Source organism: Rhinolophus sinicus, chromosome 14 (assembly GCF_057876585.1).
Source record: "Rhinolophus sinicus isolate RSI-liver-muscle chromosome 14, RSI-T2T, whole genome shotgun sequence".
NCBI classification, from domain to species: domain Eukaryota; kingdom Metazoa; phylum Chordata; class Mammalia; order Chiroptera; family Rhinolophidae; genus Rhinolophus; species Rhinolophus sinicus.
Genome location: NC_142514.1, coordinates 142,482,530 through 142,543,962, shown reverse-complemented (window position 1 = coordinate 142,543,962; position 61,433 = coordinate 142,482,530). Strand labels below are relative to the sequence as shown.

The following is a 61,433-nucleotide window of genomic DNA, read 5'->3' as shown; positions in this document are numbered from 1 at the left end:
AATTGTAACATACACAAACTGGTTTATTGAATAAACACTGTAGCTTAAATATTTTGATAATATTAAAGTGTTTCAGATACAAAAGGGCAGGGTTGGCTGTGGGTCACTCTACTGTTTATAATGGAGTTCAATCTAACCTACACGTCTTTTTTCATTTTATTGTTATCAGTTGGCAGTGAAAATAAATTGATATTTTTTTATTATATTGTCCCACTTCATACCCATTCCAAACTTGATATCTTAATAATTTGCTCACTCTCTTTCTTGAGATATCTACCCACTAAAGCTTACTTTATATACTCTCATTTGTCTTTTTTATTAACTATTCTACAAGCTAAACATCATTCAAAAATTTTATCTTCCTTATGATTTTGTCATAGCCAAACACATTGAATAGGGAATACCATTATAAGTAGGACTTTATATATTTTATTTAAAGGGAAACTAGAGAGATTACTGCTGTAAAATTATAGGGAAAGAAAGACTGTTTCACAGTCAATAGGAATATATATGTGTGAATACCTTGAAAGTTCCCAATGTAATAAAATATAAAATACTTTAATAGCTGATGAAGAGAAGGAGATCTTGTTGTATGAGCTTCTGTAGCTACATTCATCAGTAAACTAAGTCCAAGGCAAAAAAGAGATACAGATTAAAACAATTAGAAATTTTGTGAAAAGAAATTCCCTTTGATGCCCATATGAGATGAAGCTAGGAGGGGGAAGTGGTAGATTTCCTAGAAGTGAATGGTGATAAATTGTGAATATACCTTGTTAATGTGACATGAGCAGACAAAGGCAGAGCCTAAAGGAACTTGTAAAAGACAATATATGTTACATAATTATGTATAAGTTGCCTGACATGTAAGGATAAAAGTAAAATTTAGCTCCAATCCCACAATTATAGGTGATAACGAATTCATCAAGTTACTTTTCTTCTATATAACATAGTATGTGTATTATATGTAAGTATATAAACTTATATATAATATGTAAAATATATGTATATATCTGTATATATAATAAATAAATATATATTATTTTATATAAATATATATCAACACAAATGCATATAAATATAACATAAATATATAAAATATATTATTTATCATCCTATATATTATGTATATACATATATGTATGCAATTTTCAATATATTATGATGTTTTAATATCGTAAAAAGCCTTTTTGGCTGAAGACAGACTGCCCCTCCCTGTCTGGGCAAGCCAATTCTTAGAGATAGCAAAGGGTCCAGTTAAGAGCATAACTTTGATATGCAAACTAACCAATCCACATATCCTTTATGGCCCATGCACCCAAGGAGGCAGTATCCCTCTGCCTTAATCATCCTAGGGCTCCCACTCTCCCACCTCCTCCTCTTGTCTTCTGCCTCCTGATGACACTGGTGTGTTTTCTACTTAGCCCTGCAAGGCCTACTGTGCCTTTCGTCTCTAGGATCTGTTGGTATAATAACCTTTGTTTCCTGAACCTCTCCTTTGTTTCCTCTTGTGACTGCATCTGACTGATGATTTCATAAAATACAAACAACCAAAAATTAATATTTACAATCATGGGATAGGAATTTAGAAATATAACACATCATCTAATGCTGGATCTACATGGAATCTTGTCCAAATTCCTTAAGTTTACTTAACTACAAATAGAAGTAATAATATTACTTAACTCATTGAATTATTGGGAAGGCCACATGCGTTTACATATAAAAAAAACAGCACCAAGTATGGAAGAAAGTAAGTACTCAATGTTTGGTAGTTGATCTTAGTCAGAACCTGCAGAGAACTTCTGTGAAGATAGAGACACATTACTGCCTTCCTGAAGAAGTGTAAAACAAAAATACAGAAATAAGGAAATTTTCTGAAGAAAGGATTACAAATCTATGAGACCTAAAGCTGAAGCTGAACAATAATGAATGTCAACTACAATTATATATATATATATATATATATATATATATATATATATATATATACATATATATATATATATATATACACATACATATACATATATATATATATATATATATATATATACACACACACATATAGTTACAAGAAGTAGAGTACAGTGTTGGGAATAGAGACAGTGGAAATGTAATGGCTGTATGTGATGTCAGAGGGGTAGTAGATGGGGGGGTTATCACTGTGTGAGGGGTGTAAATGACAAATGTCTATTACATTGTTTTGTGCACCTGAAACTAATAAAAAAATAAAATAAAATAAAAATCTATGGGACAATGAATTTTCTGGAGTGGAATAACTTTTCTCAATTTTATCTAACAGATTGGACATTCTTGTAAGCGGATGAAATAAACATTGTCACAATAGAAAAATGACTTCCCAATGACATGGAGACTTTGGTGGAGTCAACGTATTTCACTTATTTACATTGATTTGGCCACTTCACCTGAGAATTAATTATATCCTCCTTTAAAGTCTTAATAGGTAGATGGAAAACATATGAATAGGAAAAACAATTTTTTAAAAGAGTTTAGATTAAAAATAGCTCCTAAAAGAGCGAAGGCATGCATTTATGCAATTTAAATGATTTCTATGATAATCAGATCAGAAAAGATTCATTCCTGGTCTCTGAGTGAAAGAGAAAGAGAAAGGAATACAAAGATATCTTAAATGGAGACAGGGTAAAGTGTTAGAAACAAGAGACAAAAATACAAGATTTTAATGCCCCAGCTAAATACAGCTAAAGAGAACACTGTATTTCAGAGGACAGGACATGAATTGTCATTACAGAGGTAATAACAACAGACAACAAAACTATTAAAGTCAAGAGGATGCTTCTATCTTTGATTTTCTTTCTACATCTTTCAAGCACTCCTGCTCAAACTGTAACGTATGCACACGCGCGCGGACACACACACACACACACACACACACACACACACACACACACACCTTTCCAAACCACAACACGATCTCCTCTTATTTTTAGTAAACATTAGAAGAGGAGGCTGAAATCCTTATTTTCATCTTGCCCTACCACTAATTAATTGGGATGTGTCAGTTCTCAGTTTTCTCCACATGTAATTAAGAAGATAGTAGTAGATTATCTTTGCATCTCTTCCACCTCTAAATGAGGTGAATCTAGTCCATCTGTCATATTATTGACAAACCTGAATAAGAGGAAAAAAGGTGACATGCCAAAGTAAAGTTTGTTACTGAGAGATACAGGATCAATGTTGTGCGATTCATTATCCTTTCCACTTCTGTTAAAATATGCTACAATTATGGAAACATTGAGCAATAACTGGTCCCAATTCATGGAGAAGAAACTCACCCAGAAAAACAAGAGAGCTAGCTAGAATGTAAAATCAGTGAATGGAAGAGCTCTTCTCTGCCAGGCTTTGGATTTGGAAAAGTATTAGCTACTAAGTGTCTTTCATCACCTATTTTTAGCTGTTGCATCCCTTGGCCTTAGAATCTTAGCTGATCCCCTAGCAATTCTCAGACCTGGCCCTAGAGAGGTCATTACACTCCTGAAACTCAGCCCTCTTTTGGAGAAGAAAGGTATCCCTTGCCTGAGGGCACATAGGCAGAAAGCACTGTTACCTTATGAGTTGTTTCCAAGAAATGAGAACCAGGAAATCTCAAATTATAGGTTACTTTTAGAGCAAGGTGAATCTGAAATCATTAGGCGTGTGTGGAAAGAAAAGCTGAGAAATGAAAAATTTGTAGAGTGAAACAAATGAATACAATAATTTAATCCACTTTCTGGCCTATGGCCATCCTTGCAGTTTAAGGAAACAGAAAAGATATTTACCTTCATAAATACAGCTGAAACTTATAGTTACAAGAACTTCTATTCTTATTATTACTACCATTATTACCACCAATAAAATTGTTTGAAACCATTATTTTATATATACATATATATAGCACATTTCAGTTTCTTGTTTGTTTTTTATATGCTTAGTGTCAAGAAACATAGTGCCTGCTTTCCCTGTTGCCTAAGCCAATTTGAGAATTCATCATTTACTTCTTTGTTCCACTTTGACACTACTTTTCACCTCCTACATTGGTAATGTTTATGAAATTTTGCAGTGACTACTTGAGTAATTGTAATGTCAGAGTAATCTTCTCAAGATCTCCAGGTGATGAGCTTTACAGAATGTTGGGGAACATTTCAAATGTATCAAATATGAGATTGCATTCTGATCACAAAGTTAATGTAACACATTCCTTTGCCATAGAACATTATTAATTGAATGTAAAATTATGTTGGAAAACTTAACTTTTTTCTTTATTCCCAGAAGCAGAGCCTAGTGTGTAAGTTGATAATATGTTTGATAATTTGGTCTTTATTGCATTTAAGTTGATAACATTGTGCTGTATAATAGAAATTGCTAAGAGAGTAGAACTTAAATGTTATTACCAAAAAAAGGGTAAATATGTGATATAACGGATGTGTTAACTCGGGGGAAATATTTTCACAATGTGTACATACGAGTATATCAAATCATCATATTATACACTTTAAATCGCTTATCATTTTTTTGTTAATTATACCTTAGTAAAGCTGGAAAATGAAAAAAAAATGAAAATAAGGGTTTTTAACTAGTTATGAGCCAACTTCCTAACTCCAACCAAGAGGTGATATATCAGTTGTTGGTTCTATAATCAGACTTCCGGGATGGTATAAGCAATCTATGACTGTATGTCTCAGAATATATACATATATATTCTATATACTCAATATTCACTGTAATTAATAGGGATGGATAAAATACCGCCATATCTTTTGTTTCCTTTTTAAATTTTCCAATGAGACCTGTGGTCAAGCAATTTCTCCACAAATTTGGCTCTAAAGGTTATTACATTTGTTTTCTTTTTTACCCACCTTTTAAAACTTGTTCTGCAAATATCTTATCTCCATTTTGTCTCTGTGATATCAATTCCTTCTTTAATTTTCTTTCATTTTCTCTTTATCAATTACTTCATGGGTGTCTCCCATCATTTGCCTTTTCTTCTATATCTTAAAGCATTTGCTCTATATATGTTCCTTTCCTAAACAGATAAACATGTTCAAGTTTCATATCAAAGGAAACTAAAGAATTCTAGAGAACTATCTCACTCTTTTTATCAAAGCAAATGTTTTGAAGTAGGCTATCCTTAATCCCCTCTTTGTCTTATTTCCAGTTGCTCTTCTTTATGTCATAACATCATATTGTTTCCTTTCTCTCTATTAAATCTATTCTTCCTCACTTTGTGGAGGTCATCCATTTTTATAATTAGCAACTTGAGCAAGTACTTCCTTGTCTCCATGGAAGTTAACATGCTTCATAATTTCTACATGATTAACACCAAACTTTGAAATTATTTACTATATTTATTTTGTGCCAATATTGTCAATTGCTTTATCTTTTAATTCTCTCACTTCTTCCTTCAAGGTTTAATTTTGAAAATGTATACTAGGTTTCTCTAGCAATGGGGGTTAAAACTATAGAAACAATTTCCCTCAGTCTTTCTTTCTGAATATGGATAGATAAGTGATTGATAGATGGTAGATAGATAGATAGATAGATAGATAGATAGATAGATAGATAGACAGACACGGGTATTAGAGAGCAAGTTGGAATAATGCGTTACAAAGTACAGTATATATAGAACTCATGCATATCAAGAAAAGAGTGCTGCAATCAGGGAAAAGAGAAAATGCAGACACTAAGTCAAACATGCTGTGCTTGTTGAGTACCTGTAAAAAGGTCAGGGTAATTGAAAAGAAATAAGCAAGGGAGATTCACTTTAAAAAGATGAATCTTGAGAGATAACAGTGGTGCAGAGAGGAATGTGTGCTTTTTTTTATCAATTACAATTGACATTCAATATTATATTAGTTTCAGGTGTACAGCATAATGTTAAGACATATAAATTATCCCACCAATAAGTCTAGTTCTCAACTTGCATTATGCATAGTTATTACAATATTGTTGACTGTGTTGTCAACATATTACAATATGTTGACATATTCCTTATCCTGTGATTTATATTCCTGTGACTATTTTGTAATTTCCAATATGTACTCCTTCATCCCTTCATCTTTCTCACCCAACCCTCCTAACTCCTCTCCTATCTGGAGACCTTCAGTTTGTTCTATGTATCTATGACTCTATTTGTTTTGTTTCTTTCTGTTGGTTGCCTATTTTTGTTCTTTAGATTCCACATATAAGTGAGATCATATGATATTTATCTCTCTCTGTCTGACTTATTTCACTTATCATAATACCTTCTAGGTCCATCTATGGTGTCATGGTAAGATCTCATTTTTTATGGCTAATATTCCATTGTATAAATATACCATATCTTCTTTATCCAACTGTCTATTAATGGGCATTTCAGTTGCTTACATATTTTGGCTATTGCAAATAGTGCTGCGGTGAACATAGAAGTGCATATATCTTTTTGCATTAGTGTTTTGGATTTCTTTGAATAAACACCCAAAAGTGGAATTGCTAGGTCATTAGGTCATTGCTAGGTCAATTGCTAGGTCACTAGTTTTAATTTTTGAGGAAACTCCAAACTATTTTCTGTATTGGCTGCACCAATTTACAGTCCCACAAACAGTGCACCAGGGTTCCCTTTTCTCCAGATCCTTCCCAACACTTGTTGATTGTTGACTAATTGATGACAGACATTCTGACAGGTGTGAGGTAGTGGCTCATTGTGGTTTTAATTTGCATTTCTCTGATGATTAGTGACGCTGAGCATCTTTTCATATATCTATCTATTGGCCGTCTGTATGTCCTCTTTGGAGAAATGTCTATTGACATCCTCTGCCCATTTTTTAATTGGATTGTTTGTTTTTCTGGTGTTGAGTCATACAAATTCTTTATAATTTTTTTATATTAAGCCCTTATCAGATATACCATTGGTGAATATTTTCTCCTAATTCAGTAGAATGTCTTTTCATTTTGTTGACGGTTTTCTTTGCTGTCAAAACTTTTTAGTTTGATGTAGTCTCATTTGTTGTTGTTGTTTTTTTCTTTTGTTTTCCTTGTTTGAGAAGATAGATCAGAAAAAAAATATTGCTAAGGGCAGTGTCGGACAGTTTACTGCCTGTATTTTTTCTAGGGGTTTTATGGTTAAAGGTCTTACATGTAAGCCTTTGAACCATTTTGAGTTTATTCTTGTATATGGAATAAGAAGGTTTATTTTCTTTGTAGGTATCTGTCCAGTTTTCCCAACACCATTTATTGAGTAAACCATCTTTACTCCATTGTTTATTTTTGCTTCCTTTGTTATATATTAAATGACTATATATTAATATTTGTGGGTTTATTTCTAACCTCTCAATTCTGTTCCATTGATTTATGTGTCTATTTTTTGCAACACTATGGGTTTTTGATTACTATAGATTTGTAGTATAGTTTGAAATCAGGTTGCATGATACCACCAATTTTCTTGTTCTTTCCAAGATTGTCATCGCAATTCAGGGTCTTTATATAAATTTTAGGATTATTTGTTCTAGTTCTGTGAAAAATGCCATTGGTATTTTAATAGGGATTGCATTGAATCTATAGATTGCTTTGGGTAGTATGGACATTTTTAACTATGCTAATTCTTCCTACCCCAGACCATGGTATACGTTTCCATTTATTTGTGTATTCTTCACTTTATTCTTCAGTGCCTTATAGTTTTCTGTATCTTATAGTCTTTTACCTCCTTGGCTAAATTTATTCATAGTTGTTGTTTTTTATTTGATGCAATTGCAAATGGGATCATTGTTTACTGTTTAAAAAAAGAAAAGAAAGATAAGAAAAAGAGACAAAAAAAGGGGGGTGGAAAAGACTCCTCATTTGTAAGTTGTTCTGAAGTAGAACTTGTCTAAAGGAATTATAGTTTTTTTGTGGTAATCCTTTGTGGTAAGGTGTGGGCCTTCCTGTTGTATAAACTTTCTGTAGTAATTGACCTCCTCCTTTCTTGTGGGTCCCGGAAAGTTAGTTTCATGGCATCCTACAAGAGCTCTTGGCTCTTGTGGGTTATTAGAGATCAAAAATCACAGTGAATGAAAATCTATCATGTCATTTTCTCTTTTCTTACAGCATTTACTTTAGAAAACTTTTAATTATAAATTATTTCTCTGTCCTTTAAGATGTAACTTAATTAAAAGAGTGGAGAGTGTTACAAGTTATGACTGGCTTTCTCAGGATCTGGGGGCCATCCCTTTGAAATGTATTCATCAAGAATGATGTTGCACCGATTTTCCAGTCTCTGTGGGAGGGTAGGAGCCTAATTTTGGTGTGCCCTTGTTCCAAGTTGTAAAATTCTCTCCTGTTATGAAGATAAAGTTTAAAGTTTAATTGGTATAGCCAATTAGCAAACACAGATGGCCTATAATCCATCCCCCTCCACCCCCAGCCAAACCCAGCTCTTAAGAATTGATTTCAGGAGAGCTGAGTATTTACGCTTGGTTTGTGGTTTGTACCCCTATTGCTGGCCATAGTATCAGAATAAAGTGAGTTTCTGTGTGTTCATTCTGTCCTACGGGATTTTTTTAACAAATGTTAAAGGAATTTTTTTTCCCCACCTATTTAGGTGAAGACTGTTGTGAGTAGTACATTCAATGAAGATAAATGCCTGACTAGCTAGGTTACATATTGTGCTTCCAGTTCATGTACCAACAAATTTATCATTTGTCATGCAGGTTGTGCTGGTTAACGATTGACTGCCTCTCAGATCCAAATTAACTTTTGCCGTCTCTGTGAAAGTGTATGTACCTTGGCCCTCTTAAGTACTTCTTTATCAGCTGGTACAATACTAAACTTTGTCAGTAGAGGGCACTGGTAAGGCACTGCAAGAAGAGAGGGGCTTTGCTTCCTGGTTGCTGTGTGCTCACTCTACAGTCTCTTGCAGTTTGGGTGCCTTCTCTAGTTTCCAGCAGGCTCCTAGAGTTCTCACAACTTCTCTAGGGCTCATATTCTGCAGTGCGGGAAGCAAGCAGCATCCATTGGCCAGCAGATTCCTTAGCAACTCATGAACAACTCTTACTAGCACCCTAAAGGGTGAATATCTGGCAAGTTCCACTGGAGCAATATCACGGCCACTTTTCAGTCTTTCTATGCTTCAGTGCTGTTCCTTCTCTAATGAGGTCTGGATTTCAGACCAGAGCTTCACGTATTTTTCTTTAATGCTTAGAAATATGATTCACCTTAAGATAACTTTGGTACGTATTATGAGGTGGCTGTTGATAGGTCGGCCAGTAAAGGAATGCACATGGTCGGGCAAGTTAAGAAATTTTTATTGTATGAGAGAAAGGTTTACCGGGCTGAGCAAAAGATGGTTACAGCCTGGGCTGCATGTCTGAAGGAGACTTGCAGCCCAGAGGAGAGGGTGAGGAGGTTTCATAGGGACTGTACTGACAGGGTGATATTGTTTGAACAGAAAATGTTGACTGCCGGCAAGTCAGTAGCTGTTTGTGGCATTTTCTGTTATCGCAAGTTTGGCTCTGTCAGCAGGTGCAGGCCAATGGACATGCCTGTCTGTTGTTTTCTTGAAGACATGGCTCTGTCTGTAAGTCAAGGTCTCTGAGAGCTAACATTCATAGACCTAACATTAAGTCAAGGTCTCTAACATTCAGAGACCTAACAGATGTCACAGTTCATTTTTTCATACACTCATTTAGTTGTTCTAGCTCTACATTTTGGGAAGACATTTTAATTCCCATTAAATTGCTAAGACATCTTATTCCAAAGTTAATTGACATGTATGTATGAGTATGTCTTAATATCTCATGGGTTAACACAGAAATCACAATGAATATCAGTCTTATTTTTAATAAAATAGGAAATACAAACTGTCAAATGTAGGGTGTGCAACAAAAGCAATGGTTAAAATAAATCCATACTTGAAAATACATATATTACAAAATGGCAAGTTTGAAAACCAATAATCAAAACTTTCTTATAAAGAAGTAAAAAGAACTGCAAATTATACACAATGAAAGTAAAAGGAATGAAGTGATAAATATTAGATTAGCAATCAAATGCATTACAGATGGAGAGCTAATATCAGTGTTAACCTGGATAATTTTTATGTCAACCTAGCTGTAGTTTTAGAAATAAACGCCTTTAAGATGAGCATGATGATGTTAATCCCCAATAATGAACACACAGAGTCCCATCTCTCTCCATCTCTAGGAAATAAAAGAATTCTTTACATGACAACAGGCATTTGATAGATCACTGCTGGGACCCATGATTCACAAGAAAAATCTGTGCCACACGTTTACGAATTACCTTGTTTTTTACACCATAGACAATAGGGTTGAGTGCAGGAGGCACAAGGAGGTAAATAGTAGACAGAAGAATGTGTGTAGAGGGGGCAACATGGCCAAAACGGTGGCTGAAGAAAGAGAAAAAGGCAAGAATATAAAATTCAAGGAAAACCAAAATATGAGCTGTACATGTGTTAAGCGCCTTGAGTCTTGCCTCTTTTTGGTGTAGACGAAAAACAGCCTGGAAAATAAGGATATAGGATATAAGGATAAAAATCATGTCAAATCCCAGAACTGTAAAACCCACAAAAAGACCGCATGCTTTATTGACTCGGCTGTCTTCTGCAGCCAGTTTCACTACAGCCATGTGCTCACAGTAAGAGTGCGCAATAAGAATGGAACGGAACACATGCAGTCTTTTGATTAAAATGGGTAGCAGACCAACTAGCACTGTAGCTCGTATTGCCACCATCACTACCATGCGACCCAGAATAGAACGTGTGAGGATGGATGTGTGCCTCAGTGGATCACAGATGGCAATATAACGGTCAAAAGCCATGGCCAGAAGGATGCCAGACTCTATGCACTGCAATGCGTGAATGAAGAACAGTTGGGCTAGGCAGGTGTCAAAGGCCATGGAACAAGATCTGAACCAGAAGATAGCCAACATCTTGGGAGCAATGGCTGCACAGAGTCCTATGTCAGTGGCTGCCAACACAGCCAGGAAGATGTACATGGGCTGGTGCAAGCTGGGTTCTGTGGGGATGGTGATTAGTAAAAGGATATTTCCCAAAAGAGCCAGCAGGCAAACAGCAAAAAAAGGAAACCCAATCCAAAACTGCACATGTTCTAGTCCAGGAATTCCAATCAAGATTACAGTTATGGGGTTCAAATATGATGTATTGAAGGACGACATAGAGGTTGATATTCTGTCTTCTTACCACTGCTTCTGATAACCTGCAGGAGAAAATTGAATGGGATGTCAAAAGGCTTTAGCCCTCACTATCATTCAACTATTATCATTCAACTGTACTGAACATTGAACAAACAATTTCAGTGCTTTGGATGGCAATTTAACCAGAATGATCTGAGGTTCTACAATACATGTCAGAATGGCAGAAACAAACAATCCTGCTGACCCATCAGAGCTGAAAAATGGGAAAGTTTCAGGATTCGTGACTTAGCTCTTTTGAAAATGGAAACCATGGAACTGAGAGCACTGCTTTTTGGCATCTTTCATGAGCTCTAGTCTAGTTTGTCTGAAAAGCCACCATTAGTTGTTTTTCTTCATCTACTTCTAGATGCCAGCCCAGGAGCCTTGATGTCACACAAGAAACCCTGTTTCTGTTGCCCTGTTGCATTAATGTATAATCTTGTGATAGCCTTCAATATTACTCACATGGTTCCTGGTGCTGGGGAGCAAGTCATTTATCCTTGAGTCATTGGCATCGTGTTACAAATAGAGTATTATAGAAGAGAGTTTACCCTTCTTATATTAACTCATTCCTTCATCTAAATATTGAACAAACTAATGTTTTTTAGGGCACGAAATGTAACCCTTAGAAAAGATTTGAAAAGAGCACTCTTTCAGACACAGACAGATGAAATTTGTTTTCTAAGTGAATTAAGACTCACTTATGTTTAAGGTAAAGTTGTTGAGTGGAATAGGGAATGTGGAATAGAACTATTTTAACTGATGCTTAGGAGTGAGGAGAAGAACAAAAAGAAGGAGAAAAAGAAAAACAGAGGTACCACATTCAACAAGTATGGACAATTTAAAATAGGACAGTGTATTTATTAAAAACAATAATTCTTCAAATATATGGGGATGGAAGGAGAACTGACTCTGGGTGGTGAACACACAATGGAATTTATAGATGATGTAATACAGAATTGTACACCTGAAATCTATGTAATTTTACTAACAATTGTCACCCCAATAAATTTAAATAAAAAGAAAAACAATTCTGACTGATTTAGATATACTCTGAAGCTAGATTAACATAACTATGTATTCTTCCCAGAGGTTAAAGATCAGCAGGTCTCTGGACTCTTTGAGCTCTGGGTACAATTTTAATCCTGTTTTGCAGAGTGGACTCCCTACTTTTTCTTTTTTTTTTTTTTTTTTTTCTCTTTTTTTTTTTTTTTTTTATTAAATTTATTGGGGTGACAATTGTTAGTAAAATTACATAGATTTCAGGTGTACAATTCTGTATTACATCATCTATAAATCCCATTGTATGTTCATCACCCTACTTTTTCTTTTTAAATAACTTTATATGAGTGATTAGCTGTGATTTGAATGCTGAAGATCCTTTGAATACAATCCTCATTTCTTAAAACCTCCCTAGTTCAACAATCTTTCCAGATTTTGACTCATTACTTTGGGGGTGGGGGGAGAGAGTCAAATCCATTAACAACAACAACAACAAAAACACTTTTTTCTTCCTTTGGTCTCAATTTCATTAATCACCCTCTAACATTTTAAACATTTCACATTTTGATTCAATCTATCCATGTCTAAGCACTGCTCCCAATCACTCCTACACATTTCCTCAGGTCTGGTCACCTCCATACACCCTGGAAAAAGAAGTTCTTGATGAATAGCAATAGAAGTCTCTACTTCTGTTTTCCTCTGGATGGCAATTTCTTGAAAAATATCAGAAAAATGGCTGTTTTATGGCCGCAGAAAGTATTTGTGTAGGAGTAAAAAAAGGATGTTGTGTTCGATAATTCTTAAATGAAAAAAGAATTGACAAAAGGACACTGAAATCTCTGCTTGTGATCCTGCAACAATAATAATGAGTGAGGTATATAACATATAGACAACATAAATTATATTATATAAATATTTTTACATAGATAAATTATAATATGGCTGACATAGTTGTAAATATGGATTAAAGCAATAAATATTGTTGAGAAAAATAATTTCCTTCGATATCTATATGTGCTACATGGGGATACATGGTGAAGGAAGTAGTGAAACGTATGAACATTGTTGCTAATATTTATATATATATGAGTTGCCAGAAATTGTAGAAGCTAAAAGACAAAAAGATCTCATAAACTAAAAATATAATTATTTCCTTAAAAATCATTCAATAATTGATAGTCTAAAGGCAAATATACTTGATGATAATGCCTTTATCAGATTATTTGCCAATTGTGATTTATAATAAGAAATATATGTTTAGTCTTCATCCCCTTTCCTGACACAGGGCTCTTAAAATCCTTGTAATTTCCCAACTGTAAAGAGCAATAGGAGCACCTTTTGTTATAATAGGGTTTTGTCCTCAGTTCCTGAAATAGCTCCAGAGCAATAAAGATAAAAGGAGTATCTTTTGTTATTCTTAACAAGAACTTTTTAACTACACCTGAGTTTATGGTAGTGAGGTGATTTTTTTGGATAGCCACAGGGTGGGGCTGGTCGCCAGAGGAATGCTACTTGTAATTAGAGGGTTGGAACCTTCAGCCCTACTACCCCTGACTTCTGAGGAAGAAGAGGGGTTGGCGATTGACTAAATCACCCCAAATTCCTGATTTAATCAATCACACTTATGTAATGAAGCTTCCATAAAAATCCCTAAAATAGGAGATTTGGAAATCTTCCCAGTCGCTGAACATATAGAGGTGCTGGAGAGGTTATGCAAGCTCCATACTCCTTCCCACATACCTTGCATTATGCATCTGTTCCATCTGGTTGATAAGTAAACTGTTTTCCTGAGTTCTGTGAGCCATTCAACAATTATCAAACTCAAGGAAGGGGTTGTGGGAACCTCTGATTTTATAGCCAAGCCAGACATAAGTTGTGGGTAGTCTCTCAACCCACTACTTTTGTGTAACTTAAGGACCCACGGCTTGGAATTAGCCTGTGAGGTGGGGAAGAGTCTTAAGGGAGTGAGCCCTTAACCTGTGAGATTTTATGCTAACTCCAGGTAGATAGTGTCATAATTGAATTAAATTACAGTACACCCAGCTGATGTCTGCAGATAATTGGCGAATTTCTTGTGTAGGAAAACCCCCCACATACCTAGGACTGTTGGTGCAAGTGTGAAACTTCAGAGCCAGTTCAAAATGAGCCCATCTTGTTTAACAAGATACTGAGTTGCTCTTCAGAGACAACAGAGCCAAACCGCCTGTCATGCAGCTGAAGTATGTGCAGAGAACTAAACTTTGACCTCCATCTGCACCCAGGAACAAAGTGTCCCCACCTCCTGCCGCCACACTTGGAACCAAAGAACTGGGATATAACTGGAATTTAAACACCCAAACCCTTTCAGAAGTGAAGAGTCTGTTGTCCAGAAAGATCCAGTGCTGACGCCCCTTCCCACACATGGCCAAGTTCGAAATTCCTCCAGTTAAGGCTTTCACCACCAGCGCTTCTGCATACCTGTTCCCCCAACCCCTTAAAAACCCTTAACCTAATTCAGCAAGCCAGATGGGTTTGAGGTACCATTAGGTATCCCATCTTCTCAGTTGGTACCTTCTTAATCAATAAACCTTTCCTTACTCCAGACTCTGATGTTTTGAGTTTTGGCCTTTCAATGTGTCGGGTAACAAGTGTAGCAAGAAAAACAATCTGTATGTTTTCCTTTTACCTAGTATTCAGCAAGTGGTTAAAATTAATGACTTGAAAATCATACAGATGACCTATCTACTAATTCTGAAGCCCTCACTTACCATTTATGGAATCTTGCTGAAGTACCATACCCAATACTCTAAGTTTATTCATTTGTAAGTTAAGTGCACTATCCTCACTTAGCTGTTTTCAATGAGATCATATATAGAACAGATAAGTGTCTGGAACAATTCAAATACTCAGTATATGGTAGCTTATAAAAAGCCTGATCATTTTGTTAAAGCAGAAATAGGCTGTGGAATGTTTAGGAGAGTTAAAACACAGAGAAGTGAAAAATTCTTGATGATAGAACTAAAGAAAACTGCATGAGAAGAAGAAATTTCTAAAGTTTGAGAGCCTTTTTCCATCATTTTATATGTAAGACTGGCCATTCCTCCAAGCAGTAATCAAATGATCAGAGTTGCAGACATTGTTGCAGTTTTAAAAAGTCATATGAGTCAAGGAAAAAATGTACTTGTAATAATCACTCCTCTTTTACTGGATTGAGTACATAGAACTGAAGTGGGAAACTACATACATCTAAATTTCATTAAATCCAGTTTCTAGGACAGACAACACGGTATGAGCTTCATTACCCTTAGGTTTTTTGGTTTTGTTTTTTTTAATCTAAATACTATCATATAACAGGTTGTCTCTTTCTTACTGAGCGGAAGAGGAAGAAACGATTATAATAAGTGATTTCTAGCAGAGGCAAGGGGGTAAAAAGGAGGTTTAGGTTGTTCTTTACCCTACTACACAGAGGACTAAGCTGCTGGGAGCAGGTACTAAATCTTTTCAAGGCATATGATTCTCCTATCTTTTCTCTACTGTCTATAGTCCTCAAAAACTCACCACATCTCCATAGACACCAATGGCAGTTTACCTCTAAATTATCCTTTTTCATTTTCAATGAATCAGAAAACATTAGAATTAATGAATATCTAGTCAACTAGAACCCAGCAAACTTGGAAACAATCCTGCTTATGCCTTTAATTACTTGGGATTGAAAAATACAAGAAAATATGACCTAATTGCTTATGAAAATCTTTCAACTCTAAATTATGTTAATCTAGCCCATCATTCTTTTTTTTTTTATAAAAAATTCTAAACACAGAGGAAACATGGACAGAGAAAATGAGTAAAACAAGATTTAAACCCTATTCTATATTTTAAAAAAATAAACTGTTATAACAACCACTTATCAGCTCCCGGTTCCCAATTTGTAGGGGGAAAAAAAAAATAACTTACCTGGAATGAACCAAGGGTTGCCCTGAAATGTGACTAGGCTGGTTACATCAATTTGTTTCTAACAAAATTTCCAGCACATATTGAAGAAAGAGTGGCTGGATATTCCTAAGTGCCTGGGTTGATCACAGAGCATCCTCATCCTTCTGAGGCCCCTAGAGAAGCATTACTTGTCTCATCCCAGAGGCAAGTTGGTGTCAGACTGGAACACAGGGTCAGAAAATGCTCCACGTTCTAGAAGAATGAGAACTGGGGAATATCTGGTCTTGAGTCTGTCAGAGACAGAGAAACCTCCGCCCTCTACCCTTCTTTAGTTCTTACAGCTAGACTACTAATAAAATAAAAATATTGACACAAGATTAGATTAATTGGACAAAAAAACTATTTAATACATGCTCATGACAGACTCACAATACGATGTTGCTCAGGTCATAAAATGAGGCTCAAAGAAATGATCAAACCAGGCACCTTTTTATACTTTTTAGACAAACAATACGTTTGTGAGAAATTGATAGGACAAAGAATTAGAAAGGAATTAGAAAGGACTCTAAGCAAGGCTTAAAGGCATTGCAAGGTTTGTTTATACAGGCTTTTGGGGTCTGGATTTTTAAAACTCTTATAACAAGGTTATCTCTCAGCCCTTAAGAGCAGGGAGGGCACCTATCACATAGAAATTTATTTCCTGCACTTAAAGAGAGAGGAGAGTCAGAGAGCTTCTCCCTCTTCTTCTGCTTTTCAAGTGATTTTAATTTGAAATAATTAGTATGCCATTGTGGGAATTCTTGGGGCTACTTGCCCTGGGTCTCAACAGTGAAGAAGCCAGACACAAGACCATATATTATATGCTCCCATCTATTTTAATGTTCAGAATAGACAAATTCGTAATGACAGAGAGTGAATTAGTGGTGACCAGTGACTGGAGAGAAATTAGAAATGGTCAATGTATGCTAATTGGTATGAGGTTTGTTTTAGATTGCTGGAAAAGTTCTAGAATTAGACAGTGCTGATGGTTGCACAACTTTGTGAATATCCTAAAAACCAGTGAGTTGTATACTTTAAATTGATGCATTTTTTAGTGTGTGTGAATTATATTTCAATTGAAATAAAATAATTATTCCTTTCTCTAGCTTCCCTGGTCCTCTGCATGATCTCCTCTAGTTATGAGAAATCCACTAACTTGAATGAAAAATTTTGACTGTAATGTAAAAACAAAGTACTAAAATAGCCTTGAACTATCTTATAAAATTTATGAATTTTGCATGCAACGAAGCAATCTGTAGAGAGACACTCAAATTCAAATTGATTAGAAAAACCTACAACAACCTTGGTAAATTAAAAAATACACACATGCGCGCGCACACACACACACACACACACAGAGTGTCAAAAAAATGTATATAAATTTTAAGAAAGGAAAAAACTGTTTTAAAATTACACTGATGGTAACCACTTTGAGTACGCCTTGTAATTGCAGAAGTCAAATGTGACTTGTATTCATCTTTTGTTATTGGTATATATTAAGTAGTATAATTTTAATACAGCTTTTTCCTTTCTTAAAATGTTTATACATTTTTTGGCACTGTGTGTGTGTGTGTGTGTGTGTGTGTGTGTGTGTGTGTGTGTATCCCTTACTCTCTGTATAGTTTGTTCTTATATCGTTATCTGTGTTGTCAGAAGTTTAAGACTGCCTTATATCAGTGTTCTCTCCTAAACAATGTTGGAGAGTGCTAGGCTCTTTCTCATTCTTTCTCCTACATAAATTCTGGTAAGGCTTTATAGAACCTTCATAGCCGATATTATAAGGAAGTGTTGTGGTACATTTTCAATACTTTTCTACTGAGTCATTCTTTTTCTCTGTCTTGAATGCAAATAAAAATAAAATGGAAGTTGGAGATGGAAAATAAATTCCACAATCAGGCCAATACACATTTTTAGAACAAAAGCTTTGGTTTTTCTTGAAGTGTTATTTTTTTCAAAAAAAGGTTTACATTCAGCTAGCTATAAAACTTGTAGCACTACCAGGAAGGAGGTGTAAATGCTTGTATTTCAAGAGAATATTTTTGGGGATTATACTCTATTGAACTGTTAAGATAAATGTAAAAATTGAAATATATCATGTAATAATATAAAGAATCATTCCTTACTATCACACATTATTATAAATTTATTTTTCTAAAATTGTTATAAGTCCATTTTACTTAAAGTGAAATCCACATAACAAAGAAACGAATATTCATTATGTACTTTTCTAAACATATTGAAAAATACATTAAATGTCTGTTTCAAAGTATTTGGGAAGGCTTCAACCATGCAAACCAGCAATTCCTCTTCTGGTTATCTACCCCAAAAATCTGAAAACATTTGTCTGTAAAGATGTATGGTCACTGCAGCATTATTCACAGTGGCCAAGTCATGAAAACTACCAAAGTGTCCTTCAATAGATGATTGGATAAAGAAGATGTGGTACATATATACAATGGAATATTATTCATCCATAAAAAAAGATGAATTACTGCCATTTGCAACAACATGGATGGATCTTGAGATTATACTAAACGAAATAAGTCAGACAGAAAAAGTCAAGAACCATATGATTTCACTCATACTCACGTATGATATAAAACCATTAGCAACAAACATCCAAGACAAACAAACAAAAACTCATAGACACAGACAACAGTTTAATGGTTACCAGAGTTTAAGGGGGGAGGCGGAGTGGTAGTAGAGGGTAAAGGGAGTCAAATATACAGTGATGGAAGGAGAACTGACTCTGTGTAGTGAACACACAATGTAATACGTAGGTGACGTATTATAGAATTTTACTTTTGAAACCTATATAATTTCACTACCCAATGTCATTCCAATAAATTTTTTAAAAAGCAATTAAAACTAATACCGTTAAGAAAAGGGGCAGGTTAAGATCCTCACACTTACATATAGTACTGTATTATCAGAAAACTTAGTCTCATATTTTTTATTTTAATTAATGAATAAAATACATGCAGGATCAAATATATGGTGATGGAAGGAGAACTGACTCTGGGTGATGAACACACAATGGGATTTATAGAAGATGTAATACAGAATTGTACACCTGAAATCTATGTAATTTCATTAACAATTGTCACCCCAATAAATTTAATTTAAAAAAATAAAAATAAATAAATAAAAAATAATAAAATACATGCAGCGATGCAAAAGACAGGTCGGTGGTTTACATTTATCTCGAGTTTGAAATCCTTTTGTTCTCTAAAAAAGAAAAACAAACTGGTTCCTGTTCATCAATCTTAATATTCATTGAGAAAGAAACGAATCATGCTTACCCTAAACTCTGCCAAAAATTCCAGCAAAACACGTATCAAATCTAGCAAAGGAAAATTACTTTTCAGGCCCTATGTCTATCATGATATGACCTTCACTTTTATTAGAAACCCATTATTAAAACGGGAGAAGATTTTTGCAAACAACACCTTCGATAAGGGGCTACCATCCAAAATATATAAGAAACTCATACAACTCAACAACAGGAAAACAAATAATCCAATTTAAAAATGGTCAGGGGGGCCTCAATAGTCATTTCTCCAAAAGGGACATGCAAATTACTAATAGACATATGAAAAAATGCTCAACGTCACTCATCATCAGAGAAATGCAAATAAAAACCAAAATGAGATATCACTTCACACCAGTAGAATGGCTATCATCAACATGAGACAAATAAGACAAATAATGAGACAAATAATCACAAGTGTTGGAGAGGGTGTGAACAAAAAGGAACCCTCATACACTTTGGTGGGAATGCAGATTGGTGCAGCCACTAGGGAAGGCAGTGTGGAGGTTCCTCAAAAAATTAAGAATAGAATTTCCATAGGACCCAGCAATCCCTCTCCTGGGTATCTACCAAAAAAATTCTTTGTGTATTTTGGATAACAGTCCTTTACATATTTTGAAAATATTTTCTCCCAATCTGTGACTTGTTTTCATTCTTTTGACAGTGTCTTTCACAGAGCAGACAGTTTTTTTTATTAGTTTCAGGTGTACAGAACAATGTAATAGTTAGATATTTCACCCCTCATGAAGTGATAACCCCCCTCCCTATTCACAATAGCCAAGATTTGGAAACAACCAAAATGCCCATCGGTAGACGACTGCATTAAGAAACTGTGGTACATTTATACAATGGAGTATTACTCAGCTATAAAGAAGAATGAAATTTTACCATTTGCAACAGTACGATGGACCTAGAGAACATTATGCTAAGTGAAATAAGTCAGTCAGAGAAAGACAAATACCATATGATCTCACTTATATGTGGAATCTAAAGAACTGAATAAATGAGCAAAGTAAACAGAAATAGTCTCAGAGATACAGAGGAAAAACTGATGGTTGCCAGAGCAGACATTTTTAAGTTTTAATGAAGTCCAATTTACCCATGGTGTCTTTCATGGATCGTATCTTTAATGTCATGTCTAAAAGTCATCACCATATCCTATGTCATCTTGATATTTTCTAAGAGTTTTATAGTTTTACATTTTACATTTAGGTCTGTGTTGCAAGTTCATTTTTGTGAGGAATGTAATGTTTTCTCTAGATTTTCATGTGGTGTCCAGTTTTTCCACATTTTTAACCATTTGTTAAAAATATTATCTTTTGTAACCATTTGTAAAAATTCTATCTATGCTCCATGTTATTGCCTTTGCTTCTTGTCAAAAATCAGTTGGCTTTATTAACGGATGTTTATTTCTGATCTCTCTATTCTGTTTTAGTGATCTATTTGCTACTCTTTTGCCAATACTACTCTCTTCATTACTGTAACTTTATAGTGAGTCTTGAAATTGGGTAGTATCAGTCCTCCAACTTTGTTATTCACCTTCGTCATTGTGTTGACTCTTCTTGGTCTTTTGCCTCTCCATATAAAGTATAAAATTAGTTATACATGACTATAAAATTAGTCATATATATATATACACACACACATATATATATAATTAAAATGTGGAAAAACTGGACACCCACATGCAAATCTAGAAATATGTATATAAAATATTGGTGTAAAAAGTAATTGCAGTTTTTGCAATTATTTTTAACATTTTAAACCACAATTATATAGTGGTTTATATTAAACTGCAAATATATATATATATATATATATATATATATATATATATATATACACACATACATATATATATATATACACACACCAGGGAGCCAAAAAAAATGTATACACATTACTTGTATTCATCTTTTGTTATTGGTATATATTGAGTATTACAAATTTAATAGTTTTTTCTTTTTTAAAATGTGTATATATTTGGCTCTCTCTCTCTGTCTCTCTCTCTCTCTCTCTCAATATATATGTATATATGTATACCTATGTATTTCATTTTTTGAATAGTATTGTAAATGGTAATTTATTTTTAATTTCAAATGATGCTTTTTTCTTTCTGGTACATAAGAATGAGATTGACTTTAGTATATTAACCTTGCGTTATGCAACCTTGCTATACTTGCTAAATTCCAGAAAATTTTGTCAATTCTTTTGGATTTTCTACATAGGTGATCATATCATCTGTAATCACATACAATTTTATTTCTTCTTTCCCAATATGTATTCTTTTATTTCTTTTCCTTGTCCATTGTGTTAGCTAGGATGTTGAAAATCAGTGGAGAGAGGGAATATCCTTGCCTTGTTGCTGATTCTAATGGGGAAACTTTTATTTTCTCACTGTTAAGTATGATATTATCTACAGGGTTTTTGTTTTTGTTTTTTGTAGATATTCTTTATTAAACTATTCCTAGTTTGCTGAGAGTTTTTATCTTGAATGAGTATTGGGTTTTGTGAAATGTTTATTATGCGTTTGTTGATATTATCATGTTATTTTTTTTATTTTCCCCTCAGCCTGCCAGAAGCATGAAGGGAGTTTCTTTGTGATGTAACTGAGAGGACCTGGTAGGCTCCTAAAGGTAAAACTCACAAAAATGTAGGGCCCCATCAATGACTGGGTCACCCTGGTGTTTGTTTCTCAAGCTTGCCTACACTAAGTCTCCAGCAATTAGTTATGTATAGTTCACACTTTTTCTGCCCTGACATTGATTCCCAAGGAGATTGTTGCTTTGGTAAATTGTGATTTTCTGTCTTCACCCATTGGTTTCTTCAATTTGAGGGGAAGTAGTTTGCCCTGTGACCTCACTTCACTTATGGATGTAAGAATAGTTGCTGATTTTTCAGTTGGTTCAGCTTTTTACTTGTAGTTAGGGCAAAGTGTCAACTTCCAGCTTTTCACTTTGCTGAACTGGAAAACTGAAGTCAGAATCCTGTTGTTTTAATCCATTCTGCCACTCTAAATCTTTTGACTGGAGAGTTTAAGACATTTATGTTTAAAGTGATTAGTCATAGGGAAAGGCTTACTATTGCCATTTTTGTTATTTGTTTTCTGTATGTCTTAAAACTTTTTTTGCCCTTCACTTTCTCCTTTACTGCCTTGCTTTGTGTTTAGTTGATTTTTGTAATGACACCTTCTCAGTCCTTGTCATTTTCTTTGTGGTTGGCACAAGGATTACATATAAAACCCTAGTGTTATAGTAAATACTTAAAACTGCTAACAACTTAACGTCAATCACATACCAAAGTTCTCTACTCCTTTAGTGCTGCACCCTCACACTTTATGTTAATAATGTCACAAATTACATCTTCATATATTGTTGCCTATTAACATAGATTTATAATTATGTTTGTGCTTTTGTCTTTCAAATCCTGTTGAAGAATAAAAAGTAGAGTTATGAATCAAAATTGTGATGATACTTATTTTCATATTTGTATCTTCACTGAAGAACTTTATAGTTTTGTATAAATTTGAGTTAATCTCTAGCTTCCTTTAATTTCAACATAAGGGACTTCCTTTAGAACTTCTTCTAGAGCAGGTCTAATGGTAATGAAGTCCTTTAGCTTATGTTTATCTGAGAATATCTTAACTTTTTCCCTCATTTTCAAAGGGTAGCTTTGCAAGATATAGATTTCTTGACTTTTTGCCCCAACATTTTAAATACATCATCCCACTCTCTTCTGACCTGGAAGGTTTATTTCCCAAGTTGACATTGGAATGAAGTTGATGTATTAAAGGAAAAAAGAATGTGTCTTTTCAGTTCCCTCAGGATTCGTCCTCTTAACTGGCTGATAATTGCTGACGGATGACTAAATCTGCAGCTATAAACCTAAGGGAATGCCCAGTAAATTACTGTCCCTGAAATTAAGAAGATTATCAATCACCAACAGTACAAACATTCCCACTTCTCCCACTGAGTCCATAAGGACCTGTATGTGTCAGATGTTACCCTTGCTTATCCTCTGAGATTACCATGTTGAAGTTACTACATATAGAAGTTACATTTTTAGGTTGTTTCTTTGCTCTGAATCAGTTTCTGTACGAGCTAATTAAGGTTGTAATGAAACTAGAGAGGGATGTGGAGAAAGAAATAATCTGAGTAATCTAAGGAAAACTTTAAAGGATCTTGGACTCACTCAAATAGCATCTTCTTATTTTCCAAATTATCTAGATTCAAGGGAGGAGAGCTAATCCTTTGATACAGAGAAAATGATCATTTTTCATTCTTTATGGACGAAATGAATAAAAAATTAATTCTAGGTAGCAAAGATCTTATTTAAGGGTATCACAGAAGTCAAGGTTCTCTTTCATTTTGACCATATTTCATATTGTATGAATCTATTGAAGGACCAAAAATATCGGTACCTCATGATGTCTGGACTTAACTACAGGTTGGCATTTTCAAGGAGATGGTATCACAGAGATTGTAATGTGTCTCTTTGTGCAAAAAGAAAACGTGTTTTGGAAACTAGTGTTTGTATCTGTAGTGTGTTCACCTTACAATTCTGTTCTTTTAATGTTTCGTATGGTTTTTATACCTCCAACATGTACTTATTGAGAACCTAATGAGTGACAGCCACTGGTCTAGAGATCAGATTATAAATTTTTCTGTTGGTTATTTGATTATACGTGAATGTGTGGGGACCCTTGTTTACCCATAGAATCTCATCTCGTTTGAATCTCTTTGTAGTCTTTGAGTCCCAATTACATTAGATTTTAAGCCACTACATCACGATAGTTCTTCCTGATGGAACTTTATGTCCCTTTCTTTTTCCTTTGTTTATGTGTGTTTGTGAATAGATGATAGATAGATAGATAGTCATCTATACCTGTATATCTATACTCAAATCACATGGACTGAAGTCATATGTTCTTCACATTTCAACCTAAGTGCCATTTATGCAAGAAGGCTTTCTTTGATTCACTACATTTATTTTGATTCTTTACTGTCATTTCTACATAATTCATCCTTTTCTCCCCTCTGGGGTAATTTTTTGCCTTATTAGTTACTATTTAAAGTTAAAGTACAATTACTTGTTTAAAGCTAAATAAGCCATCTTTGAAAAAAGCCATCTTTGTGCTGTTCAGGTGTTTTTCGCTATAATAAATCCCAGAAATGTAAATGTAAAAACTTAGAAAATACTTGCTCAGTTAATGATATCTGAAGAAGGTAAGTGTGTGGAATGATTCTGGAAAGCATACATAGAGGTGACTCTGTAAGTTCCTATTACATATTACTTATTATATTTATAATGATTAGTTTGAGACAGGAAAAGTAGACTCTCTTTAAATGCTGATGGCAGTACTACCCAAGTGTCCAGTACTGCCTTGATGGAGATGGGGAAAACAGAAAGTTAATAACCGAGGTTTTCTCTACAACTGAAGCATTTGTGGTGACTTAAGTCAATTTCTTTGTTAACCTCTCCACTCCCTGCCTCATGCTCAACTGCTTTATCCCAGGTAATTTCTGCCATGGAGATTTGACTGTTCATTGGTATTATGGGAAGAAGTATAAAGAAATCTGTTTTAGTCAGTAGCTGATTTCTCAGACATCATTAGGCCAATTTACCAATCCAATAAATAAACTGCTGTGCATGTTTTAGGATGTGGATTTCTGAATTGACAAATGAAGGAGCACAATTAGAATCGATGTGCACAGTGAAATTATCTAAGTCTGAAAAAAATTAGGATGAGAAGGTAGTGAGTGGGGTTACTATTCAGAAATACATTATCCTTAACTATATTCATATATGTAATCCTATTTCAAAAGCTATGGCAAAGACTTCAATATTATGTCCAGGCAGAGAGGAACAGAGTCAATTTATTTCTATTCCTAAGTACAGGTTGTTTAAATAACTCCCTAAAATTTTCGCAAAGGCCTCTGCTTAATCACTTCCAGTTATGGAAAAGTCACATGAAATACTGTATGATAGCTCAAAGGAGAAGCATGGTAACAGCTCAATAAATGTTTGTTGAATTAAGTACAGGTATGATTACAGATGGAATGTTTTACTGGAAATGAAGGGACAAGGTGACTAATGAATAGTTCCCTGAAATAATGGAAAAACGTGATATTAGTATTATCTTTCTATACCTCAAAACACAGTACTTTGGTATGTTATTACAAATTTTAACAGTCTGTTTCCCTTGGCTTCAAATACTCCAGGTTTGAATTTGAATTGTTTTTAACAGCACATCATTAATGGACCTTCTGAACAAAATCTCCTTTTTTTTTTTTTTTTTTTTTTTTTTTTTAGCATCTGGTTCTGATCATCTTTGCATAGCAACTTTATCTTCAGTAGTACTTGTAAAAATCAAAGGAAAAACCGTCATGCCTCTTCTCAATACATCTCATCCCTTTCCTGTCACCTTCTTGCTGATGGGCATCCCGGGATTAGAGCACCTGCATGTGTGGATTGGCATTCCCTTCTGCTCCATATACATGGTGGCTGTGGTGGGGAATGTGACCATCCTGGCTGTGGTGAAGGCAGAGCGAAGCCTCCATGAGCCTATGTTCCTCTTTCTGTGCATGCTGTCAGTCACTGACCTGGTCCTCTCCACGTCTACACTGCCCCGCATGCTCTGTCTCTTCTGGCTCGGAGCCCGTGACATCACCTTTGATGCTTGTTTGGCCCAGATGTTTTTCATCCACAGCTTTACTGCCATGGAGTCAGGCTTCTTTTTGGCCATGGCCTTTGACCGTTACGTGGCCATTTGTCATCCACTGCGCCATACCACCATTCTCACCCATGTTCACATCACTATAATGGGTATCATTGTGGTGATTCGGGGTGTAGCCTTCTTTACCCCACATCCCATCCTACTAAAACAGCTTCCCTACTGCAGGACTCGAATCATTGCCCACACCTACTGTGAGTTCATGGCTGTGGTGAAGCTGGCGTGTATGGACACAAGAGCCACCAAGCGTTATAGCCTCAGTATGGCTACAATCATTGGCTCCTGTGATGCCATTCTCATTGCCGTATCCTACGCCTTCATTCTGCGCTCTGTATTCCGCCTGCCATCCCGAGACGCGAGCTTTAAGGCTTTAGGTACATGTGGATCCCACGTCTGTGTTATTCTTGTCTTCTATTCCACAGCTGGTTTTTCCATTTTCACTCACCGTTTTGGGAAAAACGTTCCTGCACACATCCATATTTTTATTGCAAATATGTACCTTTTGGTGCCCCCTTTTCTCAACCCCATTGTATATGGAGTAAGGACCAAGAAAATACGAGAACATGTTCTTAGGACACTAATGGTCAAAGTTGCTTGATTTTAGTTGGATCAATAAAAGAGTTGGTTCAAGAATAAATGGAAGTAACAGAGATAATGTAAGGAAAATAATTAACTGCTTTCACTCTCACAATCTCAGTTGCTTTTGCCACCTGAAATGTCTTTTATTTACTAGATGTCTGTACATTCCAGAAATTCTAATTCAACAGATTTTTTCAGTTTTTTCATTTATTAAATATTGGAGAACTGATTGATCCCTCCTAAGTACGTGTCTTTTTTTAGATAATTACATATAGAGAGTAAACAGTAAAGAAGGAGGAAAAGGATAAGGGTAAGTAAACAATATGTAAAAAAAGATTTCTCTAGAGAACTAAATGATGGGCCATATATATCTGGCAATTTGAAACAATTTGATCCATGTATATGGCTGTGATTTTGTAGAATAGGTGATGAATGTTGTATCTCTCCTGTAATGGAATCAAATTGAAGAATTATGGTTTATCCAGATAAAGGGGTAGGACTAATAATATATAAATATTTAACATTAATATTAGCAAATCTCTCAAAACCGAACAAATATCAACTAGTGTGACAGCTCTAATTTTAATATTAAAGCTGCTCCATTTTCTAGAGAAATTTTGATAGAGATAGAGTGTATGTATTTCATAAAATAAGGCAATATCAAGGCAGTCTTTTGACTGCTAAAATTAAAGTCATGAATTCTTATTTTCATAACTAGTAGTCAATGTTACCAAATTACCAGGGTACCATGGGCATTGTGAGTCTACCTCATTCATTAGTTAACTTGGAATGCAGTATCAAAACATAAGATCTGAAATTTCTTATTAGTAACAATGTTAAATCATTCATTTATTGCCTAATACCAAGGACTTTTTTCCTTCTCTAGTTCATTGTCACTGTTTTCCCATCCCAGTTTTACATTTCTCTTTTTTTTAAAAAATATAACCTAAGATCTGTGGACCTTTTTTATGCTTTAGATCTGTAAAAATTGTTTTATGAAACTTATGCTCTGAAATTTTTCATCTTCCCTTGCTTATTATCTTTAGAAGCTCATACCCATATTTAAACACACAGACTAACATCTCTGGATTCACCATTCTCAGTTAATTCAAATATGGGGAGAGTATGAAACTTTCTACTTTGAAGAACTAGAAACATTTGATCATCTTTTCCCTGACTTCCTAATAGATGCCCAAACTGAACATATGTTCTTATTTGGTAGAATTTAGACTTCATGACATTTTTTATAGGTAGTCTGATCACTTAATTGTTAAGGACCCAGGCTTTGGAGTTAGACTGCCTGGGTTCAAGTCCAGTGTTCTTTGCCTGACTAGCTTTATTGCTATTTAATTCCTCTTCCCCTCAATTTCCTAATATTTAAAAATGAGTGATAATACAACCTACCTCATATTGTTGTGTGATGGTTAAATGAAACATGTAAGGAAGATCAGTCACAATGTCACAAAGGAAACAAAATAAATGTGTGTTTTTTTAATTCTTCCTCAATGATTAGAAGTTTCTATGTTCTCCACCTTTAGTTTAAAATAGTTTAGGAAATACCTATTATCTTTAATTTATTGTCTTTGTAACTGTGTAATATTTGTACTTCTTGATATTTGTATAATGAATATATTTGATTCCAGTCCCTCTTCACTATATATTTACTAAATCTAGCAAAACCTCAAAAAGAAGTTATGTTTTTTATTCTTTTTCTGTAGAGTACGTTGCTTAATACTATGACCTTGATAACTTTATTAAACTCTTCTGGAGAATAATAAAATGCTAATGGAGTAAAATAGAATAGTGATAAGATACAGTAATCACTTTTACTCTCTTTTGTTAATAAAATTATTTACTATTTCACTTGTTATTTTATAATATGTGTTCAATAAATACCTTTTAAATTGAATCAGAATTACTTAGACTGATTTTCATAACACTGAAATTTACTTTTGCATGATTATTAACTAATTCTCTTTCTCCTCTCTTTTCTTCAGAAAAAATAGAAATGAAGAGATCATAGTTAAGTTGTTTAGAATCCTTTGATACCAGATGTATCTGGAAAATATAAACTAACTCACTCATCTTCTGTGTAGACAAGTTTCCTGCAGCTTTCTCTGATTGTTCAAGGCCTCCTTTCTCTTGTTTTATCATATGAACTAAGGGAATGGGATCCAATAAGGGTGCTGTAGACTAAATTGTAAAGACAACAAGGTTATATTATGTTTGAAGGCACTTACATATAATCATAGACGCTATTCATTCTTCTTCAAATATTTTTTACTGCCGTATATCACTGTTATACCCTTTCTACTCCTGTTTATGGAGCAGGAGCTTATAAATGAAAGAAGCCTCCTCTGATGTTTTTATCAATATGTATTTTTATGTTAATACCAAAGTCCATAAAGATCTGTCTGTCTATCTATCTATCTATCTATCTATCTATCTATCTATCTACCTATCTAGCTACATCTATCTATTATCTATCTAATACCACCACTCATATTTTTAGCATTATGATGGAATATGACTAAGGGGAATTTCACTGGTGCTTTTTTTATTGTAGTGAAATATACATAACATAATGTTTATCATCTTAACTATTTTTAAGTATACAGTTAAGTGGAATTAGTGCATTCATATGATTTACTGTGCAACCAGCACCACCACCCATCTCCACAGCTTTTTTTCTACCCCAACTGAAATACCATATCCATGAAACGCTAATTTCCCATTCCCCCTTCTTCACATCTTCTGATCACTACCATTCTACTACTGTCTCTAAGAATTTAGCTATACTAGGTGCCACATATAAGTGAAACCATGCAATATTTGTTCTTTTGTGACTGTCCATCTCATTTAGCATAATATCTTCAAAGTTCACCCATGTTGTAGCATGTGTTAGAAATCCCTTCCTTTTTAAAGTTATATAAATTCATTTTTGTTTATCCATTCATCCATCTGTAGATGGACAGTTGGGATGTTTCCACCTTTTGGCTATTGTGAATAATGCTGCTATAAACATAGGTTTACAAAACAACCTATATAAGTCCTTGTTTTCACTTCTTTGGGGTTTATACCCAGAAGTAGAATTGATGGATCATATAGTAATTCTATTCAATTTTTAAAGAACTTCCATGTCTTTTCCTGCAGCAGCTGTATCACTTTCCATTCTACTAGCAATGCACAAGTGTTCCTTTCAATTTTTCCACATTAACACCAAAAATAATTCTTTTCTTTTGTTATCTTTTGTTGCCTTTCTTTCTTCCTTTCTTCCTTCCTTCCTTCCTTCCTTTCTTTCTTCCTTATTTCCTTCCTTCCTTTTTTCCTTCCTTTCTTCCTTCCTTCCTTCCTTTTTTTTCTTTCTTTCTTTTAATAACAGCCATCCTTATGAGAATGAAGTGTATCTCATTGTGATTTTGATTTGCATTTCCCTAATGATTAGTTGTGTTGAGTGTCTTTTCATGTGCATATTGGCCATTTGAACATATTTTTGAACAAATGTCTACTGAACTCCTTTGCCCATTTTTTACCAGTCATTATTGTTGTTGTTGATTATTACATTGAACACAAATAGTGAAAGTGGGCATTAGTATCTTGCTCCTGACCATAGAGGTAAAGCCTTCAGTATTTCACCACTTAGTATGAAGTAGCTGTAGGTTTCTTTATATATGGCCCTTTTAATGTTGAGGTTGGTGGTATCTTTTGATTATCCCCTTTCTAATATTTTAAAAGAGTTAACTTGGAGGACAATACTCTATCATTTCTTTAACTCAGCCAGTTACTGAAGTCACTAGCCCTATATTATTATGAATGGCATCTGTACCAGTCACAATTCTAATCAGGAAACAGAAAGCACTTGAGTATTTAGTACAGGGCATCTTTAATACAGGTGGTTATTTGCACAATTATAGGATTTCTGAGAAGGCAAACATTTGACAGTGAGGACTCCCTGAAATTAGAAACTACATGAATCCACACCAAGTGTAGCCAGCAAAACATAGAGGCACCAGTAGTTTAATCATATCTCAGAAATATGAGTCTCCCACTGGAATCTGAAACCATGGAAATCCCCTCTGGTAGAATCTGAAGCCAAAGAGTAGATTCAGTTGAGGAAATTGAGAAATAGACAGGATTGTCCCAGTGTCCCCACTGAATAAACCCAGCACAAATACAGATGATCTCTGACCCTGGGAAAGAGCCTGTAATGTTCACTTTTCCTGAAATACAGAGTAGAAGAAAAAGATAGGGGAAACATATCTATAAAAGCATATCCAATCTTTGCATAACATCCCAACCAAAACACAAATAATAATGCTCCCACACTTGGGAGCTCCCTGTATTTGATCAAACAAATAAAGTTCAGAGGAATGCAGGGATCGGAACATGAAACTTTAATTGTTTTTAAAACTAAATCTGGTTCAGGTGAGTTACTTAAGAATATCTAGAGGTATGTGAAGATATTCATAGTCACCCTAATTATTCATAAACTTGTTGCTCCGTGATAGTCTACACTCCTTCTAGCTCTAATCACATATGTTATAAGAAAGCATTTAGTGCTTAAGCCAAAAAGGTATAATAAATCAAGTGTCTCATGATACCTGGAGCTCACAGGCCATCTCCTATTGATTTCTAAGCTCAGAACTCAGGTAGTATGGACACCATAAGACTGTGCCCTTCCAAGAGACCAAACTGTGCCTGGAGAGAGCGGGAGAAATTAGTGAAACTGCCTACAATCGGGCAGCATTCTCAGGAGAGTCTATGTATAACATATTCCTTGTAAGCTTCTAATCCCTCAGGATAAGAAATGTAATGGCACCTGTTGTAATGATAGCCAATATTATGCTGCGCCTCAGGCTGAGCAGTGAGACCATCTATCCATAAATCTGAGAGAACCAGATTATAGGCAGGAGAGTTGTGGTTGAGGTGGGAAGGGAAAATTCAGTGCTTCCGTGGAAAGGAATGGTAGAGCTGGAGGTCCTAAGTCCAGTCACAGCAGTGAAGACTTAACCCTTATGGTTGCCTGAAAGATGCTCAACCTCTTGACTTGACAAAAAATAAGGTAGAGATGTACATGTTGTTCATAATTTTTGTTAACCTAGCCCTAGAATTCAGTCTCGAACTACATTGGTAAAAACCTTATTTGTTTTTGTTAAACTTTGTTTTATTCAGCCTAAAAGGATGCCTCGTATTATATAAGCTTATCATACACTGATATTTGAATCAAATTAGTGATTTATCAATTTAAAATTTGGTATCGTTAGGATACCTTTCAAAAACAATTGTTCACACATTCTGAGACACACTTTCTGGTAACCTGATATATTGAGCCAAGAGTTGCATTTAAAAGTTTACTTGGGAAACAAAACCAAGCATCAAATGTATTACATGACTGAAGAATATATTATGCACCTTCCGGAAGAGTTTAATCGATCATTTAAAAAAAGAGTATAAATATCTAGTAACATCTACACCCATGTTTTCCAGACTTAGTCATTTTCTCTATTAGATCGTCTTTCAAAATAATGATTTCTTACCATTCAGTTTGGCTGATTTTATGAAGAGAAGGGTCTTTTCTTTATTAACTCAATGTCTCACTCTTCAATATAAGACTAGTTTTGTTCAGTTCTTTATTGACCCAATTGTTCTTTAGTATTTCCCCAGTTTCATTTTCCTTATATCTATAAGCCCTATCATTGGGAGGGGGTAAGAGGGGTTAAATATACAAGTGGCTGATTTTATTCATGATGGTTTAACTTTTACTTTTTTGATTATTTTGGATGGTAGAAAATTACATCTTCACATTCACCTACTACCTCTATAATACTACATAATATTGCCAAAATATATTTAACCAATCAACTGGACAATACTTTCTGAAGAAAGCAAAAAAGCAAGGCAGGGGGTGGAGAGGAGAGAGAGAGAGAGAGAAAATAACTTTCTATTATTTTTCTTTCCCAAAATGTACAGTCACATCTACCTAATGCATTGAGAGTGTATTATTGAAGAAACCATTTAATAGTCAGTTGCATGTTATTAAATGTTAACATCTCTTGCAGCCCATAATAATAAAACAAAAATTGGTCTTCATATACTTAAAATCTTTGTGATTTTTAATTTGGACAGGATCATGGACTATCCATTCTTTGAATAATGTTAGGTTACAACAGGACCAGTCTTCAACCTATCACCTTCCTACTGCTTGGCATTCCAGGATTGGAAGCTGCCCACATATGGATCTCCATCCCTTTCTGCTTGGTCTATCTATTATCTCTGATGGGAAATGTTGCCCTTTTATTAATTGTCAAGACAGACCACAAACTGCATGAACCAATGTACCTCTTTCTGTGCATGCTGTCAGTGACTGATTTGATGCTTACCACTTCTACACTTCCCAAGATGCTCAGTCTCTTCTGGTTCAATGACAGAGAGATCTACTTTGAAGCTTGCCTCACTCAAATGTATCTTATCCATTCTCTGTCTACTATGGAATCTGGATTTATCTTGGCCATGGCTTTTGACCGCTATATAGCCATCTGCCACCCACTAAGACATACCACTGTCTTAACACCTACAGTGATTGTAGGCTTGGGTATGTTCATTGTTTTCAGAGGAGCTGTGCTTCTCAGTCCACACCCCTTCCTACTGAGGTGGCTTTCCTACTGCAAAACTAATGTCATCTCCCATACTTATTGTGAGTTTATGGCTCTGATAAAGCTGGTTTGCACTGAGACCAAAATTCGTAGAGCCTATAGCCTAATTGTGGCATTCCTGACAGGGGGATTAGATTTCATATTGATCATCTGTTCCTATATCCTTATTCTTTTCACTGTCTTCAATCTCCCATCCACAGCTGCCCGCCTCAAGACCTTAAGTACCTGTGTCTCCCATGTATGGGTCATCTTGGTGTTTTATACACCAGCCTTTTTCTCTTTTCTCACTCATAGGTTTGGTCACCACATTGCTCCACATATCCACATTTTTATAGCAAATATATATCTTCTTATTCCACCCATGATGAATCCTATTATTTATGGTGTTAAAACCAAAAGAATCAAGGAGGGATTCTTCAAATTATTTACAGTCAAATATGTTTGACTTTGCTAGGTTTGTGATTCCCCTGATCATCAACAAAGACAAAGTTTTATCAAACAGGGAATGTTGAAACTGAATCAGCATTACCTTGATGTGAAAAACTTTTTAGCTAAATTTTGGTTTCATATAGAATAGTAAAACTTGGTAAGTACATTGACCTCACTGAGCAGTAGCAAGTATAGAAAATACAGAGGAAGTAGAAAAAATTAGAGCAAAACTTTTAATTATTTTATTTGTCTTTCCAAACCTAGTAGTTAGAACAATCTGTGGGACTTATTAAGTCATAAGAAACTTTCTATTGAATAATTTCAATTTTAATTGAAGTCTAATTTACCTTGTTTTCTTTTATTGATCCTATTTTTTGTGTCATATCTAAGAACTGTATTGCCTAACTTTGGGTTATGAAGATTTTCTCCTATAAATTCTTTGAAAACTTTATGTTGTCTAAGATGTGAGATTTAGATTAAGATTCATTTATGATGTAGTGATAATAATCTCTGTGAATTTGAATCTTAAATAAGGTAATATAGAATAATAATTCTGAACATAATCAAATCTAATTTCCACTTTATGTAACAAAGTTTTCTAAGATCTATTTACCCTTCTGAATCAAATATAGTAAGTTTAAAAAACAAACACAAAAACCCACAATATCCAAGTAGTGATATAAAATAAAAATAAAACATATATACCTGTGCATAACAAGACTAGATGACATAATAAAGTAGTCAGGTCCTTGTGCCTACGCATAAAATAAATGTGAGTGTGAAATTTATAAATGCCAGTTAATCCTGGTGTATTTTATTGATTATTCAAATGCCAGGAGAAATGTTATTGTTTTGTTTCGTGATGTAGTTTTCAAAAATGTTGAATAACTTTTGATAATCTCAACACAACAATGTACAATACATGTACAACAATGTACAACACAACAATGTACAATCCTTTGACATACATGATAGTTACCCTTCTAGAAAATCCAGTGCATGTTTACATCTTAAAACCATGCAAAGATAATTTATGATAACAAGTAAGGCAAAGTATAAAAAAAAAAAACATCTACATTCAGAACAGTAAATATAAAGCAAGGTAAAATTAAACTTTCAGAACATTTCTATTTTTTTTTTAACTACACAGTGTCCAGTTGTATGTCTGGAATTCCTCTTAGACACAGAACATTTTGTGGAAGGTGGGAAGTTGGAAGGAATTAGTCTATGTATTACAGGAGGATTCCTTCTTTACTTACTGACTCCACTAGTGCCTCCTAATATTGTGATGACATTCACAAAAACACACCAAAAAAATTGCTGAAATGCCACTTAAAGATCAGCATCACCTATGTTAGGAACCACTGATACAGTTATAGTGCTAATCATAGCAACTGACTCACAATAAACACATCATAAATGTTGGCTACTCTCATTGTTTTTATTATTCTTGGAAATAGAGAGGATAAAGTGCAATAACAGAATGCGAAATAACACATCTCTGCTGTCTTGCTTCATATTAGTTTGAAATAAAACATATTTTCTTTTTAAATAATGGAGAGAAAATCCACATCCTTTAACAAGTTCTGCTCATGTAGGAAGCTTATGATATAGTGGATAACTCAACTGATTAAATTCCAAGTGTGACTCTGAATAATCCAATACTGAACCAGAAAGTAAACCCATGGAATTAGCTAAAGTAGTTGAAATGCCATGTTCTCTGTGCTACTAGACATTTGACTTCTCTAAGTCTGTAAATTTGTTTTATGGCTACAATAGAGAGCTTATAGGATTGAGGAAAATGGTTCTAGAAATAGTTCTGATCTTGGTGCCTGAATCTCAAAGATTTCTCATTAGACTCAAGAGTGGTGCTGTTAAGAAATTCAGCTCTCACCTGTGCAATTATCTGTATGTGTATGTATGCAATTATGTGTATGTATGATGGGTAGGAGACTTTTAAGTTCAAGTCTGATAGGTTTTACAAAGAATTACACCGTGAATCTTCTAGGCACACTACAAAGCCTATTTCTAGTTGTAATGTACTGACAAATTCTTATTTTGATTTTCTTTTCTCCCATTATGGGCCATGAAATTTAAGATTCAATTAAAATTTGCTCTGAGGTGCAAATGATAACATTTTTATCTATTATTATAAACTATGTCTCCAGTTGAAAATACTGTGGCTTTATGGAATAGCCCTTATAGAAAAGCTTCATAATTACCGATTTTATATTATACCTAACTCTCATAACTAAAGTGACATTTCTCAGCGACTATGTGCTAGGATAAGAATGATGGAAATATTTATCTATTGGTATATCTATCACAGGGAATTCTAGTATGATAACAAACTGGATAAAGTCTCTAATATTTGTAAAGCAGTATATCTCAAGTCAAGATCACAAGAATGTAAAGTGGTTCCCTATTTATGGGAGCCAGTATGCTCCACTCCAAAACCCTTATTTTAAAAACATGAAGAAAATATCCAGGAAAGTGTTTGAGATGATTAGTAATATAGACATAATCTCTAAAAAAACACCAGCATGGTCTAAGGACTTGTATAGATGTCTTCAAATATTTCAAAGGACTATGCTAAGGAGAAAATACACTTTTTTTTTTTTTTTTTTGGTATGGTTCCAAAAGGAAGCCAGTGTATCTTTAAGCAGATGTTAAAAGAACAGGTTTCAATTTTTTTTAAAAAAAAAAAAAAAGAAAGAAAAAGAAAAAAAGAAATCTAACTCTCAAATAAAATTCCAAAATTTTTCATTATACATTTTGATGCATCAACTGTAAATTTCCATTTGAATACACAGGTGGAGGAAGAGAAGTAGACAGTTGTCTTAAAGAACATCAGCATCTGTGATGGCAGTATCTCTGCTGCTTTCGTGGTCAGACTAAGTCTGTCAGGACACTCAGCACAGTGAACTTTATGTCAATAATCTCCCATTTATTTCAAAAGATGAAGGGATTAAGAAGTACAAATTGGCAGTTACAAAATTCATGGGGATGTAAAGTACAACACAAGGAATATAGTCAATAATGTAATAACTGTGTATGTCATCAGGTGGGTACTAGACTTACCAGGTGGATCACCTCGTAAATTATATAAATGTCTAACCACTGTGTTATACACCTGAAACTAATATAATATTGAATGTCAACTGTAACTGAAAAATAATTTTTAAAAATATTGAATGTCACTAGGAGGTGTTTATGCCAAATTATTTCATAAAGCTAATATAAGTGAGAATGACTCCTGATTGCTGCAGCAGTTGACTTTCAACATTTATACATATTCAGTTTTTCTCAACTTTAAAATTCACACTTTATTTTTAATCTAAAATATGAAAAAAGATACTATATATTTTTATTATAACAGTCATCACTGGCCTACTATACTATAAACATTGTTTAAATACACCCACATGGAATAAATAGAAACACATCAGCTTCAGTATCAGATCTAGCCCTGAGGGTTTCCCTCCTTATTCCATGCCAAAGCAGGAGTGTCCTTGGTTTTGGTTTGCAGACTTCATATTCAGACTTTTTAAAATAATCTTTTCAGAGTTTGGTTTAATAAATTTGGTTTCTTGTGCTACCTTTGATCTGCATGCCTGGATGCTGTCTTTACTTCTTTCTTTAATGCATGTGTTGTAAAAATGGGCCAGTCTGCAGGATTTACTCTCTCAGCATTGATTTCCAAAAAAACACTGGAAATAACCCTTTCCTAGGAGGTAGGGTTTCCAGATTAAACACAGATGTCCAAGTTAAATTGGAATTTCAAATAAACAGCAAATATATTTCAATAATATATCATGAAATATTTTATGAATCACATTTATGCTAAAATATTATTTTTAAAAAGCTGTTTAATTTCAAATTTCACTGGATGGTCAGTATTTTATTTGCTAAATCTGGCAACTCTATTAGGATGGGAGTTTGGACAATAATTCCCCAGGAAACACATTTGGTTGTCCGTCACTATCTCACTCAGGGACTCATGGTCAGAGGAGAGACCAGGCATCACTCCCCCAAATCTAGTCCATCAGGAGAAATAGAAAGACCAGTATTTTAAACGTACTTGAGTTATCAAAACTGGATCCACTTCCCCCAGTTCAACCACCCAGGCCTTTCAGTGGCTAAAAGATTGTTCAGCTAATAGAAAATAGAATGGAGCCCTAACTTCAAACACAAGACTTTAGCCTATTCTTCCCTCTAGTGGAAGAAACTTTAATGTCAGTTAGTAGAACCAAATCTTAACATAATCTAGAAACATCTAACAGAAGTCAATTAGAGACTTCCCCTGGTTACTTTGTTCCTAAAACCCTCCTACTAAATGAAAAGCTGCTTAATGAAAGAACAAAAAAACTACCATTTTCAATATTTAAAATTATGATGCATTTCATCCCAATCAAAGATACCTAAGTGATTTTCATAGATTAAAAAAAAAAAGTAATAAATGACAACTTGAAAGTAAACAAACATCATTTGTGTATAAAATTATAATACATTAAATAATACTTTTTAAAATACTTCATAGTAAGTTGGTGGAAGAGTGATGAAAAGGCGCTATTGGGAAGGTGGCAGTCAAATGATTGACTTGCAGGAGAAGAATACTTATGAGCCTTACTTATCTTGCCATTGGATTACACTTAAATTTCTAGCAAAAAAAAAACACACATTTTTATGAATATTTTAAGGCTAAACATTTCAAAATTTGTAGGAAACATTAGCATATGTTCACAGCAAGCTACATAGTGGTGAAAGACACTCTTTTTCCATTTTGAGTTAATTCAAATAAGACACACAATTCAAGTATATTCTTGAAGGGGGAATAATAAATTTCTCACCAGAAACTTATTTTTCCAGCTTTATTGAGTTATGATTAATGAAGGTGTGGAGAAAAGGGAACTTTTATACTATAGGTGGGAATGTAAACTAGTATGTCCATTATGGAAAACAGTATAAAGTTTCCTCAAAAAAATTGAAAATAGATCTATGTTATTCAGCAATTCCATTTCTGAATATTTATCCTAAGGAAATAAAATCAATATCTAGAAGAAGTATCTGCACTTCCATGTTCACTGCAGCATTATTCACAATAGCTAAGATGTGGAAACAACCCATCTGTCAATAATGAATGGATAAAGAAAATGTGGTATTCTTACTAGAAATTTTGGTTGAGTAAATTGATGAGCATGTCATGACTTTACCTGAAACCATAATGTAAAAATACAATTTCTCACAAAATGATTTATTTAGCATATTTATTTTTCCAAATGTTATTTTGTCTCTCTCGCTTTTCAATGTGAGATTTCCTTTATAGATTTGTTAGTATTTTTGTTTGGTATCCAGCAAGTCTCTGAGGCTCTGTTCATTTTATCACATTTCTTTTCTGCTCCTCTAGCAGAATTGCTGGCCGAATTTCAGCCTCCTGAAGGCAGTTGGCTGGCAGGGTTTATGGGAAGATTTCCATTTCCAATGAGGAAATCTTTATATAAATCCAACACAGCCTCAGGAGGAAAATCCATGCACCATTCTGATTAGAGATGCTGCTTCCTTCTGTTAAAAGTAAAATCAAACCAAAAAATAAATCTAAAATCAAAATAAGCAAAAAGATAACAAACAAAAAATCCCACTTGTATTGCTCTAATTTTCATCCTAATGAACAAAGCATGCCAGTTTAGAGTCTTTTCCCATAAAAATAAAAGATATTAGCACCACCACAATTTCCATCACCATTAATCACCACTACCACTTACTTATTGATGTGGTTATGTTATTCATTTCATTTAATATTATAACCATATTAATTCATTTAATTTTAATACAGAAGTTATAATTAGTACCCATATTTTAGAGTTTAAGAAATTCAAGATCGTAAAGATTAAATTATATTAAAAAGGTTGTACTATCAATAAGTGGCAGACCAAGCCTGAAACCATGACATGAGGTGTATCACATACCTACATATGCTCATATTGGAGTTCACAGCGAAAGGAAGCTTTGTCCATTCAGAAGTCTTAGCCATTTAGTTCCCCAGGACAATAGAAGACTATTTTGTTCAAGGGTTTCTAGGTTAGGTTATTTTAATGGTCTCAGAGATATATGCATACATGTCTGCATATCCATTTACAAATCAATTATCCATATCTATTTAAATGTTTTTAAAAAGGAAAGAAGTAATAGGATATGGAATTCCTGATATTTAACACATTTTTCTTATAATTCGACTTTATATAGAATAGATTTTTTACTTTAATGGGACTGATTCACTTGCACTTTACACATCAGATAAAGGCCTTTTAAATTACACTAACTGAGAAAAAAATAACCCATGGACTTTTGTTTTGAAAAGGGAAACTCAGATCCTATGATAAAATATATAGCATCATAGATTTATTTTTCTGCCATTCAAATTGATATATTAAACCCTACAATTCCTTTTTTTTTTTTTTTTTTTGAGACATCCTCAATTACTCTTTGTTCAATTTGGGCAAATTACTTAACCTGTGAGCATTAGTGAGGAAATCTGGATGGGTTAATGTAAACATTATATGTAAAATAAGTGATACTGTTAAAGGCCCAGGGACGTTTGTAACTGGAGATTGGTCAGAGAAGACTAATAAAATATGTAGCAGAAAAGGGGACAGATGATTCTTTTTGTTTGACTCATGTCTATTACAACATCTCTTTTGCTGGTCATTAATGATTGTCAGTGCTAATTTCACAAATTATTTCCAAGGTTACCAATTAAAGAGCAACAGAGGATTTATTTACACTGCTTGATATTGTTTATAGTCCTTCGTATCCATTTGGAAATGAAAGTCTTAAGCTTACATTTAAAAGGCAATATTAAAATAATAACAACAATAATAAAAATATAAAATGACTTTTTATTTGTCAAATAGTACATGGGAAAATGTATTCTATATATTCTTAATTTTACTATCACAAAACTCCTAAAAAGGTATATATTATCCTCTTTTTTTTAAGTTAAGAAAATAACATCAGATCAGCTGATATAACTTAGGCAATATCTAGAAATACGAAACTTGAGGGAATACCTGGGGAAATATTATCATTTCAGGTGATTCTGAGGCAGGCATTACATGGATAATATTTTGTTAGCGTTGCTATAAACCATACTTACTCATAATTTAGATGTTAAAGATTGTGGGGTTATGGAAAATTTAATCAGTTTTATGCTGTGAGGACAAATGTTTTTTCTACATAATCTGTACATATTTAATCTCACCAAAGTACAATTATACAATCACCATCATGACCCTAATGCCCACAGACTCTTTAATTGTTGGTTCTTGAGGCTAATCCTCTAGTGACTGCAAAACTCTCGAAGGATGTCATCTGCTCAATCAGTGAGAATCCTCTAGAAGAAGGAAGAGAGATACTCTCATTCACGATCTTTTACAACCATTCCCATGAGGCATTAATTTTGTATAATCCTCATGAAAGACATGTGGGCACAAGAGCAAGAAGTGGGTGGCAACTGGTTTGTCTTATAGCCTTCTGAGAGATGAGTACAACCCAGGCAAAAAGACCAGCAAGATGAAGGGGTCAGAGGACTACGTGAGGCAGCAGCATTTCAACGCAAAAGAAAAATAGAAGAGGAATTAAAAATATTTAACAATCTATGCATAGAGAGTAAGCAACAAATGGACTCCAGTCATAGACTTGAAGCCAAATCAGGAAAGTCTCCTGCTGTGCCAGCTTGCACTACTTTAGTGGATAAATTATAGGGGCATCTGCAAGATCTCTGATATAGGCTATGGTAGGTAAAAGGAAGGCAGCCCTTAGGGAATTCAAAATGGATTTTGTTTATCAACAAGAAGAGAATTACTTAAACATGGCAATTTTTTAGAGACTTACTGGTCCAGCAGCTGAACAAGATATTTTGGAGATTTAAAAGTATTTTAAAGACAAAAACTAATAAATAAAAACTTAATAATAAATGAAATTAGTTATATTTGACCACCACTGTGGAGATGTGTCTGAGAGATATGGCTGCATGATTACTTTTCACTTTATAAAGTGTTAGTAACATAGAGATCAAGTAAAACTAAAATAAAACTCTGTTTAAATGGTTCAAATATACATATTTGTCTTTGCATATCAATCTGATTATTCACATAAATTGGCATATATTAAGTTCAATAAGTGTTTTTAATCTAAAATAGCAACTTGCTTTTATAATGAGTTTAAATGTAAACAGACAAATTTCCAATGAAGAGAAAAAATGAGCCTTATAGACGAAAACATGTTTTAGAGACATAGTCAGAACAATAACTTTCTAATAATCACTTGAAAATGAGCTTCTTTGTTTTTATTTATTTATTTGTTTAATGAAAATATAAGCAAAATGAACACATACTATAATTCCAGCACTTACTATGTGGTATTTATATAGCAGAGGATAAATGAGATATGGGGCAAAACGTCCCAACTTTAGGGCCTGTTCTTTCTTTTCCTTAGGATAGAGTTCTCTCTATTTTACCCTTTGAATTTTGAGATTAAAATAAACATTACTGACTAATTCCACATCCTTTCCCCCCATGCATGAATTTGGCACCAAGTTTCCTACCACTGATTGTCATAAAATGTGTGTCACATATTTTAGGTGTAAACAGAGTATATTTTGTGCTCAGTCTATTGAAAATAATTTTGACAACCTTGAGCTAGAGCAGGTTTAATGACTCTGAAAATGTTAGTTGAAAATAGAACCAATTTCCACCCAACACTTTCCTTCTCCTTGGAAGCCCAGGGATGGAAGCTGCTCATGTCTGGATCTCCATCCCCTTTTTCCTGGTCCATCTGCTGGCTATGATGGGGAATTGTGCCCTTGTGTTCATCATCAAGACAGACCCTAGTCTTCATGAACCTATGTATCTCTTCCTCTGCATGCTTTCTGTGAATGACCTGATGCTGTGTACCACTGCCCTTCCCAAGATCCTCAGCCTCTTCTGGTTCAATGACAGAGAAATCAACTTTAAAGCTTGCCCTACCCAGATATTCTTTATCCACTCTTTGTCCACCATGGAGTTGGGATTGCTGTTGGCCATGACCTTTGACTAATGTGTAGCCATCTACAACCCTTTAAGTCACTCTACCATCCTGACACATGGAGTGATCACGGCTTTGAGTTTGGCCATTGGGCTACGTGGAGTTATCCTGCTGATTCCTCATCCTTCCTTAATGATGAGGCTTCCCTACTGCAAAACCAATGTCACACAATGCCCACAACTATTGCAAATTTATGGCCCTAATCAAATTGGCCTGTGCCAATACCAGGATCCATAGATTCTATGGCTTAATTCTTGCCTTCCTTACTGATGGGCTGGAATTCATATTGATAATCTGCTCTTATATTCTCATTCTTCATATTGTGTTTCATCTCCCATCAAAGGAGGCCAGACTCAAGATCTTGAACACATGTGGCTCTCATGTTTGGGTCATCTTAGTGTTTTACACACCTGCCTTTTTCTCCTTTATCACCCACAGATCCACAGATTTGTTCATAACATAGTTCCACATATCCACATCTTTATAGCTAACATTTATCTTCTTATCCTTCCTATAATGAACTCTATCATCTATGGTGTCAAAATCAAAAATATCCAGGAGAAGTTTCTTAAAATCTTAACAAATGCATATGTTCGCATTTGTAAGATTTTTAAAATTAACAAGCAACACAGATGATATCATGGAACTATAGCTTTGTTTATATTCAAGTAAATCTACATTACCTAAGGTGACAGAAATTTTCCAGGTGAACATTGGGTCATAGTTACTAAAAAAGTTATGGTGAATAATATGAAATAGAGTAGGTCCTGGCAGTTGTACACTATTTTGTAGAGAGATATGTCTATTTTCAGTACATAGCCATTTCTTAATTCATGTCTACCCAGCATCTAGAATCAAGTTCAAGATATAAAAAAATTTATTTTTTAATGGAAAGTGTTTGCTTATTTCATCATTTATATTGGCACTGGTATATACATGTTGACTGGGAGTAACTGATATACAAGTGTCAGTACAAATTTATAGAGAGGCAGAATTTTTTTCCTTCTTCCTTTCAACAGTTAATGATCTGGGAACTGAAAGTAGAAGGATAATCAAGGGCAAAGTTTGTTCGTTTATTTTGTTCTTTAGGTTCCACGTGTAAGTGAAATCATATGGTATTTGTCTTTCTCCATCTGACTTATTTCACTTAGTGTAATACCCTCTAGGTCCATCCATATTGTTGCAAATGATAAAATTTCATTCTTTTTATGACTGAATAATATTCTATCATATACCTGTACCACATCTTCTTTATCCAATTGTCTATTGATGGGCATTTCGGTTGCTTCCATTTCTTGTCTATTGTAAATAGATCTGCAATGAGCATAGGGGTGTATATATTTTTTTGAATTAGTGTTTTGAATTTCTTTAAATGAGTATATATATATATATATATATATATATATATATATATATATATAGTAAAGAAATTGGAACTATGAGAATAATATATACTCATTTGAACAAACTAAACAGAAACAGACACATACATAGAACAAACTGATGGTCACCAGGTGGGAGGGGTTTTTGGGGGGATGGGTGAAAAAGTGAAGGTATTAAGAAGTACATATTGATAGTTCCAAAACAGTTAACAGTATGTCAAGTATAAGGAATATAGTCAATAATATTGTAATAAATATGTACGTATATGCTAGATAGGTACTAGACTTATTAGGAGATCACTTCATAAATGATATGAATATCTCACCACTATGTTGTAAACCTGAAACTAATATAAAATAATATTGAATGTCAACTATAATTGAAAAATAAAAAAATTAAAAACTTAAAAAAGAATAATATGTACCTTAGAAAATATTACTTTGGAAAAATAATTTAAAATATTTAAAGGAATAGAAATAAAAAATAATGGTGGTAAGATAAACCTCATACAAATGTCCCATCCAACAAGAATATTCTTCATCAAAGTAGCTATTTAAGAACTAGGGTTAATTTTGATGAGAAATGCAGCATCTGTTATTTTTTTTCTAGTTTAATTGAGAAATAATTGACAGACATCACTGTATAACTTTAAAATGTACAGCATGATGGTTTGATTTACATATATTGTAAAATGATTACCATAATAGGTTTAGTTAACATCTATCATCTCATACAGATACAATAAAAAAGGAAAAAAAATTATCTTTATGATCTATTCTTGTAACAACTTTTCCATATATATTATAGCAGTGTTGACTGTAGTCATCATGTTGTACACTACATTCCTTTCACTTATTTATCTTATCACTAGAAGTTCATACTGTTTAAATACCTTTCTCCAATTCCCCCTCCCCCTACCCTTGTGTAGCATCTGTTATTAACTTGACTTTAGGCAATATGGATCTTTTCCATTTATTCACAATGGCAGTTAAAAGAAAATAATAGGGCCAATAAAATATAGGTGTTTTTTTTTAATTTCAGGAAATGAAATATATATTTTGAATATCATTTATTATACACTTACTCAAATTTTACTTCATGATTATGAAAAATTATTGAGGAGAACTCCAATAACAATATCTAATCCTTTTTGATTTTTCACAAATTTAGCATGGTATAGATATATTAAAAATTATTCACCTCATTCTCTGTTGCTAGGCATTCAATTTATTTATTTTTCTTTCATTATTGATATATTCCCCAAACTGATTTATGTAAACTTCATTTTTTAGAGAAGTTTTAATCTCATAACAAAGTTGGGAGGAAGTTACAGAGTTCCCATATACTCTGACCTCACATATACACAGTCTCCCCTACTATTAATACCCCACACGAAGGTAGAAACTTTGTTACAATCAACTACAATACTTTGGCACATCATTATCACTCAAAGCCCATAGTTTACATTAGGGTAAAGTCTTGGTATTGTACATTCTGTGGGTTTTGACAAATGTACCATGGTATGTATCCATCACAATAGCATAATACAGGACAGTTTCACTGCAGTAAAATTTTTCTGTGCTACACCTATTCATCCTTTCCTTCCCTCAGCCCCTAAACCACTGATATTTTTACTGTCTCCATAGTTTTGCCCTTTCCAGAATTTCATAGAGTTGGAATCATACAGTATATAGCCTTTCTTTTCAGATTGGTCTGTTTTGTTTAATAATATGCATTTACGATTCCTCTATGTCTTGCCATGACTTGATAGCTCACTTATTTTTAGGGCTGAATAACATTATATGTGTATTATCTGCATATGCCAAAGCTTATTTATCCATTCATCTACTGAAGGACATCTTGGTTGCTTCCAAGATTTGACAATGATGAGTAAAGCTACTCTAAACATCTGTGTGCAGATTTCGATTGCCACATGAACAGTGCCCTGTGAACAGCTCTTAACTGAGTAACAAAGAGCTGTTTGGTTTATGGATGGCAGTTCCAAGATTCATGGACCACATCCCATTTGGAAAGCTGCTGCATTAAGACCAGTGCATGTAAAGCCTGTCATTAAAGAAGGTAAAAATAATTCAGCTCAGTAGGCTGGACTGCATGCTGTTTTCCTAGCAGTGACGGAATATTTGAGCAATGGTAAAAGTCCCTCTGTTTGAGTTTTTACCGACTCATGTGCCATAGCCAATGACCTAGCTGGATGATCACGTAGGTGGGCAATGGAAAACTGGACTATTAAAGGGATGCCTGTGTAGGCCACTGCCCTATGGATTTACTCTGGGAATTTAAGGGATGCTTTAAAGTAGAAGGTATCGATGATTATCAGCAGAACCTCTATGAGGTTCAGAAGGTGATTGCAACCACAAGTTCAACCTTTTGGTGCACTCCATGGCCATCTGGGTCCATGAAATAATTGGATACGAGGGGTTGCAGCAATGCAGAGATGGGCTGAATATAGACATATTTTCTTGCATCCTGCACGACACAAAATGCCAACTGCTCTGTTTGAAAACAAGAGAGACAGAAACTGCAGCCTGTCGGTGTCCTGATATTGCTTGTTGGTGTGGGAAAACCTCCTCTCCACATGTCAGAGTTGGTATTAGAATCTTTATCTTCAAATCATTTCTTCACACACTTCTCATTATTTAGGTATCTATCAAAATTTACCTCTTCAAAAGAGCTATCTTTGACTAATCAACTCAAGGCTGTCACTCCAATCATTCATTAAAATGTTATTCTATTTAATTTCTCTGTACATATTATTTAAAGTGTTAATAATATGAATCCCCTCATTAGTGGATAAGATTCTTGAGAGGAGGGATGGTATTTTTTTCCCCAGTGCTGTTTTCCAAAGCATTTAACTCAGGTACCTAGCAGGCATTTGATAAACTGAACATCAAATTGTTATAATCACGCACATACACAAATACATTTAAGTGTATGTCTGTATTTTGTTTGTAATATATAATATCACCATGTTTCTTATAAGTGCAATAACTTTATGAGTATGTATTTGTTTATGGATACGTATATGTACATATAAATATGAATGTGCATATATGTGTGTATAAGGACTACATATAGCTGTACGTATACATATATACATACATACATACATATGAATCTTTGAGAGAGAGAGAGAGAAAGAGAGAGAGAGAGAGAGATGTTAAGTCTGAAACATATCACAGGGATCCAGTTTTCTACTTTATTTCTGTGTTGTCTTCTCAGCTAAGTCCACTATCCTTCATTTTAACTGTGCTAGTTTTAAATGAACTAATTTTAGCTGAAGTAGTGTGCTCAGAGGCACTTGAATAAATACACTGTTTCTCTAAAAAGCTCCGTTACTCTCACTGAAAGCAAATATCTCTACCAACAAATGTCATGTGATAGAGAAAATGTGTACTCCCTCAGGCATCACTTACCGAAAGGTGAAAAGCATCTGTGGCAGAGTTTGAGCCCCTGGGACTGCCGCCAAATGAACTATAAAACCTGTAGTGAGCCTTCTATGTAGGGAATGAATCAAATCTCTGAGTTCCTGGCTTTGATTCAATATAACACAACTAATCTGAAGGTATTGACGGCTCATCTATGTTTACTCAAGTTGAAGAAGTGAGAGGCAACAATGAGGGGACTGTAGCACACTGGAGCGAGAAGGAACTTCCTAGAACTGGGGAAGAACTATTCAAAATTACTGTGGATTCTTGAGATGCAGCTGTGCTGAAAATAGACTGAGAGCATGTAGCAGAGTAAGACAATGTAGTTCTTCTGAAGATAAGTTAGAGACCTCTCTGGACTGCCTCATGTTGGCAGGTAAATCAGTGTAGTCCTGCCACATGGAACAAGCCACTTGTGTGGTTAGATCAGGATGCTCTTGAGGGTTTCCTTGACCATCCTTTAGAATTTTCAGTCCTCCAGTCAACTGGTATCAACTTTGGAGAAAGAAGTGTATGCAGGTGTATTCTCTGGGCTTAAGAATAATTCATTAAGAAATAGCATAGTGACCACTAGTTTTACAGTGAACATCTTGCCATCAATTGAGATGTTGGAATAGAAAAAGTTTAGGATTCTTTTATGGATTTGCTATAAATCATGTTAATCCATAAAACCACATTTATAAAACAAAAATAAGACAGTTGTGTGATACATTGTTTTAAAAAATGTAAAACAATATGTATAAGATGCTTCCATTTTTAAATAAATTTTATTTTTTAGAGCAGTTTTAGGTTCACAGCAAAAAAAAAAGAATATCTGTCATTATTGCTTCTGAGTATCCTATAAGAATCACATTAAGAGCTGTGAAAAACATTAACATTTCCTTTATTTTGATTGCATGTTATAGAAGAACAAAGATGAAGTTTTGGAGTGAAACCAGTGTATTATTTCTTTCTGGCACATACTGATCATGTGACTTTGAAGGAATATTTAGCTTCTGTGAAGTATAAGTTTCTTCTTTTATAAATTAAGAAGATAATGGTGACCTTATATTTTATACAAATGAGCAATGGGGCACTTAGTAATGATTCTTTGTATTTTTGTGGTACACATTATAATACAAAAAGGAGCAACTGTTATTATTTTCAAATTTTGATGATTGTTTGATTAATTTAGAGCTCATCAGTCTTTTTTTCCTAAAGTGTATTCTAAATTCTTAGGTATGGTAAGATGCTTATGCATCCTAGTTAGCATCTCAATATAATTTTTATAAAAAGATTTAATGGTTATTTTTGGCAATATAAATACATTCTGCAATCCTCTGAGACACTAATCCAGAATGTATACATGTATATGTCCCCAAAGGATTAACCATTAAATCTTTCATATATTCATACGTAGTCATAATATAGGTTTTTTTCCCCATTGCTTTGCTAGGATGTGAGGAACTTGTGTTATTTATCAGGATTTTCACTTAGTCTGGCTATCACAGACAGAAAGAGAACACCTGATATCAAGCTGAATACTCTGGATGCTCTGCTCCTAAGGCAGAGTAGTAAGCAGTTAGAGAAGATAGTCTCTATTACAAGTAGTTCTTAATGAGATTAATAGCTGGCAATGAGGAATAAAACACTTTTAATTTCAGACAAGTTCACCAACGGGCACTTAAAATTGAATAAATTTGCTTGTTTGTATTTTTATATTGAATAATTCTATACTGAGTACTTACCAGAGTATTTGTGCATTTGATTACTCCAGGGACAGAGGAGGGAAAGAGAGCAAGTGTATGTCTTCATGTTGACATAATCACCATGCTTGACTTTAACTCCACTGTATTCACCAATCCCAGTACATTTTTCCTTATGGGCATACCTGGTCTGGAAGAAATGCATATTTGGATATCTATCCCTTTCTTCTCAATGTATGCTGTCGCCCTCATGGGGAACATAGTCATCCTTTTCATCATCAAGACTGAGACTGTTCTTCACGAACCCATGTTCTATTTTCTTTCCATGTTGGCCATCACAGACCTCATCTTGTCAACCACTACTCTTCCCAAGATGTTGGGTATATTCTGGTTCAATTATCATGAAATCAACTTCCATGCCTGCCTCACTCAGATGTTTTTCATTCATGCTTTCTCTGGAGTGGAATCAGGACTTTTTGTGGCCATGGCACTTGACCGGTATGTGGCAATCTGCAATCCTCTGAGACACTCATCCATTCTTACAAATTCTGTGGTGGCTCAGGTTGGCATAGTGGCACTTCTACGTGGGTTAGTGCTAATGACACCACATCCCTTCCTGGTAAGGCAGTGGCCATATTGCCGGACCAATGTTGTCCCCCATACATACTGTGAGCATATGGCTGTCGTGAAATTGGCTTGTGCCGACATTTCCATCAATAGTCTTTATAGTTTGGCAGTCATTATCTTAATAGTTGGGACTGATGTGGCATGCATCTCTCTGTCCTATGTACAGATACTCCGTACTGTATTCAATCTTCCTTCTAAAGAGGCCAGGTTGAAGACTCTCAGCACTTGTGGGTCCCATGTTTGTGTCATCCTCACCTTCTACATCCCTGCTCTTTTTTCCTTCCTTACTCACCGTTTTAGTAAGCATATACCACGCCACACCCACATCCTGCTGGCCAACATGTACTTGTTGGTACCACCTATGCTGAACCCTATCATCTATGGAGTAAGGACAAAACAGATCCGAGAATGTGTTCTACAGTTATTCATGACTAAAACCATCTGAGAATCCTGAGCCTTACTTTTCTACTTATTCCCCTCCTCCTATAATTCTTTGATGTAAATTTCATGGATTCTAGGATCAGCAAGACCAGGACTTAGAATCTCAATTCTTTCACCTACTACCTCTGTAAGTTAAAGTTACATACAATTTAACCTACCTGAAGGTCTGTAAAACAGAAATAATAATACCTATGTTATAAATTAATGACTACAAAATGTTCAACACTGTTTCTAGCATGTTTAAGCACTTAATAAAAGGTAAGATTATTTCAATAGCATTCCTTCGCTATGTATGTATTTGCTCAGTGTCTTTTTGAACAATACTTATTAGTTTATAAGATTGACTAAATAAGAACATTCTCTGACTATGGCTTTAAAAAAAATTTTAACCAGAGGAACTTAAAAGTAGGAAATCCAGATGACAATTAGAGTTGGTTAATTTGTAGCTTCATTGTAACCATAAGAGAAAGCTTATGAGGAGTGGGCAGAAGAGAAAACCTTGTGGTAAGCCATATATGTGGCTTTCACCTTGTACCCAACTGATGAGGTGTACATTTTAAGAATACCCTTGAGAATGACTATGGATTATAAAGTGAGTTATTCATACTACTCGTGCAAACATTGGGTACTTCAAACTTGTGGAAAATTCCAAATAATCAGAACTGTTATTCCTGAAATAAATAAAATAAAATGAAGGCATTGATTTTTTGCTTTTATGTATTTATTAAATAAATATTTAGAAAACATCTGTTATGTGCCAGGCACTTACCTGATCATAAAATATTTGATAGTAAACAAAAGAAGAAAAATTACTTCCCTTAGTGGAATTTATAACCAATAAAGAAAAATAATACATAAAAGTAAGAAATGTACACTTAGCATTATTATATAGCTTTTCCGAGTAGTATTTAATGCTATAAATTTTAGTGTAATCCACTTTTTAGTGCATCCTACACCTTTTGATTATTAATTTTCTCTTTACTTGTTCTACTGGATATTGAAATAGGAATCTTGAATTCTCCAAATATAACTGAAGATTTGGCTATATTTTATTTTAATTTCATCAGCTTTCCTTCATGTAATTTGAAGTTCTGCAGTTAAGTGTATGTGCATTTATGGTTATGTCTTCTTGGAGAATTGATTCTTTTGTCATTATATAATATCCATCTTTATTTTTGAAAATACTCCTTATTCTGAATTCTACTTTGTCTTATGTTAATATAGCCACTTCAGCTCTTTTTAAATACTGTTTGCATGACATATATTTTCCTTTTTTAAACTTAACCTATCTATGTATTTATATTTAAAATGGGTTGTTGTACACAACATATAGTTGGATCTTGCTCTTTTATTCACTCTCACTATGTCTTAATTTGGTGTATGTAGACCACTTCTGTTTGATGTAATTAGTGATATAGAAGGAAGGGAGGCAGAAAATAGGAATTTCATACATAATCTCTAGATCCACCTCTTCCTTCCCACCTCCTTCCCTCTCTGTTTCTCCTTCCCTCCCTTCTTTCCTTCCTTCCTTCTTTCCTTTCTTCTTCCCTTCCCTCTTTCCTCCCTTCCTTCCTTCCTTCCTTCTTTCCTTCCTTCCTTCCTTCCTTTTGTTCCCTGTATAACCAGCTATATTCCCTGCTAAATGCTTGCCCAATAATCAGTGAAAGGAAAGACCATAAGGGAAAATTTTTTGAGAGTCTACATGATACAAACTACTTCTTCAAATTTTGACTCCCTGTTTCAACTTGCCTGATTTGCTAACTTTATAGATTACTGAAATAACTGTTTTTGTGTTTTGTCCAAATTTTAGTTTTAATCTGTGGGAGAGATTAGTTGTAGTGGAATCATTGCATTTTGGCCACACTGGACTGTCTTACTAATAAAAAAAGTTTTAAGCATAAATACATTGTAACAGTTAGAGACACATGTTATGGGGGAAAAGGGGAAATGATGAGATGCTCTGTATGTGGTGGAGGATATATTTATATTTAGGATTGACAAGAAAAATATCACTTGGCAGATGACATGTGAGAAAAAGTTTGAAGACAATGAAGGGTTTAAAAAGACAATCTCTTATAAAACAGTATTTTAAGCTAAGGAAATAGGAAGGCAAAAGCCCTGAATTTTTCACTGTCAATGAAATCTGAAAGAAATAAGAAAGCCAATACAGTTTGAGAATAATATACAAAGGACAGAATTGTAGGACAAAAGGTTCAAGGGTATTTTAGGTACCCGACATGCAGAATATCCAGATAGCACTAATGCCTTTGGTTTATATTATGAGTAAGAATGGGAATTTTAAAATGTTTTTGCAACTTTATTGATGTCTTACATACAACAAAATAAACAGATTTAAAGTATACAATTTAATATATTTTGCCATGTGTGCTCAACTTTGAAACATTTGTCATAAAAGAACAAACATATCTTTCATCCTCGTCAAATTTCCTATGTACCTGTGAAATATGTACCTATCATCCTTCCCTGTTTTTCCTGGCAATAACTGCTTATGACTATAGATTAGGATAATTTTTTGTAGATCTAATCACTACTATATGCCTCTTATCTTCTGGCATATGTTTAAGCATAATTATTTTAAGATTCATCTACATGTGTTGTATATCATCAGTTTATTCCTTTATAATGCTGAGTAGTATTATATTATGTGAATATGCCTGAATTTTTCTATCGAGTCATTGTTGATATATATTTTGGTTGGTTTCTGTTTTTGGATATTATGAATAAAGCAGCTCTGAATATCTGTGTACAAGACTTTGTGTGAACATAGGCCTATGTTTTTCATAGGTAAAATTACCTAAGAGTAATGAGAGATTTTAGCAAGGTTACAGGATACAAGGTTAACATACAAAAGTCAATCTTTTTCTCATACTACAATAAAAGTGGAATTTGAAATTAAACACACAATACAATTTACACTAGCAAATAAAAATAAATACTAGCTACATATCTTTAAAAAGATGTACAATATAAATATGAGTAAAACCTCAAAACTCAAACAAATATGCAAATGAAGAAATATCACATATCCATGGATAAGAAGACATTATCAAAATGGCAGTTCTTCCCAAATTGATCTACAGATTCAATACAATCCCAATAAAAAATCCCAGCAAATTATTTGTGAATATTGGAAAACTGATTTTATACTTCATATGGAGAGGAAAAATACCCAGAATAGCCAACACAATATTAAATGAAAAGAATAAAGTTGGAGAACTGACATTACTAGACTTAAAAGCTAGAGTAATTTATAAAGTATGGTATTGACAAAAGAATAGATAAATAGATCAATAAAACAGAACAGAGAGCCCCAACACAGACCCATGTAAATATAGCCAATAATCTTTGACAAAGGAACAAAGACAATACAATGATGCAAAGATTGTTTTTTTTCAAACATGGGCTGGAACAATTGGACATCAGCACGTAAAAAACCCAAAGAACTGCATGCCAATGAAATCTTCCTTTTTATCAAACCTGTACATAAATTTTGCCACTGACATGTAGAACATCATTAACCCCCACAAGAATCTCATTGTGGGGCGATTGTAGAAGTTAAAAACAATCTTTTCTGGTGGTAGTGTGGTATAGTGATTCATGATTATCTTTAGCTCATTCTTTTGTGAAATGCTCATCTAGATATGCTAGTTTCAGCTGAGACCAATTCCAGTAACCAGAACTTGTGTAACATTTTCAAGTTACTTTGGTTACTTAGTTCAACACATACATAAGAGAAAACTCTAAAAGAGCAAGGAACTGGAATGGGAAGAAACTTTGTATATGATGGTAAGAAGATATTGACTTATGAGGCTCATCTGCAAATCATAGTCCTCTCTCTGGAGATAAACTTTTCCATCTATTTGCTTTAATAATCCTGCAGTTATAGCTACTTTTTTAATGATATGGTATTTTATGCTGTGATCGATGAATTGATTAATAATGTTTTCCTTTTGCAGTCAGAAAGTTGTGATGATCATCGTATAAACAAATAATGCAAAAACATGATAATCATACTAGAGTTAGAAAAACTAGTCACTAAATTCAGCATTCATGTATGATATATATATATATATATATATATATATATATATATATATATATATATACCTTCAGCAAACTAGGCAAAAAAGAAAACTTATTCAATTCGGTGAAAGGAATCTGTAGCAAACCTATAGCTAATATCATACTGAATAGTGAAACACTGAAAAGTTTGTCCCCAGAATTAGAAATAAGGCAAAAATATCAATTAGCATGAATTACATATTTAATATTTTACTGGCGGTTCTAACAAGGTCAATATATCAAGAAAAAATAATCAGACATCAATATTGGAATAAAAGAAGTAAATTCCTATTCATAAATGACATGAACATTTACATAAAAAAACTCAAAGAATTTAGAACCAATCATTTAGCTTATTTATTACTTGGGTATAAGCATCAATACTTTTTCTGTATAATAGGAGTAAACAATTGGAAATTTAAATTTTAAATTATAATTTTGTAAAACTTTGCAATACCACTTAAAATGGCATGAAACTCAGAGTATTGAGCAATAAGCACTTATAAACATGAAAGAAATTAACAAGACAAAACATGTTTTAATTATATAACATATCCATGTTTTGGAAGACTGAAATATATTAAGATGTCAGTTCTTCCTAAATTGATAAATAAATTTAAAAGAATTTCAATTAACACCAAAAAACTTAAGCTTATTCTAAAATAGTTATAGGAATATCCTAAATTCACTGGAAAGAGAATAACAAAACCGTGGGATTTATACTAAAGAACTTCAAACTTGTAAAACTATTGTAGTCAAATCAGTGTGGCATTTGCACAATCATAGATAAGTAGAGCATAATAGAAAGAACAGACAGAAATAGACACTATTTAATGAGCTCAATTCAATTTTGTAAAGTGAACAATGTAGCAATTCAAAGAAAATACAAGAGCTGTTTCACCAGTGATACTGGTGCAATTGAATATAATAAATAAAAGTGCCTGATTACAACTTCACAATATATATAAATATTAATTACATTTCTAAAATAGACCTACATAAGTATCAACTTAGTTAAAATAGCCATATTACCCAAAGCAATACACAGATTTAATGCAATCCCCATCAAAATCTCAATGACATTTTTTAAAGAAATAGAAAAGAAAAAAGACAGGGAGATCAGATTTGTATGCAATCACAAAAGACGGCGAAGGCAAAGCAACCCTGAGAAAAAAGAACAAGAACAAGGTTGGAGGTAACACACTCCCTGACTTCAATTTATACTACAAAGCAATGATAATCAAAACAGCATGGTATTGGCAGAAAAACAGACACACAGACCAATAGAATTGAGAACCCAGAAATAAATCCACAAATATATGGACAGATAATTTTTGACAAAGGAGCCAAAAACATAAATGGAAAAAAGAAACCTCTTCAATAACTGGTACTGGGAAAATTGGAAAGCCACGTGCAAAAGAATGAAACTAGACTGCTATCTGTCACTGTATACCAATATTAATTTAAAATGTATCAAAGACTTAAACATAAGACCTGAAACTATAAATTGCATAGAAGAAAGCATAATTAGGTACTAAATTTATGGACCTTGGGTTAAGAGAGGAGTTTATAAATTTTATCTCAAAGGTAGGGAAGTAATAGCAATAATAAATGAATGGGATTATATCAAACTAAAAATCTTCTGCACAGCAAAAGAAACCATCAACAAAACAAAGAGGCAAACAACTGAATGGGAAAAGATATTTACAAATACCACCTCCTATAAGGGGCTAATATCCAAAATATATAAAGAAAACATATAACTCAACAACAACAACAAAATCCAATGAAAAAATAGGTAGAGGTTCTAAACAGACACTTCTCCCAAAAAGACATACAAATGGCCAACAGATAAATGAAAAACCACTCAACTTCACTAGCTGTTAGGGAAATGCAAATCAAAACCACAATGAGATACCACCTCACTCCTGTTAGAATGGCTATGTCAGTAAGGCAAAGAATAACAAGTGTTGGAGAGGCTGTGGAGAAAAAGGAACCCTCCTAAACTGTTAGTAGGAATTTAAACTGATATAGCAAATAAGAAAAACAGTATGGCGTTTCCTTAAAAAAATTTAAGAATATAATTAGCATATGACCCAGGAATCCTTCTTCTGAGCATCTACCAAAAAAGTCTCAAAAACATTTATCTATACAGATATATGTACCCCTATATTCATTGTAGCATTATTCATGGTGGCCAGGATATGGAAACAATCAGTGTCCTTTAACAGATGGTTGTATAAAGAAGATGTGGGGGCCGGCCAGTGGCTCAGGTGGCTGGAGCGCCGTGCTTCAAATGCCGAGGTCGTCAGTTCGATTCCCACATGGGCCAGTGAGCTGTGCCCTCTACAGCTAAGATTGTGAACAACAGCTCTCCCTGGAGCTGGGCTGCCATGAGCAGCTGGAGATCGGCGTGAGCTGCCACCGCTGTGTGCTGCCAGGGCTAACATGTGCTGCCAGGAGCAGCCGGTGGCCAGCATGAGTGGCTGGCAGCCGCCTGTCATGAGCCGCTCTGAGTGGCGGACTGATGACCGGTTACTGACTGCCTCAGCCAGGGGGAGCACAATGCTCATAGTACCAGCATATGTCAGGGAGCTGTGTCCTACACAACTAGACTGAGAAACAATGGCTTGAACCGGAGTGGGGTCGGGGGAAGGCAAAAGAAGGGGGAAAATAAAGAAGATGTGGTGCATATATACAATGGAATATTGCTCGGCCGTAAGAAAAGATGAAATACTGCCATTTGCAACAACATGGATGTATCTTAAGATTATCATGCTAAGCAAAATAAGTGAGACAGAAAAAGTCAAGAACCATATGATTTCACTGACTTATGGTATATAAAACTGAAAACAACAAAGGAATAAGATAAACAAACAAGCAAAATCTCAGACACAGACAACAGTTTAGTGGATACCTGAAGGAAAGGGTGGTGGTGGGATGGTAGAAGAGGGTAAAGAGGGTCAAGTATACAGTGATGGAAGGAGAATTGACTTTTGGTGAACATACAATGCAATATATAGATGATGTATTATAGAATTGTGTACTCGAAATGTATATGATTTTATTAACCAAAATCACCCCAGTGTATTTAATTTTTTAAAAAAAGAAGATAGGCATACATATTTTTTTAAAAAGAATTCTGACATCTGCAGAATCAAAGGAAGAAAAATATGTTTGTATCCCAATGGAAAGTAATGGTTTCCTCAAGACAAAAAGCAATAACCATAAAAAATAGTCTGTTACATATTATCAATTTTTAAATTTACTGTTAAGAAAGTGAATTTAGAAGGTAAAGACTGGGAGAAAATATTCACAATCCCTTATTTCTGAAAACGAATTTGTGTCAAGAATGTATAAAAATGTCTACAACTAAAAAATAATAAAAACAGCAATGGAAAAAGATCTAAACTGACACTCGGCAAGGGAAAATGTACAAGTGACATTAAAATTCTCAAAATCATTAGGCATCAGGAATTGTACATTAAAACTGGAATGAAATATTATTACATATCCACTAGAATGGCCAAAATTAAAAATCATAAAACACCAACTTTTTGGCGAGGATATGGAACAACAAATTCTTCCAAATTACCCCCAACAATTGAACTCCTAGGTTTTTATCAAAACAAATGAAAGTGTAAGTCCAAAGACTTGTACAAGAATGTTAATAGCTTTATTTATAATTGCCTGAAGTGGAAACAGCACAAATACTTACCAACAAGTGAATGGACAAATCAATTTTGGAATGTTTGCATAATGAAAATCTACTCAGCAATAAAGATGAATTGACTATATGTCCAAAAACATAGAGAATATATCATTATGCTGAGCTACCAATTGCTATTAGTTACTAAAGAGTACTAACTATATAATTTCATTTATATGAAGTTCTAGAGCATACAAAGAAAACAGGTGTTGAAAATATCTCTTCAGTGGTTGCCCAGGGCTTGGGAGAGGACAAGGACAGACTGGGAAGGAACATAAGAGGAATTTTTGAGGTGATAGAAAAATTCTAATCTTTATAGGGATGTAAAATACAGGTATATACATTTGTCAAAAATGTACAGAAAAGTTTTGTGCATTTAAATATGTGTAATTTTTACCTTAAACAAATCAAATCTGTGCCTGGAGAAAACAGAATGTTTATAATTGTTAAAATCAGATAATGAGAGCATGTTGCATTTCTGTTTAGTTTGTATATGTTTGAAATACTCTGTATGAAACGGTATATAATATACATCTAGTAAAAATAAGTGTCACCTTTAAAATTTTATAATTGAAAATACAATATAATTTGTTTTAATAAAATAATCAGTTCTCAAGCTTATTTTAAAGATGGAATAACTTACTTCAATACAGAAAACTAAAAATTCTGAAATCTAACTACAATATTTCACAATCACACTCAAAGACCATAATATAAAATAAGCAATCTGTTAAATCTAAATATTCTATAATGATTTCTGTTTTGAGTGATATTTAGGTTTTATTTCTAATATTTTATTTCTTGGAAATGGTGACTGATATTGGTTGTACACCCCAATTATTTAAAGGGCTTTCTGTGACTATAACTCAGTCTCAAATAGCCCAAATTGACTTTATGATATGTGATAATGATGGAGTTCAGAATTTGAAACTAAAAAAATATTTCTTTAAATAATAGTTGTTTTTTTCAAGCTGTCTGACAATATTCGATGGACCTTATTTCTTTAAAAAACGTATTCTCCACATATAATATTGAAATAATAACATGTATCTTAAAAGTTTAGTTCAGGAATTATAAACAAATATCGAGAACATATTAGGAGGCCAAAGTAAATCAGTAAATTCTAATTATGTAATTGCTAAATTACTTGAATTTTTCTACTGGTTGGTGTTCTATTGCTATTGCAATATTTGTGTTAATTTCCTTTAAATTGTGTTAAATTCCTTTTCAATTCCTTATGTTTTTAATAGTATTTTCTTCACACGGTCATATATCTGCTTGGTTCTGACTCCATATATGACAGGGTTGAGCATTGGTGGCACTATAACATAAAGATTGGCCAGAAGTATGTGGATATAGCGGGGGACATTCTGGCCAAAGCGATGTGTCATAAAGGAAAAGAGAGCTGGTATGTAGAAAGCAAGAATTACACAAACATGTGAACCACATGTGCTGAGAGATTTGAGGCGGGCTTCCTGGGAAGGAAGACGGAAAACAGCATGGAGTATCTGAATATAAGAAAGGGCAATGCCTATCATATCAGACAGTAGGATTAAAATAGTACACAAACCATAGATGATATTGATCTTGATGCTGCCACAAGACAAACGAGCAAGACCCATGTGCTCACAGTAGGTATGGGGAACAACATGATTCCCACAGAAAGGCAATCGCAAAATGAGAAATACAAATGGAATAACAAAAATAAATGTCCTCAGTAACACAACAAGACCAATCATAAAAACAACTTTGTTGGTAAGGATGGTGCTATATCGGAGTGGGTTGCAGATGGCCACATAACGGTCATAAGCCATTGCCAAGAGGACTGCTGACTCCATACCTGTGAAATTGTGGATGAAAAACATCTGAGTGAGACAGGCATCAAAGATTATCTCCCTGAGACCAAACCAGAAGATTCCCAGCATCTTAGGTATGGTGGCTGTGGAGAGACCCAAGTCAATGGTAGCCAACATGGCCAGGAAGTAGAACATGGGCTGGTGTAGGCTGCTTTCAGTCTGGATCACAAACAGAATAGTGAGATTCCCTATGAGTGCAATCATGTACACAGTACAAAAGGGAAAGCCAATCCAGATGTGGAGTGTTTCCAGTCCTGGGATCCCCAGCAACAAGAAGGAATAGGGGTGAAAGTGGGTATCATTGGGAACGGACATCATTCCAGGTAATACATATGTCCATTTTCCTTACTGATGTGTGTTCACAAATCTGCAGGGCACCAGATAAAACTCTGCAGTGTTTTAAACCTAAAGAAAAATAATAACATGCAATTGTGACTATTGTCTCCTTCTGTTACCTCATACAGTTAGGAATGTACTGCAAAAAGACCAACCTGTGGTGAATTCTCAGTGAGAAAGCTTTGGAAGAAGTTGTGCAGTGACATCTTTAACCTGCATACTATTTTTAAGTGTATCGTGTCCTATTTTATGTAGGAGTTGCCATTGCCTGCTTCTGTCTGTTCATAATACAAACCATGGTTCTGTATTATTTTGCTCTTTTTTATTATTCACACCAAAAAGTCAAGAACCATACGATTTCACTGATATGTGGGATGTAAAACTGAAAGCAACAAAGGAACAAAACAAACAAAGAAACAAAAACTCATAGACATGGACAATAGTTTAGTGGTTACCAGAAGGTAAGGTAAGTTTAGTGGTTACTGGAGGAGGTTGGTAGATGAGGGTAAACCAGGTCAAATATATGGTGATGGAAGGAGAACTGACTCTGGGTGGTGAACACACAATGTGATATAGATGATGTATTACAGAATTGTACACGTGAAACCGATGTAATTTTACCAACCATTGTCACCCCAATAAATTTTAATTTAAAGAAAAAAGAATTTGTGCAGTGGATTGTAATACAAAAAATTCTACATAACATATTCACCTTTGTTAGTACCTCTCTTCTATTTTAGAGAGAAGACTGGTCTCATTTGCATTGGTCTTGCCATTGGTATTATGCTAAGATTTTTCCTTAATACTTACTTCATTAATTACCTTCTCTCATCATCAACAACATCATTTACTTTCAATTTTCACATTAAAAGGGCTCTGCTAGCCTCTATAAATAGTTATTTCTATTGGTTCCATTTGTTTAAATGGTAACACACAAATGTTAACACA

General features: G+C 34.1%; 5 protein-coding genes and 1 pseudogene across 6 annotated transcripts; 4 read left to right on the top strand and 2 right to left on the bottom strand.

Annotated features, from left to right (window-relative positions):
- Nucleotides 1-9,908: 9,908 nt before the first annotated feature.
- Nucleotides 9,909-11,185, bottom strand: LOC109436912 (olfactory receptor 52A5-like). Its single transcript, XM_019715791.3, has one exon. The coding sequence runs from the start codon at nt 11,161-11,163 to the stop codon at nt 10,213-10,215; it is 951 nt and encodes a 316-aa protein (XP_019571350.3). The 5' UTR covers nt 11,164-11,185; the 3' UTR covers nt 9,909-10,212.
- Nucleotides 11,186-25,752: 14,567 nt separating this feature from the next.
- Nucleotides 25,753-26,775, top strand: LOC109436971 (olfactory receptor 52E4-like). Its single transcript, XM_019715851.3, has one exon. The coding sequence runs from the start codon at nt 25,831-25,833 to the stop codon at nt 26,773-26,775; it is 945 nt and encodes a 314-aa protein (XP_019571410.2). The 5' UTR covers nt 25,753-25,830.
- Nucleotides 26,776-32,897: 6,122 nt separating this feature from the next.
- Nucleotides 32,898-33,854, top strand: LOC109436911 (olfactory receptor 52K2-like). Its single transcript, XM_019715790.2, has one exon. It carries the CDS (start codon nt 32,910-32,912, stop codon nt 33,852-33,854), a length of 945 nt encoding a protein of 314 aa, XP_019571349.1. The 5' UTR covers nt 32,898-32,909.
- An 8,706-nt stretch (nt 33,855-42,560) lies between these two features.
- LOC109436910 (olfactory receptor 52E8-like) lies at nt 42,561-43,555 on the top strand (annotated as a pseudogene).
- A 6,002-nt stretch (nt 43,556-49,557) lies between these two features.
- LOC109436909 (olfactory receptor 52E2-like) lies at nt 49,558-55,090 on the top strand. 2 transcript variants are annotated; one of them, XM_088789950.1, is made up of 2 exons: nt 49,558-50,480; nt 55,066-55,090. In XM_088789950.1, the coding sequence occupies exons 1-2, from the start codon at nt 49,558-49,560 to the stop codon at nt 55,088-55,090; spliced, it is 948 nt and encodes a 315-aa protein (XP_088646076.1). The 2 variants fall into 2 exon arrangements, with proteins under 2 accessions (XP_088646076.1, XP_019571347.3); XM_019715788.3 differs by lacking the exon at nt 55,066-55,090 and having other exon boundaries at nt 49,558-50,505.
- A 4,438-nt stretch (nt 55,091-59,528) lies between these two features.
- On the bottom strand, nt 59,529-60,467 carry LOC109436938 (olfactory receptor 52E2-like). Its single transcript, XM_019715819.1, has one exon. It carries the CDS (start codon nt 60,465-60,467, stop codon nt 59,529-59,531), a length of 939 nt encoding a protein of 312 aa, XP_019571378.1.
- Between the last annotated feature and the right edge of the window lie 966 nt (nt 60,468-61,433).

Coding starts and splice junctions, on each gene's coding strand:
- LOC109436912 (XM_019715791.3), bottom strand. CDS start 11,163: ATGTCGTCCTTCAATACATCATATTTGAACCCCATAACTGTAATCTTG.
- LOC109436971 (XM_019715851.3), top strand. CDS start 25,831: ATGCCTCTTCTCAATACATCTCATCCCTTTCCTGTCACCTTCTTGCTG.
- LOC109436911 (XM_019715790.2), top strand. CDS start 32,910: ATGTTAGGTTACAACAGGACCAGTCTTCAACCTATCACCTTCCTACTG.
- LOC109436909 (XM_088789950.1), top strand. CDS start 49,558: ATGCTTGACTTTAACTCCACTGTATTCACCAATCCCAGTACATTTTTC. Junction 50,481..55,065: donor ATCCGAGAATGTGTTCTACA/GTTATTCATGAC, acceptor CATGAAACTCAG/AGTATTGAGCAATAAGCACT.
- LOC109436938 (XM_019715819.1), bottom strand. CDS start 60,467: ATGATGTCCGTTCCCAATGATACCCACTTTCACCCCTATTCCTTCTTG.